Source organism: Zea mays, chromosome 1 (assembly GCF_902167145.1).
Source record: "Zea mays cultivar B73 chromosome 1, Zm-B73-REFERENCE-NAM-5.0, whole genome shotgun sequence".
Classification (NCBI taxonomy): domain Eukaryota; kingdom Viridiplantae; phylum Streptophyta; class Magnoliopsida; order Poales; family Poaceae; genus Zea; species Zea mays.
This window is the reverse complement of record NC_050096.1, coordinates 234,806,701-234,878,475: the sequence shown is the minus strand read 5'-3', so window position 1 is coordinate 234,878,475 and position 71,775 is coordinate 234,806,701. Positions and strand designations below refer to the sequence as shown.

Below are 71,775 nucleotides of genomic sequence, written 5' to 3'. Positions count from 1 at the left end.
GCTGGCCCTCGAAGGGTTCACAGTCGCCTCAGACACAGAGCGAGGGATGACCATGGGTACGTTCGATACATAACCAAGGCTCGGGCTGCGCTCCCGAGGTACCTTAGGACATTTCCGAGACCAGCGGGAACGATCTTGTAACGGAATCCCATCAGAGGGAGGCATCGAGCCCTCGGACCCCGTCGACAGGGGACCGGGTCCGGCAGATCACCCGCAGGTACTTTTGGGCGCGCCTCTGGGCCTCTAGCCGACCCCTAGCAAATGGAGCACGGACGTCCGCTCGGATTACCCGCCAGCAGCTCACCGGAGACACCATGTTCGGCGCCCACCGAGGGCAACATGGCGCTTTCCCCCCCCCTCCTCCTTGTGGAAAGGCGACGCAGGGGTGTATGTAAAAAAGTCGAGTCTGTCCCTGATCGTCCTCTCGCCCTGTGCAGAGGCTCGGGGGCTGCTCTCGCAAACCCGGCTCCGGCCAAACCGTTGACAGCGTCAACATACCAGCCCGAGAACTTGGAACCCGACCATGCACCCGGGCTACGGCCAGCTCGCATGAGGGAACGACCAGACCAGCCGAAGCATTACGCGAGGCATTAAGACCTCGGAGGAGTCAAACCACTCCTCCGAGGCCTCGGGGGCTACACCCGGCGGGTGCGCTCGCGCGCACCCACCGGAACAAAACGCAACCGAGAAAGGCTGGTCCCCTTGCAAAAAAGTGCGACAAAAGCCTCCAAGCGAGTGTTAACACTCCCTTCGAGGCTCGGGGGCTACTGTCGGGGACCATAATTAGGGGTACCCTCAAGGCTCCTAATTCTCAGCTGGTAACCCCATCAGCACAAAGCTGCAAAGGCCTGATGGGTGCGATTAAGTCAGGGATCGGTCCGTTCGAGGGACTCGATCACGCCTCGCCTGAGCCTAGCCTCGGGCAAGGGCAGCCGACCCCGGAGGACCTCCGTCTCGCCCGAGGCCCCCCTCCAGCGACGAACATATTTCTGGCTCGCCCGAGGCCCTGTCTTCGCCAAGAAGCAACCCTGACCAAATCGCCGCACCAACCGACCAAATCGCAGGAGCATTTAATGCAAAGGTGGCCTGACATCTTTATCCTGACGCGCGCCCTTCAGTCGACAGAGCCGAAGTGACCGTAGTCACTTCGCAGCTCCACTGACCGACCTGACAGAAGGACAGCGCCGCCTGCGCCGCACCGATTGCAGTGCCACTTGACAGAGTAAGGGTGACAGGCAGTCAGGCCCGACCTCAGGCACCATAGGAAGCTCCGCTCCGCCCGACCAAGGGCTCGGACTCGGGCTAAGCCCCGGAAGACGGCGAACACCGCTCCGCCCGACCCAGGGCTCGGACTCGGGCTAAGCCCCGGAAGACGACGAACTCCGCTCCGCCCGACCCAGGGCTCGGACTCGGGCCAAGCCCCTGAAGACGGCGAACTCCGCTCCGCCCGACCCAGGGCTCGGACTCGGGCTAAGCCCCTGAAGACGACGAACTCCGCTCTGCCCGACCCAGGGCTCGAACTTGGGCTCAGCCCCGGAAGACGACGAACTCCGCTTCGCCCGACCCCAGGGCTCGGACTCAACCCTGGCCTCAGCCGACAGTCTCCGCCTCGCCCGACCCAGGGGCTCGGACTCGACCACGGCCACAGAAGACAGACTCGACCTCAACCTCGGAGGAGCCTCCACATTGCCCAACCTAGGGCGCAGACCAGCCACGTCAACGGGAGGCGCCATCATTACCCTACCCCAAGCTGATTTAGGCTACGGGAAACGAGACCGGCGTCCCATCTGGCTCGCTCTGCCAGATAGGCAATGATGGCTCCCCGCACGCTCCTTGACGACGGCGGCTCTCAGCCCCCTTACGGAAGCAAGAGGACGTCAGCAAGGACTCGACAGCTCCGACAGCTGTCCCTCCGCCAGGCTCCAGCGCTCCTCCGACGGCCACGACATCACACGAACCGGGCGCCAAAACCTCTCCGGCCGCCACGATGGCGTGTACTTATGGCGCTAGCTCTCCTCCGCTAGACACGTAGCACTCTGCTACACCCCCCATTGTACACCTGGATCCTCTCGTTACACCTATAAAAGGAAAGACCAGGGCCCTCTTAGAGAGGGTTGGCCGCGCGGGGACGAGGACGAGACAGGCGCTCGTGTGAGGCCGCTCGCTTCCTCACCCACGTGGACGCTTGTAACCCCCTACTGCAAGCGCACCCGACCTGGGCGCGGGACGAACACGAAGGCCGCGGGATTTTCACCTCTCTCACGCCGGTCTCCGACCACCTCACATCTCCCCCCTTTTGTGCTCAGCCTCGCGCCGACCCATCTAGGCTAGGGCATGCGGCGACATTCACTCGTCGGCACAGGGACCCCCCCCCCCCCGATCTCGAAACACCGACACAAGTATTAAAGAAAATCATCTTGTCAACATGAGGGGTAGATATTTCCGGGACTTGTCCGTTGTAAGGGCTGATGAAGGAGAGAAGACTTGTCCAACTCCTGAGGAAAATGAAGTCGTGGTATTCCGAAGCTTCTTGAAAGCTGGACTACGATTTCCCTTAAGCAGCTTTGTTGTAGAGGTGCTGAAGATATTTGAAATCTACTTTCACCAACTTACCCCCGAAGCAATCATAAGGATGAATATCTTCGTGTGGGCCGTGAGAAGCCAAGGCTTGGAACCTGATGCGAAAAGCTTCTGCAACATACATGAGTTGCTGTACGAAACAAAACCCTGGGGTAAGGAACAATATCACAACAATTTTGGCTGCTACAGCTTCAGCTCCCGGTCTGGGTCAAGCTGCCCCGTGCCGACCTTTCGAAAGAGGTGGCCTGGCGACTGGATGACGGAATGGTTTTATGTGAAGAATGACTTGAAATCACGAGAAGATATAAAGAAGATCATTATGCGTCCCATCTGGCAACGCTTCGGCCTGCGGAGGCCGAAGGTGGAAATGAATGAAGCATCCGAAGAATGCCAGAGAGCCTTCAGTGTTGTTTGCTCTTTTATTGGGACAAGGGATTTGGTCCAAGAACACATTGCCTTCAGAGTATGGCCACTTGTGGAAAATGGGAAATGCCGCAGGAGACCATTAAAGAGACTGACGAAGGTGGACTAGTCAAGCTGAAATACACATTCAAGTATGGAGATAAATTCATTGAGCCAGATGATGACTGGCTAAAAAGCATTGAAACTATAAGTGATGAATTGCTTGGAGTATATTCAAAGGCCGAAGATACTGCATTATCAGCAGCCTTCGGAGGCCGAAAGAAGAAGAGGCTGAACCGAGTATTTGACGCGATTGGGTTCGTCTACCCCGACTACCATTATCCAGTGCGGGGTCAAAAAAGAAAGAATACTTCCTCTGCGAAGGAGACTACTTTAGCCGCTCCTAGTGAGCCGGCGCCGAAGAGAAGGGTAAAGGTTATCACACACCGGCCACGTTATATTGAACTGGCCACAGTGCCTGAGTTCGCCGGTGAGACCTCTTCGGCCATCGAAGCTAAAGAATCAACTCTGATGCCAGAAATCGAAGAGTTGGCCAAAGTGCCAGCAACAGAAAAGATAGAAGAACCAAGGACTGAAGAAACAAAAACATCAGAAGTTTTAAGTCCTTCAGCAAAGATTGAGACAGAGAAAAGTCAGAAGGGTCCAACAGTGACCCCGAAAAGAAGAAGGATTGTTAATGTGTTAGATGTTTTGGAGACAATTAAATCTTCAAGCATAACTCCAAAGAAAACTGTTGAAACTTCTGAAGTATCTTCTGAAGCCCTTGTTGCCGAAGCTTCAAAGCAACAATTTGAAACTGAAGATGGGCCTTCAGAGCCCACCAAGGTAAAACCTTTGGAAACCGAAGAAACGGAAATTGCAAAGGCAGCCGAAAAAATAAAAATGTCAGAGCCAGTTTTGGTTGAAGAAATTGACACTGCCGCCCCCGAAGCACCTTCCAAAATATACGATTATATTGTGCGACACGCTTCGGGGAAGAAATTATCCGAAGAAGAGATTTTTGAAGCTAATCACTATGCTAGAGAATTGAAATATCCGAAGGGAGCACTAGTGTTCAATGGAACAAACGAAGATGACTTCCTATACTGCCTCCCAGACAATTAAGAATTATCCGTCTGCCGGGAGATGGCTAGAAGCATGGGGTTTCCGAAGCTTGAAGCAGGACTCTACGCTATGACAAAGGACGATCTTGCGGATAGCCTTGCATATAATAGTCTGAAGGTATGAGAATTGTATATTTGGAAATTTATAATTTTTAAATCATTCTTTTATTCATAGTAATTCTTTTTTCATATAGGGTTTAATACTAAGCAATGCTTTGAGAGCGCAAAAGAATGCTGAAGACGAAAGTTATAATATTGCCTTCAACAACCTACGAGCAGAGGTTATCAAGCTGAGGAACGAAGCTTTGGAAAAAGATAAAATTCTACTTACACTAGTGGATAAAATAAAGGAAGACGAAGCTACCTCTAAGGCTCAAGCTGAAGCCCAAAAACGCAAAATTCAGGATCTTCAGAAACAACTGGCGAGGGCTAAAGAAGAACGCATACTAGAAGAAACAAAACGAGAACTTAGTGAGCAATGGGCAAATCATTTGGAAATAAATGTTGAAGAGCTTCGGGCTTCCAAGAAAAGATACTATGATAAATCCATGGAGTGTGTTAAGAAGATAAAATCCAGCTTCGCTAGTGTTGGCGCATTCTCTAGCGAAGAGAATTTCACAAGGGGGAATCCAGAAGGCCCGATTGAATGGATTAGTCACGAAGCTGAGGCCTTCGAAGAAATCTTGAATAGCCGCGGGGACATATGCGCTTTTTCAGGCGCCAGGGGGATTGCTACGGTGTTGGAAAGAAAAGGCTGTAATCATGTGAAGTCTTTAGCGCAAACCGAAATCGCCTTGTCCTCCGAAGACATAAAGGACCCCTCGGCCGAATCAAGCCTGGTTGGTGGAAAATTTTTCACCGACATTTGGGACAATGGCGGCCGAGAAATGGCTCAAGAGATCATTCAAAGAAGCGAAAAAGGCATCCATGATGATAGGAAGATAGCAGAGGCTGCTGAGAAAGGCGAAGAGCCCGAAGGGCAAATAGGTATTAACTAGTGGTTTTTATTCTGTTGTAATTTTTGATTCCAGACTTTGTTCGCAGTTTGTAATAGTAATATAGTCGTATCTTCTCCTCCCTCAGAACCTACTGAGGCGACTCTGGGCCCCCACCCGAAAGGAGACGATGAAATTAGAAAAATGGCCGAAGACATCATGGACAAGGTTGTCGATCAGCTACTGAACGAAGCTGCAGAAATAGTTCTTAAGGAGGATTAGATGCTTTTGTAAAAATGTTTGGAATGTAACATGTGTAATACATTGTAATTTTGAATGTAATATATAATCTATTTATAGTTCAATTCTTTACGATGCATGAAATTTTGCATACATACCATTTTTTGAGCCTTCGGCGAAAAAACACCTTCCCTTCTTTTCATGCTTCGTGAAGAAAATCTTTTGTATATCACAAGAATTTCCATACTTCTCTGATGAAGAATATCCAAGCTTCGTGAAATATTCTCCGAAGCTATAAAAAAGTTTTATGTTGCCTCTCTAATGAAGCTACACTTCTTCTCAATTTATCTTGTGCCTTAGCACGATTTTCTCTTTTTCAAAACATTCTCCGAAGAGTAATACTGTATCCCCTTCTTGCTCCAAATGCAATATGTTGTATGATGCTTATGTTATGCAAAATGATGTGATGATGTTATGTTATGCAAAATGATATTTGTGCCGAAAATACACACATCCCTGCAATAAAGCACACAATCTTTTTATATCAGCGTTGACTTTTCGCTGTAAGCCTCCCTTAGGAGCTTCTTCGCCTTTTACTTTCAGCGGAATCAGCGTTTATTTTTCGCTGTAAGCCTCCCTTAGGAGCTTCTTCGCCTTTTACTTTCAGCGGAATCAGCATTGACTTTTCGTTGCAAGCCTCCCTTAGGAGCTTCTTCGCCTTTTACTTTCGGCGGAATCAGCGCTGACTTTTCGCTGTAAGCTCAGAAAACTTACACTGCGCTCCCTTAGGAACGACTTTTTACTGCTTCGAATAAATTGCACTGTGTCCCTTAAAACAAAATTTTGATAATACAAAGGTCCTTCATGCCACCATAAATTCGTATGCTTCGGCAACTCAAGCCTATGGAGAAGACATATTTTTATTATGGTAAAAGACGAAACTGTTACAAGAAATTGAGAAACGATAAAAGACACTTAGACTTCCCATAATTGTTCCTTATTAACAGAAAAGTAATACTGAATGTAAAAATACGAAAAAACTGCTGTCGAGATAGGATATTTGTCAGTAAATGTGCTTTGACTCTGGCACAGTGCTATTGACTGTGCGAGCTTCGGACTCCTCTCTGAAATCCCTCTGAAGGTGAGTGTGCTGACTCCCTTCTGGCTGTTGTCCTCGCTGCGTTGGTGGTGGCGGTGGAGGCTGTTGCCAAGATGCTTGGGGTTGACTTGCCGAAGCAATAGAAGCTGCAGAGTGATTGCCTACATATTCTGGGATGTAAGGCGAATGGTACGAAGCAGTGTGCATAACCTGCTTCGGCTGACTCTGTTGTGCTGCAGCTTCTGCTATTTCCTTTTGCTTCTGGATGGTGACGTGGCACATCCTGGTGGTATGGCCCTTGTCTTCACCACAGAATAGACAGTAAATTCTTCTTGGCTGATCCCCAAATCTTCCCCCGAAGCCCCTGGCGCCTCTGCCCCTTGGCGCTGGCAGCCGAACAGAGCTTTGCTATTGCCCCGAAGCTTGCGAAGAGTATTATGGCCTTTGCTGTTGGCTCCCTCTATCATCACTTTGAGTGGAGTTATGAATTGACCTGACATGCCTCATATGAAATCTTCCTCCGAATCCCCTGGTCATTTCAGAGAACCTAAATGCCTCCTCCCTTCTTTGGCGGAAGCCATTATCGGCCCGGATGTACTCGTCCATCTTCTGGAGCAGCTTCTCCAAAGTTTGTGGTGGCTTCCTGGCAAAGTATTGCGCTGAAGGTCCCGGCCGAAGCCCCTTAATCATGGCCTCAATGACAATTTCATTGGGCACTGTTGGCGCTTGTGCCCTCAGACGCAGAAACCTTCGGACATACGCTTGGAGGTATTCTTCGTGATCCTGGGTACACTGGAATAAAGCTTGAGCAGTAACTGGCTTCGTCTGAAACCCTTGAAAGCTGGTTATCAACATATCCTTCAGCTTCTGCCAAGAGGTGATTGTCCCTGGCCGGAGAGAGGAGTACCAGGTCTGAGCGACACTCTTGACGGCCATGACAAAAGACTTTGCCATGACTGCAGTATTGCCACCATACGAAGATATGGTTGCTTCATAGCTCATCAAGAATTGCTTCGGGTCTGTATGACCGTCGTACATGGGGAGTTGGGGTGGCTTGTAAGACTGAGGCCATGGTGTAGCCTGCAATTCTGTTGATAGAGGAGAAGCATCATCGAAAGCAAAATTTCCATGATGGAAATCTCCATACCAGTCGTCCTCATTGTAGAAGCCTTCCTGATGGAGCTCTCTGCGCGGAGGCCTTCGGTTCTGGTCATCTTGAACAAGATGACGAACCTCTTCGGAAGCTTCATCTATCTGTCTCTGAAGGTCAGCTAAACGAGCCATCTTCTCCTTCTTTCGTTGCACCTGTTGCTGAAGGATCTCTAGGTTTTGGATCTCCTGATCCAAGTCGTCTTCCGGAGGCGTTGGACTAGCAGCCTTCCTCTTCTGGCTTCGGGCCTCCCTAAGAGAAAGGACGTCCTGATTGGGATCCAACGACTGCAGAGTAGCAGCCCCTGTCGCTGAAGCTTTTTTCGGGGCATGACGAAGGTGATGCTTGCCGAAGGTGTTCAGAGCTCAAGAAATGGAAGTGAGTTCACCGGAGGTGGGCGCCAATGTTGGGGACTTGTTCTCAAATACTATGAATCAAGAACAAGGCAACGCACAATGTTAAATATTATAGCCCTTCGTCCTTCGAAACATTATGAAGGTTATGAAGGTTATACCTTCATAATCATAACAAAAGATTAAGAAAAAGATTTATGTATAAAATATGGAAAATAACATGATTACTTTAAACATTACTTATTAATTTATTTCTATTCGTTTTTCTTATATAAATGATGACAAATCACAAATGTACCTTCGGCTTGAAGGAAAGTAAGGGTACAAGCGTGATGCCAATGCTAAGTCAGCGTGAACAGTACAGGAATACTGTTCATCTATTTATAGGCACGGGACGCAGCCCGTATAAAATTACATTAATGCCCTTTACTTTTATCAATAACTCTATAGTAATTCTTCGAGGGCTGATTTGACTTTTCATCTTTAAGTCGGTTTCCCCTTTCTGCTGTCATGCTGAAGCTCCTCTGCACACAGCTTCGTGATCATTTCATCCTTTGTCATGATCGTCTTCTATCTCAGTCAAGCTTCGTCTTGACCATGCTTATGTATACCCGCAACCTGATTCCGAAGATACCTGCTTGCATACTTAGAAAACATTGTCAAATCACGTTTTTGAGGACCTTCGGAAGCCGAAGGCCCCCAACACTTCACAAGTTAGAGTCTCTCGCACTTTACACAAGATGATCACAATCAAACAAGAGTAAGGGGGAGTAAGAACACGCAACAAGAGCACAACGCAGCAACAACACGCACAAAAGCAAAGAAGAGAGCGCAAGAACACTAAGATAGAGTAACAGCTCAGAAACGCGCTTAAATCTCTCTCAAACACTAGAAGGTGTGGTCGCGGAGTCTATGAGTTGTAGAGTGCTCTTAGGATGCTTGGTGTGCTGCTCCATGGCACCTAGGTGTCTCTTTTATAGCCCCAAGGAACCTAGAAGCCATTGGAGCTTCATTTGGAAGCTCCCAGCCTTCCTCTGTCTATGGGTGCATCGGACAGCTCATGTGCAACGGTCACAAAATAATTGATTAACTGTTTTTCTTCTCGGAGGGGCACCAGACTGTCTGGTGGGGGCACTGGACTGCCGGTGACCCATCCGACCGTTGACTCCGCCGATGTGGCACCACAAGTTGTTGGTCGCCTATCACACCGGACTGTTCGACGCTCTGTCTGGATTGTCTGATGAATTTTAGCCGACGAGGACCAGCCAAGGTCGAGGCTGGCCAGTTGAGCCGAACCGTCACCGGACTGTCCGACGTGGCCACCGGATTGTCTGGCGTGGTCATCGGGCTGTCCGACGTGCCACTGGTTTGTCCAGTGATGGGCACCAGACTGTCAGGTGCAGCCCAAACCAACCCATGCTTGGCTCATTTAAGACAAACTTCTTTACTTCTTCTTGACTCTTTTTAAGATGATCTCTAGCACTTAGACAAACATATTTAGCAGCTAAAACAATTGACTAAGGGATAGAATCATATATTTTTCTCATCCTTTCACATGAATTTGCAATATGTGCAAACTCAAGACCAAAAAGTGCTTTTCTCTACAAAATGTGTTAGAGCCCAAACACAAGTACTAAAAGCATTGTAAAGGACCTATGCAACATATTTAAAAGTACAAACCTCACACTTATACTATTTCGCATAAAGTTGCATATTTGGATCCATGTTTGAGCTCTTTTGGACTTGATATCTTCAATTTGGTTTTTTGTACACATGTGCTTATGCTTATACAAAAAGGGTTAATTCAAAGTGTTAATTAATCACCAAAACACCTTGAAATGGCTGAAGGGCACATTTCTCTTTCACACTCTCTAAATTATCATTTTGGAGGGTTGTTTACATAAAAATCACTTTCTATATCTTTTCAATTTTCAACAGCTAGCCTTTATATATATATATATATATATATATATATATATATATATATATATATATATATATATATATATATATATATATATTGAAAGGTATTTTTATAAAAACTTATATTTAAATAGATTAGTAAGGATATAGAGAGTCTGCATGCATGATGACTGAGGGCCACGTACTGTTGAGACTTGATGCACTCCGAGCATCTCTGTCCGAAGAGCCAGTTGACATACATGCATGCATGCATGATGAGGAGGTGCCCATTTCTCCTTTTAACTAGCTGAGCGTCCTCCGCTGCGTCTATACGGAACATGATCTGAAATTTGTGTTTTGCTCTGAATTAATTTCGCTTCATGTTTTGGATTTTGGAAGTACGTGGAAGGCATTCGATCCGGATGCGAGCTCGAACTCCACTCCAAGCATGGCAATAGAAATTGTCAGGTTGGAATATGCCATGGAACCAATTCATCGGCAGCAGCACACGATCCATCTCAGACATAATTTAGCAGTTGTCATGGTTGCGCCCCTCCAATCCATGACGAGTCCAAACACGCACACAATTTACTCCTGGCATACAGGAGCGCAGCTGTCAGTTGCATTTCAAAATAATGCCGATACTGTTGGATACAGTTGCAATTCATCGGCTGGTGCACGAACGTGTGCACGCTGCACGGTGCACCCGTAGCCTGCCGGACGTTGATGGGAATTTGGGACTAGAGCGGCTCTAGCAACGATCTCTAAACCATCATGTCCGCTATATTTGGAGGACGGAAGCTTCTGCACGCGTCCAGCAAAGCTCTGTAAAATGTTGGCTAAAATTTAGCATGGCCCGTGCGTTCGCCAAATCTAGCGTGTACATGTTCATCCGTCATCCCCTCGGAGCTCGCGTGGGTTGAGACATGATGACGTACGACGGCCAGTAAAAAAGCAAGCATCACGACCGAATGCATGTGCTCATGTACGGCGGCCAGTAAAAAAGAATAAAAAAACTTGAAAGCGAAGGTATCTTCTGTGGAGAGCTTGCGCGGGTGAGACCTGACGATGGCCAGTAAATTTAGAAGATGTTGTTGTAGACGATGAAGATATAAAGAATGAAATCTTTTAGAGAAAACTGTAAAAGACTGAGAATATTTCTTTAGAGGGTAAAATTTAGAGGACGTTGCTGGAGACAGCCTAGGGAGGAACGGAGAGGCGATATGTGCGTCTGTGGCTCTGTGCCTGTTCACGCATCTTTTTTTCATTGGAGGTTATTAGGGGTGACCTATTTACATTGACGGAGAAAAAATTACGAGTCACTTAACTAAACAGCTATAATATATGAGTTTATATTAAATTTTTATACATTTTAAATTTTATTGGAGATTTCCATAGACTCGGGAGCGGTAGGGGCTGGCTCGAGCCCCGCCCCCTCTACCTCTAACTGTATCACTGTCTATTTTTTACTAAATAATAAATTACATAACAAATCTGAAAGAAATCTATTGTAAACTTTGTCGTGTGAGACAAGTTCCAAACTGATTCTATCAAATTGTGAAGATCATAAATGAGTCAATTTCGTTTCTTTCATTTTTTACGTGTAGTTATTCTTACATCTCCGTATGTAAAGGAGAGGACGTTCTCTTCGAAAGACATGAAAAACAACGAACCTACCGTGGGTTAGAGTTTTAGTCAAAGGATTCCTCTTTGCGAGTGTTGGAAAATGTGTATGCTACATCAACAAAAATTACTGAACCCCACATAATAACTTCTATCGATTGAGTAGCGGACGGAGCACAAGCCAGTAGAAATTAGCTAATTTTCATCGACTTATCTAAATGTCGACGAAAAAATACTGCAATTTTTTTAGTTTCCTATTGTGATATGTGTTGTGAACTCATATTTCGCTCTTTGTAATTGATGAAGGTCAAAGGTTCCGCCATTACTGATTAGGGAAAAATAAAAATCGAGAAAATAGTCGCTGTGTGCGGGAAAAAAATCTGGAGATGCGGGGTATCGATCCCCGTGCCTCTCGCATGCTAAGCGAGCGCTCTACCATTTGAGCTACACCCCCATTTTGAATTTTTTATCCGGTACGTCATTTTACTGTAGTAAAACGATCAGTCTTATAATGGTTCCCGCTCCATCTCGACTGCACTAGCACTACTGACCACCCTTAAGCCTTCGCCTTTGCATGCATGCTGCGACTGGGCAGGTCACAGATCGATGGATCACTAGCGACCGCGGGACAGTTTGATGGAAGCCTCACGTCCGCATCAGCGTCTCTTCCGAACCAAGGCATGGGGCACAACACACCCAGGACGGATCGGATCGAAATCGACGCACGACGACACGAAATTGATCTCTTTCTACTTTCTAGTCCCCTGCAGGTCCAAACCAGACGAGATCGACGCCGACAGATCAACGGAAGCGCCGAAACGTACCCATCGAATCCCATCTGCAATAATAATACTCCATAGTGGAGCTGGAAGAAGGACCGCCCGCGCGATCGAGACCCTGCAGGGCTGATGAATCGTCATGTGTCCATCGATCCCCACATCTATCTATTGAGCGAGCCCTTTGCATGATGCATGCATGTAGGTAGGTAGCAAGGTAGGGCGTCTAGCATGGAGCTCGCTGGTCCGGCTGGCCCCTCATAACTTCTTGAATACGGTTCACGTCCACCCCAATCCATCACTAGCTTCATGCATGTGACTGTGCGAGAGCTTGTACTGCTATGTCTTCCCTTTTTCCGGCGGCCGGGTATGGCGGCCGCGCTTGGCTAGCTCCACCGCCGTGCGCGCCTCGCCGCCCGGCCAACAGAGCCCCCCGCGCGCACGTACGTCGTGCCCGCCATGGCTGCTTGGCTGGCCCGACGACACCTCGTCGTCAACTCCATCGTCTACGCGTGCTGGGGGAGTCGATCACCATCGCAGGCTCCGATCGACCATGCCGCCCCTGCTGTCAACGCGCCTTCGTCGTCTTGCGCGTATGGTCAACTCCTCCCCAGACGCCGAACCGAAGCCCGGGTCCGCGGCGCGGATCACTGGCCCCCCGTGGAGCACCTTGCGCAGGAGTCAGGACCAGCACGCTGCAAGGGAGGCGCTTCTCGGGCCCCGGTTTCGGTTGATCTGTGCCGCCTGCCTCTGGAGTCGGGACACGCATCGTGCATCCACGCCGCGGGAGTCCATACGCAGGCGGATGTGCCCCCCCCACCCCCCCCCCCCCCCCCCCCCTCGTCATAAAAGCGCCGGCCACACACCCCCATCATGCTAACTAAACAATCATTGATTCCTCTAGCCGTTTGCATCGAGACATCGATCATCTTTTCACCACACAACCGCTCCCTATGCTTTTAAGAACAGTGCTTCGCCAAAATTTGACCAGCAGTTAAGGTAACTACACACTACCGGAGACGGCTTGTGCTCCGAGCTTCCCCGATAGCCAAATCTAGGGCACTTGGTAAAGATTTGATTTTGCTAAGTGCCGCTCTCGATAAACAAGAACACTCGACAAACATACTCTTTACCGAGAGCTAAACACTCATCAACAAAATATACTCGTTAAATACATTTTTACCGAGTGTCCGACTCTTGGCACAACAGCGCACTCAGCAAAACACCATCAGCCGTCGACAATAGCTGACAGTCGTTAACTATATCGAGTACCCAAGAAAGACACTCAGCAAAGTTATGTCTTTGCCAAGTGTCAGAAACTCAACAAAGAATACTTTTGCCGAGTGTCTTTTCTTGACACTCGGCAGAGTTTATTTTTTTCCTTTTACCCCAACTTTTTTTGTGGTGAGTTCCTACATACTCTGGATCTACATATTCATTTTTGGCACATTTATCAAAGTGTTTGTTATACCTACTAGATTTAGTTCATTTAATTGAATTTCTACGAATAATTTAAATTTGAAGTCCAAGTCCCTCGGAATATGGAAAACAATGAATGCAAAAATGGTATTCATGTATTTGAGCATAAGTTACGACTAAATTTAGGAATAACTAGAAATCTTGAACACCATGTTCACGAAACATGACCATGAACTTGCGATCAATTTGTTTTAAAATTGTATAAAACACAAACAAAGTCAGAAAAATCATGAAACTTGTCGTGATGTCATGATATCATAGGTCGACGTTGTTGTGATATAAATTTTATAGTGTTTCGAGAAAACTGTCCTATGTAGAGGTTCTGATAAAAATTTGAATGTCCTATCTAACTCGTGCTTAGTTTGTAATTCGACGTGTCAATAATATAACAATCTATCGTGTTTGAGCTTACGGGGCCAAAGAGATGCGTCTACGAGTGTCGAGTTGAGACAAGTTGTCGATGGCTTTGCCTATAGGGTCAAGACATTTTCTAGATATGACATTAATGGATATTGTTTTCACACAAAAAGCTACGACCAAAGTTGCCCGATCAAAAAACCACGTGTTCTGGAGTTTTTACGGCCGACCTTGACTAGGTCGAGTATTATGGAAGAATTGAACAAATATATGAACTCAACTTTTATGGTTCCAAACCTCTTAATCATGTCATATTCAAATGACATTTGTTTGACCCAGAAGTAAAGCGACACATTCTAATCTTGGGCTAGTCAAAATTCAACAAGATTCCATCTTACCAGGAGACATTGTTTATATCGTGGCCCAACTGGCCACACAAGTTTATTATCTCCCATAAGCTTGCTAAACAAAATAGTATCTTAAGGGGTGGGATGTTGTGTATAAGGTATCAACGCATGATAAATTATTTGTTCCAAACGATGAAGATTATAACTTAGATCCAAACACATATGACAGAGAGTTCTTTCAAGAAGATGGTTTAGAAGGGTGATTTGAGATAGACTTAACTATAACAATCTAAATGGAAGTAAATATTGAAATGGTTGTTGACGAGGAGGAGGAGGTGCAAAATGAGAAGGACTTAGAAATGCTTGAACAATTACATTCAGACAATGACAACATTGTGTCTTCATATGGTGTTGACTATGACATGGTTGATAGTGATGATGATCCAAGTAATCTCGATCATGAAGATTATTTTTAATCGACGTAATACTATATTATTTTGTAATTATATTTTATTTATTTCACATTTATTTCTAGGTATGTATTGTTTATCTGTGCTTATTTGTTTACTCTTAATTGCAGGTGACTGAACAAACATGGTGGGTGGTGAGATGAGAAGCGTCATATCCCTTTACGAAAGGGGAAGGCCAAGGAGGGGGGAGGAGGAGCACCCATAGGATGGAGGAGGAGGCGCAGGTACCCTAGGAGCATAAGTACATGCCCCAGCATGTGGATGATGCGGCATAGCAGACCGTCGATGCGGCGTAGAAGGATGACAACGACGATGCACAGGTGGACGATGAGGAGGAGGCGCAGCAGGATGCCTCTGGTTCGGGCGCCTCTGGTTCATCGCGAGTCTACTTGCGAGGTCTCACGAGTCTCCTTCAGCGACCGATACCTCGTGAGAGACACACGCTGACTCCACCCGAAGAGAAATGGTATATAACTTTACATGTTGTCGTTGCTTCTTCATGTTATGTGTTCAAATTCAAAATAGAAACAAATATTTTTTTCTTAATCGTTTGGTGAAAGGGAATTAGGCTTACACCTAGTTCCTAAATAATTTTGGTGGTTGAATTGCCCAACACAAATAATTGGACTAACTAGTTTGCTCTAGTGTATAAGTTATACAGGTGTAAAAGGCTCACACTTAGCCAATAAAAAGATCAAATATTGGATTCAACAAAGGAGCAAAGGGACAACCGAAGGCACCTCTGGTCTGGGGCACCGGACTGTCCGGTGCACCACCGGACAGTGTCCGGTGCACCAGAGGACTCCAACTCCAACTTGCCACCTTCGGGAAATTCCAGAGGCAACTCCGCTATAATTCATCGGACTGTCCGGTGTACACCGGACATGTCCGGTGCTCCAAGGAAGAGCGGCCTCAGGAACTCGCCAGCCTCGGGAATTCATTTCAACTGCTTCGCTGTAATTCACCGGACTGTCCGGTGTACACCGGACTGTCCGGTGTAACAGCGGGGCAACGGCTATTTCGGCGCCAACGGCTACCTGCGACGCATTAAATGCGCGCGCTGCGCGCGCAGAAGTCAGGCACGCCCATACTGGCGCACCGGACATTGCACAGTACATGTCCGGTGTGCACCGGACATCAAGGCGGGCCCAGAAGTCAGAAGCTCCAACGGTCAGAATCCAACGACATTGGTGACGTGGCTGACGCACCGGACATGTCCGGTGTGCACCGGACTGTCCGGTGCGCCATCGAACAGACAGCCTCCACCAACGGTCAAGTTTGGTGGTTGGGGCTATAAATACCCCAACCACCCCCACATTCAAGGCATCCAAGTTTTCCAGCTTCCAACCACTATACAAGAGCTAGCATTCATTACAAAGCACACCAAAAGAGATCAAATCCTCTCCCAACTCCACACAAAGCCTTAGTGACTAGAGAGAGTGATTTGTAGTGTTCATTTGAGCTCTTGCGCTTGGATCGCTTCTTTTCTTTCGCATTCTTTCTTGTGATCAAACACTCACTTGTAATTGAGGCAAGAGACACCAATTGTGTGGTGGTCCTTGCGGGAAGTTTGATTCCCAAGTGATTTGAGAAGAGAAGCTCACTCGGTCCGAGGGACCGCTTGAGAGAGGGAAGGGTTGAAAGAGACCCGGCCTTTGTGGCCTCCTCAACGGGGAGTAGGTTTGCGAGAACCGAACCTCGGTAAAACAAATCCGCGTGTCACACTCTTCATTTGCTTGCAATTTGTTTTTCACCCTCTCTCGCGGACTCGTTTATATTTCTAACGCTAACCCGGCTTGTAGTTGTGTTTATATTTGTAAATTTTAGTTTCGCCCTATTCACCCCCCCCCCTCTAGGCGACTATCATTTGGGCAGGTCGTGGACGGTTGTAGAGAGTGCTAGTGGTCATAAATGCAACCCCAATGGCATCCTCGGCCTTCTGTGCAGGGAACACTTTCCTGGCATTGTTGAGTACGACAGAGTGACAAGCTCAGTCTATTCCTTCGACCACTACGTCGTCACCCTCGATGCAATAGATCGAGATGGTAGGACATTCAACAATAAGGCAGAGCGGGTTCATCAAGAGCTGTGGGTAAGTCTTTCTCGCACTATACTGTTTAATACACCGTATTCGTTGCATATTCTTGAAATAGTGAGTGGATTCATTATTTTGTATGTGGGGTTTCTTTAGGTTCCGGGATGGATATGAATCTAGGTCGACTGTGGTGGCTACCACGTGTTGTAAGAAACTCGTAGTGTACATACACTACCAGGCGCGCATCCAGGCCATCATAACTTTCCACGCCTCTGTCCTTGGAGATAAGATGAATAAGAACGACACTAGAAGCATGTCATTGACTCGGGAGTAGTACTTGCATGTAAACACATATCATCAATATAAATATTAAATATACTTAATTTTATCTTCTGATATGCTGTGTACTTGATTTCCTATAGATGGTTCCTTATTGATGTGTCGTGCATCCTGAGTGCTGGACTGCTAGCAATAGATGTTGGAAAGGTGGTGCTGCAATGAGTGGGACGAGATGCACAACGCCTCCTGGGAACGACGTTTGATGATGTCAGGTGCCTCCCACCATCAAGGCAGCTACAACCACACCAGATACACAGAAGCATGGGTACATATATTCATTTATTTATTCTAACATTCAATTGTACATGATTACTAATCATCTTGTTGGTTTTCTCATAGTCGACGTCACATGGTAGCCAGCCTTGCTCCATCTTCTCGGCATATGTTATGGCCCATAAGGGCAAGGCGACGTCCGACGTAAGCTACAACCTGGACGATGGACCCGAGGCGTACAACAATCCCATCGTCTACACTCGCTTTAGTGAGTACACCACGATGGCAAGGAAGGTCCATGGGCCAGAATTTGATTTGAGGATCGAGGACATTGATGGAGAAGTCCTCATGAGGGTCAGAAGAGGCAAGAGGTATGGCCGATATTGGATTGCCGACGGTGGACTCGTCCTCTGCTCCAACTCTATCTTAGGTTTGAAGAAGGAGCACGAGCGTGAGCCCAGCCATACGACCTTAGTAGGACACCTCATATTATAAGATACAAGAACTCCATGTTAGTTCTTTTGAATTTGTCATTCATTGAATATTATATACCTTTTCTTTGCATTATCGTAACATTGGGGTGAAATATTACAGGCCCGACTAGAGCAAGAGAGGAGGGAACATGTGGGGTTGGAGGCGAGGATGAGGGCGGAACAGGCAACTCGCTTGGCTGATCAGTAGAGGATGGCAGAGATGTTTCAGTACATGCATACTCTTGACGCCACAGCGGGTCTAGCTCCGCCAGCTGCACTATTCACTCTACCTCATCAGTTTTCTACTCCTGTGAGTATGAACTTTTAGTCATGTATGGTATATATCTATCTTGTCTCACATAGACAATCTATTCTTCGTGCAGAACCAATCGTCGACATCAAATGACCCTCAAGCTTCGCCCAACCTTTCGTCGAACCAAAGTAACTGCCCACCTAGTTGATGCTCTTTAGAGACTTGTTTGTGACATACATTTGATGTTTCTAAACTTATATGTGTGCCTACTTATGAGTTTTGTGAACTATTTTCGCAGACATGTGACTTTTGAGATGTTTGTGAAGAAACTTGTAATGTTTGTGAGATATGTGGGATCTATGATGTATGTGATGGTTCTAAGATGTATGTGATGTGATGTATGTGATATCTATGAAGTATATGTGATGTTGATCATATATATATCTTTTGTTTGTTTGGATGGATGGAATATGAAAAACAAATTAAAAAGGGGTATCTAGTCACTTTGTCGAGTGTTGCACTTGGCAAAAGGCACCTTTGCCTAGTGCTATGGTCGTAGCACTTAGCAAAGAAAGCACACCTGGTAACCAGGAAAGCTGATTTGTTGAGTGCTATGGCCGAGGCACTTGGCAAAGTATACATATTTACCGAGTGCCTAGCGAGACACTCGGCACAGAAACTGCGCATGGGGGCCCATGGGTGCTTTGCCGAGTGTCTCAGAGGCAGCACTCGGCAAAGCGATCATGTTTGCTGAGTGTCTACCCACACACTCGACACAAAAACTATGCATGGAGCCCACTGGTGCTATCTTTGTCGGGTGCCTCTAAGTCAGGCAAAGAGGCCTTTTCCGATATAAAGTACTCGGCAAAGAGGCCTTTTCCGACATCAGGTTCACCGATGGATCTTTGTTGAATGTGACACTCGATAAATAATTCGTCTATTTGGTTATTTGAGCACTCCATAAACAAGTCGTGTATGGTAGTGACATGTACCTCTCCTTATTTGGAAATCATGCATGAGAAGCATGTTTGTACCATATCTGTCATATAGCCTGCCATATTGATCAATTTATTCTTCATTGTTGAATGTTAGACCAATTTGTTTTTTTGTATGATCCTATGCATAGATTGATCTCTTTCGTTCCCGATCGGGTCACTGATGTTGGCTGATGCCTCCCATTGGAGCTTCATCTGCCCTAAGCGAATTGACGCATGCGTGATGGCATAGAGCCCCAAGTTGGTTCCATCAATTGAGGGCGTTAACTCTGGCAAAGCAAGATCGATGATGGACACGGATTGCCATCCTCCTAAGTCCCATATTCCCATGCGATGTAGCAACTATATTTAGGGCGGGATATCGAGCCAACTATTCGGCCAGAGAGTGAAGTGGGGCCTCTACTAGGTCATCGGACTGTTTGGCCAGAGAGGACCCCTCTGTGCCCGGTCTAGCATTGGGCACCGGACCGGTCGGGTAGCCGGTCGAACCTGTTTTCCAAAGAGCACAGCAAATGGCGCCTGCTAGACTGGCGCATCAGACCGGTCCGATGGTCCTCCGCTGGCACACGCGCACCGAGTCTGTGTAACAACTAGTTTTGACAACTAGTCGTTGGGGCACAATTAGGGCTGGACGAAATACTCGTGGCTCAATAACTCGCTCGACTCGGCTCGTTAGTAGCTCGGCTCGACTCGACTCGTTTTAATTTTGTAGCGAGTCAAGCTAGCATTCTAGCTCGGTTCTCTAATGAGCTAGCTCGGGTTAGCTCATGAGCTAGCTCTCGAGCCAAACGAGCCAAGCCACAACACAAGTTTGTCTAGTCGTTGGTGTCGTCTCATCTCTCATAGTCTTGTTTTCTCGTAGTTATGATCTGTGATATGGACATGTGTGGATGTGCCATGTGCTTAAATATTTGCATTATTGCAAGGCTACATACCTACATTGCATATTTAATATTTGATTATTGGTTATGGTTTTGTGAACTTTGTTTCTAGCAGCATATGATGTTAGTGTTGTGCAATGAAATATTACATGTTTGTGGAATGGATGATGAATTGCTTTATAATGATGCTTGTTGTTATCTTATTATAATAAGGTTTTGTAAATCTGTAAGTTAATACATATTTGGTTATTTAATTTAATATTAAAAGTTAGAAGCTAGGACGATGATATGATAATAATATTATAAAGGTTTTAGGTTTGTAGTGTTAAACACTTAAAATATGATTTTTCAGTTATATATATATTTATGTACATAGACCTTTGTATTTAGTTGTGTGGGTCGCGAGCCTAACGAGCTGGCTCGAGCTTCCTAACGAGCCGAGTCAGATGTTTAGCTCGTTAGTATAATGAGCCGAGTCGAGCTGGCTCGTTACAGTAACGAGCCATAACGAGTCGAGCCATAACGAGCCGAGCTAGCTCGATATCCACCCCTAGGCACAATGGTGGTGCATCGGGCCGCTTTGGTGCGCCAATCGAGGCTGTAGTGCAATAACAACTAGTTTTGGTAGCTGTGGTATTAATACCCCCTCCACCAGCCATATTTATTGTCTTACTACCCAACCATTTGGCATTCGTTGCATTGAGTTTGCAAGACCCTTTTGCATAGTGTGGAGATTAGCAAATCATAATCCTGTGATTCGTGCCTCATTATTGCAAGAGAGAGCCACCTAGAGCACACACCACTAACATGAGGCTTGTCATGGTCAAGCGAAAGTCTAGAGTTTGCTACTCTTAGTGATCGACATCACCTAGACAGCTTGGTGGTGATTGGAGCTTGGTGATAACCCCAAAGGTTTTGTTGGTGACCCGGGTCGGCGATTGTACATGGTCGTGAGGGATTTACCGCGTCGGAGAGGCAAAGGATTATCTCATAGTGAGCACTTGGTCCTTGTGAGGACTAAGGGGGAGCTATACCCTTGTGTGGGTGCTCCAACGAGGACTAGTAGAGAGTGCCAACTCTCCGATACCTCGGAAAAAATTTGGAGGAGTCTTCTTGCCCTTGCTTTACATTCCGCAATTACTTTGAGCAATTTACTTTGAGTATTTATATTCCTAGTATTTTTTATCATGGTGACGAACGGCGACTCCGGCAAGGCGAGCTTGGACACCGGCGATGACGAGGGCGCGGGCAGCGCGATCGTGCGGGCTGGGAGGGGGAGGTTCGGCGAGGGAGATCGTGGGCGCGCGCTACGGGGCGGACAGGGCGGAGGGGCAGTTGGAAGTGGGGGGAGGGGCCGACATGTGGGCTCGGCTGCCAGGCAGCGGTGCAAGCGCAGCGTGCGGGGGACTGGGGAAGGCCACGGCGGCTGCTGGGCCGCACGCCAGCAGGTGGGGTGGGTCGCACAGGAGAGGAGGGCGGCTGGGCCACGCGCGCTGCCGCTGGGGTGGGTCGCAGGCCGAACAGGTCGAGAAGGGGAGGGAAGAAGGGGGGTGTTTGGTTTTCCCTTTTATTTATAGCTAGTTGTATATTTATATACATATGAATGTAATTGTTCATTTTAGGCCATGTCAAGATAATTTAAATGTGATAGCAAACAAAACTATGCTTCGGCATGAAATGCATCACACAAAGTTTCTCCTAGGGTTTTGTTCTGCCAGACGAGACACTTATACTTAAAACAAAATAACCCTCCGCTATTTTGAGGAAATAGGAGAAAGCTAAAGGAAAGAGGTGGTAACACCTGGATTTGGTGGATATTAGAAAATAAATTTAATACCCCCAAATTTAGGTTGTTACACCTATACAGCTTGGTGGTTATTGGAGCTTGGTGATCACCGCGAAGGCTTTGTTGGTGACTCGGGTCAACGATTGTAGGCAGTCGTGAGGGATCTACCGTGCCGAAGAGGCAAAGGATTATCTCGTAATGAGCACTTGGTCCTTGTGAGGACTAAGGGGGAGTTATACCCTTGTGCGAGTGCTCCGACGAGGACAAGTAGAGAGTGCATACTCTCTGAAACCTGAGGAAAAAACCGGAGGAGTCTTCTTCCCCTTGCTTTACATTCCGCGATCACTTTGAGTAATTTACTTTGAGTATTTACATTCTTATTATTTGCCATGATGATATAGGGTTTTTTAGCATTCATAGCTTTTTGTGATCTAGCTAAGTAGTTGGGTGAAGTTAGGCTTAAGATTAGGGTTTAATCTTTTGCAAGAAATTTAGAAAAGCTCAATCCACCCCTTCTTGGTCATAGTGATCCTTTTCAGCTATTGTGTTATTTGTGGTTGACTTTGAGAACTATTAGTGTGTTTGTGTAATTGTGTGTGCCTAACTAACTATATATTGATATTGACTTGTTACATGTTTTTATGGACCTGTTATCAATCTATTGTTATGTAATTATGTTAATCATATTAATATATTATTATTATAATCATATAGTTGTTGTTTATTGATGATATTATGTATGATATGGATGGTGTTTTCATTTTATCTTTCTGATTTTCGGCTCCGTTCGAATTAGTTCGTGTCCACTATCCTTTATACTACATCCATTCACGAATATTTCTCGTCCGCTAGCTTATTTTTAACTAAAACACGACAAATAAAAAAGAACATGTGTAGTATCACTGTTTCCGATTTCAAATCCGTTTTTAAATTAAAATATAAAAATGAAAACGAGAAATGATTTGTCCCGACCGATTCAACCAACATTGCAGAGAGCTGGGCAGAAACAACTTGAGCATTCATGTTCCGTGGTGATCTAGATCCAACACGCCACAGCCAGGACAGTGTCTTCGCATGTGGAAAAAGAGACACTTCATCAACACCTTGAAGCCAGCAGACAGAACAGTGTGGACGTACGGGTTGCATCCTAATCCTTGTGAATGATTGATTGATCAGCATGAAACGTTTCCACCCACCAGATAGTCATTGGTCCTTTTCTTTTCTTGAGAAACAAGGCAGCTTCCTTCGCCCATTATTCCCTGAATTGGATTGGAACGGGCGCAAGAACATAAACTTAGCTTGCCGTGAAGAGAAACTGGGATAGAAGATTCTTATGATTTTCTGCTGCATGCATGCATGACTGCGTAAACACTGGCAATGAGACATTTAGAGGGTGTTTGGTTTGAGAAATGAAGTGATTCATCTTCTTCTCACTCCTCACTTTTTTATTTGGTCTATGAAATAGAATGAGTTGATCCATCACCACATCATTCCTCTATAAGCTAATAATTAATATATACATAAGGAGTGAGTTGATTCCACCAAAATTGATGAAATAAACTTATGATGCATCACTTCATTAAGCATAGAGTGATTCCACAAACTAAACACAACTATTAGGTGCCATACATATTCCTATGCACTGTACCATCTAACTCATCGTTTCCACTTTCCATGAAGATCAGCAATCAGTCCCATTCCTTTTCCTTCTACCAACTGTTGGCATGAGCTTGCTGGGCTGCTGGCCGGTCTGCTTGGTCAATCATTTATTTCACTTTGGTACAAATTGTATTTTTCTATGTGTTGGGTTAGGAATATATATGTGGTATTGTCAAAAAAATTACTTTCATACTCTATCCATTTTAAGTTTTAAGTCAAGGCATTACTGGTTGTCCATGTTGAAAGAAAGAAACAGATACCTGGAAGAGACGAGCACTATCCAACTAGTTTCGTTCCTGCACTATTCGTTCGTTGCCGTAGCAAAGGGAGAATGTAGAAAGAACTAGGATCAATTTCTGCCGTAGCAGAGGGAGAATGTAGAAAGAACTAGGATCAATTTTCTTTGCCTTTTATTGATCAGATGCTTAGGGCTCGTTTTTTTTTTTTTTTTTTTGCTTTCAATCCATATTGATTTGATAGAATTGAGTGGATTTAAATCCTAAATAAATCAAAATATTTTATAATTTTTTTAATCTTATCCAATGATTCAATCCATATAGGATGGGACGAACGAGGCCTAAAAGGTTAGCATGCCATTCTTATTTCAGCTACCTCGATGGGTACTCAGCTTTTTGCAGATTCCCATACATCCGTCGGACCAGATTTACTAAAAACTACACATCTAAATAGAGTATATCTAATCAATGCAAGGTAAAAAAGGGATAAAAAGAAAGATTTATAGTTTGAAACTAAGGACAAAATGACGTTATGTTGGAATTATTCATGTATGTACCCATATTTATCGTAGGTCATCCATACCAATTAATAAATAAGTCATTAATTAAGGAATGAACGAAGAAATGTAGACCGCAATCTCAAGCTGATCTAATCTAAAGCATGAATATAAAATGTAAGTCATATCACGTGAAATATTGCTTGTTTCTTTTAGCCTTGCTGGTATGAAATTAAGGATTATATTTATATCTTCGGCAATTATGAAGCTTAAAAAACGCAGGAGGAATTACAGCTTCAGAGATAAGGTTGTCTCTTCCTCTCTGACTCAGAAAAAAACATCTCATTGTATGGCAATGACATTGCTCCTCTATTTATAGGCACGGGTACAACCTAAGTGAGATTACAATTGCGCTCTCGAGCCTATACATTTGAATTATTAAACATGGGGAGGGCAACAGTGTCTTTTCCTTTCATCATCTTGGCGAACAAGCTCTTGAAGACCTCCTTCGGCTTCTTCTAGCTTTGCCATTCACTCCTTTATGACGCTATCCCGAAGTTTATACCTTCGTTCTTAATTGATTCATTCGAAGGTGCTTTTGGTGAGAGTACCTAAAACACTTAAAAATAGACTAGAAAACAATTGTAGTTTCGGTGTTTTGAGGACCTTTGGGGGAAAAAAGACCCCCAACAGTAGCCTCTCGCAGTATTAGTTCGTTTCTTCTCAACGAGCTCAAACCACGAAACAAACGAAGGCCTTGTGCAGTTGTGCCGAAGGTCCAAAAACATCTTTCCTAAGATTGTTAGCGAAAAAAGGAAAACACTTTGTAAGAATCTGTGAAGTGGGACCTGCTTGTCGTGATGAGTTAAATTTTGAATTTATCGTTTCTCGTGCTCGTCGTGTGCCTCGTGTATAAAGATGGGTTGAGATAGGCACGCATTAATCACAACATTCACTTGTTTTTGCCACCTCATTCCGCTTTCTTAATAAAAACCCGAAGGTTGCTCTCATAGCCTTAGCTGCATAGTTTTGGCTTTTTTGACTTTTATTCGAAATGGCCAATGAGAAGAAGAGCGAAGAGCATGCCCTTATTGAGTTTCAAGATGCTATGGAGAGAGTTAACACTAAAAAATACTGATGAAATGTTGGTTGGTGTTGGAGCGAAGGCAGAAACGCCACCCTTCGCTCGAAGTCTCCGCTGCTTAGCCGCTGCTCTGAGAGACAAAGCAGGCAGGGGCACCCTTCGCTTGATCGGCACCAGACGAAGACCGGCGACGAAGGCATCCCACAGTGCGGCCTCGTCCAGCTCAGAGGCCCACGTGCGATCCGGCCCATTGTAACGGGCCCTGCGTAGCCGCCGCGTGTTACGAACCTAATTTGTAAAGGCATCCCTGTAATTACAGTCTGTAACCCTGCTTTATGGGAATATTCTGGGGATAAACTAGGTAGCTGAGGGCACATGCGTCCTTAACACAAGGTGTTGGGCGTTCAGGTACCTATAAATACCCCCGCACAGTGCCCGTGAGAGGCCTGGTTAACGGAGCTATTTGCCATCCCACGCGTAACCCCTCTGTCACCACTGTTCACCCTTGTTGGCCTCCTTGCGATTGATAGCAAGTTCCAACATTTGGCGCCCACCGTTCGTGCTACGACAAAACCACCCGCGATGGCACCCAAGAGAGCTAACCCGAAGGCTGACGAGGCTGCGAAGGCAGCACTGCTTGCCGCAAGAAAGGGCAAGGCCCTCGCCCTCACCCAATCCACCCACCAAGAGCCCACTGAAGACAATGTCCCCCGCACCTGCGAAGACGACACCTTCCGCACCTGCGGGCCCGAAGGACAATCGCAGCCGCCCCCAGGCTTCGCCCCACTGGAAGGCGCGGACCTCACCGAGGACGGTGAGGTCCTCGGCGTCTCAACGGAAGAACAGCTACAGCTGCGCGCTCTGCGCCTCAAGAACCGCAATCTCCAGAGGCAGAAAGAGATACTGGAGGCCAAGCGCCAGCGTGTGTCCGCACTAGCCAAGGTGCGGCAAATGATACGCGACGAGGAGCAGAAGGCCCAAGACCTCGAGCGCGAGATCGCGATGATGCAGCGCGAAGGCCACCTTGGCCTACAGCAAGAGCCACCCCTCCAGCAGCGCGCACAACTGGAAGACACGCGCGAAGGCCACCTCGGCCTGCAGCATGGCCCACCCCTGCAACACCGAGCGCAGCTGGAGAACCCGCGGTTCCCCCAGCATGACCACACCTTCCAGCACGGCGCGCCATTCCAAGGGGTCAACTACCTCGACGAGCGAAGTCCCCTGGCGCCACACCTGCAAGTGACGCCTTGGCCAGCTAACTTCCGAGCAGGGACCTATCCCAAGTACAACGGCAGCACCGACCCGGTGCAATACATAATGAGTTATCAGGTCGCCGTTGCATCCGCCGGAGGGGACGACGCCACAATGGCGAAGTCTTTCATCATCGCCCTAGAGGGCCCAGCACTCACCTGGTTCACCAGATTGCCTCCGCTGTCCATTGATTCATGGAGAAGTCTCAAGGACAAGTTCCTGCTCAACTTCCAAGGGTACCGCCCAGACACCGACGCCTTGGCCGAGCTCTCGCTTTGCAAGCAGCTGGAAAAGGAGACTCTGCGGGAGTATTACCGTAAATTCTTAACACTCAAGTCACAGCTACCCTCCGTCGATGATCAGATCGCTATCCACTACGCCATCAGCGGCCTTCGGGCCGGCGTCCTCTACAGCCACTGTATCAGAGATCCACCCAAGAACCTCCAGGAGCTATATCAGCTCTTTGAAAAATATGCCAAATCCGAAGAGCTCCACCAGCGCAAGGTTGAGTCACAGCGAAAACCCAAAGATGCCCCGCAGTCCAGCCGCACGTGGACGAGGACTCCGCAGCCAGACTCCGGTCGAGATGGCCGCAGTCAGCAGCAAGTGCACAACATCGCCAACCAGCAGCCTGCTGCTGACCCCCCTCGTCGCCAGGAATATCCCCCCCAGGGCCGCGGAAATGGAGCTCGTGGCAGGGGCCGAGGGCGCGCCCAGCCGCCACGCCGATTCTACTGCCTTTTCCACGGCGAAGACTGCGCCCACCAAACCAAAGACTGCCCCGAAACGAAGGCCACCAGAGACAGAATGGCGAGGGCGCAGCCAGCCGACAATCCCAGAATTGTCGCGCATAATTACCAGCCACCCCCTCCACCATATATCCACGCTCCCGCCCCGCATCCACCGCACCACGCTTACCAACACCATCAGGAAGTACAAATCGTACCTCCTCCACCCCCACCACCACACCAGCAACATCAAAACATCCCCCATGCCCCAAAGCAGGAAGACTTCGCCGATCAACCATATCGCGGAGTCATTCACATGATAACAGGGGGGTCCAGCACTGACTTCGACACCAAGCGGCAGAAGCGGGACCACTACCGCAGCATCAACCATGTCGCCGTCACTGGCCCAGTCGTGCAGACAAAATGGTCCCACATACCGCTAACCTTCGACGCACGAGACGTCGACCTGCGCAGCGCCCCCCACATCGACGCTATGGTCATCAATTGCAGCGTGGCAGGCTGGGACTTACACAAAGTCCTAGTCGACAACGGTAGTCAGGCGGAAATCATCTTCCTCCACGCCTTCGACCGCATGGGAATAAGCCACAGCCTGCTCAAGCCTTCGGACAACCCGTTGTATGGCTTCGGTGGCAAGGGCACCTTTCCCGTTGGCAAAATAGAGTTGCCCCTCTCCTTCGGTGTAGCACCCAATGCCCGAAGTGAGCAAGTAACCTTCGATATTGTCGACATGGTATATCCATACAACGCCATCATGGGCTGGGGCTCCATCAATAAGTTCGAAGCTGCCATCCACGGGCTGTACCTATGTATGAAGATACCAGGTCCGCTAGGCGCCATTACGATCTACGGCAACCAGCAGACGGCGCACAACATAGAGCGGGACTTCGTGCCTGGTCAGAGGAACGTGCACTGTCTCACGACCCAGCGCGAGGTCCCTGCGCCCGCCAGCCCAACCGATAAGCAGCACGACAAGGCACAATTGCAGAGCCAAGACGGGACCAAGACTGTCCCACTCGATCAGGCCACGCCCAAGCAGACAGTCACTATCAGCGAAGGCCTTACCTCACATGAAGAAGAGAAGCTTCTCTGCTGCCTGGCCAAGAATAAAGATGTCTTCGCCTGGTCCGCCCTCGACCTGGTCGGAGTCAGCCGATCCATAATTGAGCACAGCTTGGGAATTGACCCTTCGGTGCGACCAAAAAAGCAAAGACTTCGCAAAATGTCCGACGAAAAGACAGAGGCCGCCAAGGCGGAGGTGCACCGCCTCCTAGAAGCTAAATTCATCGAGCCAGTGGCTTACCCCATGTGGCTCTCCAATGTTGTAATGGTGCAGAAAAAAGCGGGAAATGGCGAATGTGCATAGACTTCACCAGCCTCAATAAGGCCTGCCCAAAGGACAATTTCCCGCTGCCACGGATCGACAAAATAGTCGATAGCGCGGCCGGATGCGAGGTCATGTCACTCCTCGACTGCTTCTCCGGCTATCACCAGATATACATGAAGGAAGAAGACAAGGCTAGCACCAGCTTTATAACACCCTTCGGCACTTATTGCTTCATCAGAATGCCGGAGGGACTCAAGAATGTCGGGTCCACCTTCTCCAGACTCACCAAAACAGTACTCGAAGGGCAGGTTGGCAGAAATATATTTACATATGTGGACGACATCGTCGTCGCCAGCAAGAATAAGGAGGACCATCTCGCCGACCTCGCCGAGACATTCGCAAACATGCGAGACGCACGACTCCGCCTAAACCCGGAAAAGTGCGTCTTCGGTGTCCGCCAGGGCAAGATATTGGGCTACCTGGTGTCACACCGCGGCATCGAGGCCAACCCAACCAAGATCCAGGCCATCGTAGACATGTTGCCTCCGCAGTCCGCCAGGGACGTCCAACGTCTGACAGGCAGATTGGCCGCTCTCAACAGATTCATCTCCAGGTCCGCCGAGCGAAGTCTCCCCTTCCTCAAAACACTCCGCGGTGCAAAAGACTTCGCCTGGGGACCGGAGCAAGCAGCGGCCTTCGCCTCACTAAAACAGTACCTGTCGGAGCTGGCCATCCTCACAAGCCCCGACTCCTCGCTCCCCCTACTGCTCTATGTCGCGGCTTCGCCGCACGCGGTCAGCGCGGCACTAGTGCAGGAGCAGACAGTTGAGGGTGCGGTCAGACAGTGCCCTGTTTACTATGTCTCCGAGGTACTGACACTGTCCAAGTGCAACATGACAGAGCTGGAGAAGATCGCCTACGCAGTCGTTATGTCCTCGCGCAAACTGCGCCATTACTTTGAAGCATTCAAGGTCCGAGTCACCTCAGATAGGGGACTTGGCGAACTCTTCAGAAACCCGGAGGCATCGGTAAGGATTGCCAAGTGGGCAGCCGAACTATCCGGCTACCACATTAGCTTCGAGCCCAGGACAGCCATCAAGTCACAAGTCCTGGCAGACTTCGTCATCGACTGGACTGGGCCAATAACACAGCCAGACCCGTCCACAGAGAAGGTTTGGACTATCCATTACGACGGCGCATGGTGTCATGCGGGGGCAGGCGTCGCTGCAGTCGTCACCTCACCAGCCGGAGTCAAACACAGATATGCAGCACGCCTCAGCTTCGCTCTGGAATCCGACAGATGCACAAACAATATAGCAGAGTATGAAGCGGTTATCCTCGGCCTCCGCAAGCTAAGGGCCCTCGGAGTCACCACATGTATCATCAAAACAGACTCCAAGGTAGTTGCCGGCCAGGTCGAGAAAGACTACGCAGCAAAAGACCCCGCGCTCATGCAATACCTAGCGGCCATCCGAAGTCTCGAGAGACAGTTCAAGGGATTCACCTTGCAGCATGTGGATAGGGCCAAGAATGAGGAGGCCGACGCATTGTCCAAGGCCGCCGCCAGGGGCAAGTCCTTGCCCTCCGACGTATTCTTTCACATCATTGGCACGCCAGCCGTCCGGAGCCCCGAAGGGCTCCAAATAACCAATGATAACGAAGGCCACCGCATAGTCAACCTAATCATGACCGAGGACTGGCGGGCACCAATAACCCTGTTCCTACAGGGATACTATCATCCAAACGACGTCAGCGAGGCCAAGCGCCTCAGACATCGAAGCCGGGACTTCGCACTGATTGAGGGCCAACTTTACAAGAAAGGGGTCAGTCAGCCAATGCTTAAGTGCGTCACCGAAACCGAAGGCATGCAGATCCTACGTGAAGTCCACAGTGGCACGTGCGGCTCGCACGCAGGGCCAAGGGCCCTAGCAGCCAAGGTGATCCGCCAAGGGTTTTACTGGCCCGCAATGATCTGCGCCGCAAATCGGGTCACAAGGTCCTGCGAAGCCTGCCAGAAGTTTTCTCCTCGGTCAGGCAACCCCTCGCAGTATACAAAGCTGATTGCCCATACATGGCCTCTCCAGCGCTGGGGCCTGGACATTGTCGGGCCCCTGCCCACCGCTCAGGGGAACCTTAAGTTCGCCTTCGTAGCCGTCGAATACTTCACCAAATGGATCGAAGCGAGGGCTGTTTCTACAATCACATCAAAGACTGCCCAAAAATTCTTCTGGCAGAACATTGTTTGCCGCTTCGGAGTACCCTCCGAACTAACAGTTGACAACGGCAAGCAGTTTGACAACCAGGACTTCAAGGATTTTTGTTTCTCCATTGGCACCAAGCTAGCCTTCGCTTCAGTTTATCATCCGCAGTCCAACGGGGTCGTGGAACGCGCCAATGGGAAAATCTTCACAGCTGTCAAGAAGATGCTCCTCGATGAAAAGAAGGGCAGATGGACCGACTTGTTACCTGAGGCAGTCTGGGCACTAAACACGACTGAATGCAGAGCTACTGGGTTTACTCCCTTCCGCCTTCTATACGGATCGGAGGCCATGACCCCACAAGAAATAAAGCATGGGTCCCCGCGAACGGTTCCGTCAGCCGTCCCCGACGTGGACGAGCCAACTTCAAAAGATCTCATTGACGGAGACCGGGTCTTCGCCCTGCAGGCCCTAAACAAATACCAAGCCCAGACTAAAGCATGGCGCGACCATGCAGTCATCCCGAGGGAGTTCAGCGAAGGGGACCTCGTACTCGTCCGAACAGCTCGGACGGAGTCCAGGGGCAAGCTGGAGCCCAAGTGGGAGGGCCCCTTTATAGTCAAAACAAAAGCTTCCCCCAGCGCCTACAGGCTCACAACGCCAAACGGCGAGGACCTGGAGCACTTCTGGAACATCGACAACCTCCGCAAATTTTTTGTCTGACTCATCGGGGCTGATTTTGCCCTTGTAATTCGCCAAAAACAATCCTGTACCGGCCCACACTCTTTTCCTCCCGGGGGGTGAGGTTTTTAACGAGGCGGAGCCATGTAATATATGTGTGAAAAATCCCCCGCAAAAACATGCGTCGAAAACAGACCGCGACGACGGCCTTCGACATTCGACCAATTCGAGGTCACCGCGAGGCTAAGCGCTAGCCACCCTCGCGTGCGACAAATCCGCGCAGAAGTCGCCTAAGGGTGCAGCCGGACTAGCACAACAAGTGCGAAAAAACCCGAAGTCTATCGCAAAAGACTCCGCGCAGAAGTCGCCTAAGGGTGCAGCCGGACTAGCACAACAAGTGCGAAAAAATCCAATGTCTATCGTGAAGACTATCCGCGCAGAAGTCGCCTAAGAGCATCTCCAAAAGCTCCCCAGAAGTCTCCCCTAAATCTATTTTTTGGGGAAAAACACAAAAACATGTCTCCAACAGTTCCCCTAAAGCGCCACCAACTTTTTCATAGCCCTTAAAACTCCCTCATTTGTAGCTACAAATGAGGGGGTTTTTGGGCTCCCCAGAAACAAACTGCTGCTTTAAGGGATCTGTTGGAGAAAGGATTAAAATTTACCCTCACTTATTATTTAGATGTCCCTTAAAACTGATTTTGAGGAGTCATTTTATGAAGAGCTCTTGGAGATGCTCTAAGGGTGCAGCCGGACTAGCACAACAAGTGCGAAAAAAACCCGAAGTCTATCGCAAAAGACTCCGCGCAGAAGTCGCCTAAGGGTGCAGCCGGACTAGCACAACAAGTGCGAAAAAATCCAATGTCTATCGCGAAGACTATCCGCGCAGAAGTCGCCTAAGGGTGCAGTCGGACTAGCACAACAAGTGCGAAAAAAAACCCGAAGTCTATCGCAAAGACTCCGCGCAGAAGTCGCCTAAGGGTGCAGCCGGACTAGCACAACAAGTGCGAAAAAAGTGCGAAAAAACCAAAGTTTACAGCGAAGACTATCCACGCAGAAGCCGCCTAAGGGCGCAGCCGAACTAGTACAACAAAAGCAGAAACGACAGCATCAAACCATCCGCGCTAAGACCGACTATAATCACACCAGCACAGCATAACCAACCATACCAAACAAAGTACACAACGCCCTCGCAGGCACAGGCACGCGAGGGCACACAACTTTATCGTACAAGCCTTTACACATATACAAGCGAGGGCGCCACACTCTACATCGGCTCAACCTTAGGAATAATTCCCATCTCCCTATAATTAAACAACATTATCCTAAGCTCCTCACCCGCAAAAAGACTTCGCAGTTCCCCTTCCCCTGTACTCGCGGCGGCCGGCAAAGACAACAGTTCCTGCCGACCAGCCCTACTCACACGAAGCCGAGCCCCTTCCTCCGCGCTAACCCTACGCTTTGCAACCGCCCTTCGCCGTCGGCGCCCGGTGCTAGGACCTGGCACACCTCGCGCGTCCGCGGCACGTGGCGAGGCCTCCGCTGCAGCCACGTCCAAGGCCGCAAAATAATCCAAGTCCTCCTCCAACGACTCCTCAGTCCACTCAACCGAGCTCCCAGAGTCAGTAAAATCAAAAAACTCAGATGCAGATTCACCATATCCATTACCACCTTCCGCGGTCGAAGCCGCCAAAAATTCAGTAGTAGCGGTTGCGTGCGCAGGCCCAAAATCTTGAACCTGCGCAGCAACCAAAATTCAGCAAAACATCCAAAATTCCCCAACCCTATACACCCACTACGGCACCTGCGAAGGCCCTGACGCTGCGGGAGCCTCCGCCGCTGGCTCCGCCGCCGCTTCTGCCGTTGTTTCTGCCGCCTCTGCCGCGGGATCTTCAGCACTCGGCACAGCAGCTGCGGGGGCATCAGGGGCTCCTTCGGCCACCTTCGGGGGCAGGTCTTCGCCGGCCGCAGTCTCTGGGGTTGGCTCCAGGGCGACCCCAGACACGGCCTCCGCAGGGGTCAGCTCCGGGTCAGGCAGCGCGCTGTTCAACACCCCGAGGTCGTCCACCCGCTCGCCACGCAACGCCTAAGACAAAACACGCAAGATTCAGCAAACACACGCACACCCCACATCCAACAAACGCCAAACAAACGAAAATGTTACCTGAGCCATCGCCGTCTCCGCCCGCTCCCTGACCACCTCGCGACCGTGCGGACCCCACATCCGGTCGTAGAGGGCCCCGGCAGAATCCTTCACCACGAGGTCTTCAACCTTATAGACATCTCGATCAAAATCTTCATCCGCCTGGTCGAAGACCTCGAAGTGCCGGCACCCTTCGCGGGAGAGCGCGTTCATCGCCCCCTCGCAGGTAACCAGGGAGGCGTACGACATAAACCCCCCCCCACGACAGCGGGGAGTTCCTGCAGCTCCTCCTGCACCCATTGCAGACAACGAAGCCCGGGCTCTCGGTCCGGCACCTCGAAGTCACCGGTCCACGCACCCAGCTCACGATACGTATCCATAAGCTGCGTGCGCGTCCGTTCGGCCTCTGCACGCATCGCGGCCTCAGCCCCCTTCGCGCGGCTCTCCAGGGCGGTGAGCCGCTCCTGCAGATGTTCGGCGAGCTCCTTGGCAAGATTGCCCTCCGCCCGCGCCAGTTTGGCCTCCGCCTGCGCAGCCTGCTCCTTGGCGATGGCCTCGTTGGCCTTCCTCCTCTCCGCCGCCAGTTGGCGCCGGAGGTCAGCCTTCTCCTTCTCCAGTACGGCCACCTTGTTCGTCAGTTTACGGCACTTGCTGTCGGAGGCTGATTTCTCACGGACAACGTCAGCATGTTGTGTCTGAAGTCTCTCGACTTCGGCAGACACAGCTGCCGTGAGGGCCCCCGACGCAGTGCGGCTGGCGAAGTCAGCCACCTGCAGAGCACATGTAAGGCCGTTGCCTAAAAAAAGAAGGGGGGAGACTATAGCTCAGCGGACCTGACTCAGCGCCTCCGTCACCTCCTTCAGCCGGCGGGTCGCTGCGCCCGCCTCGTCCCTGACAACCGCGAGGGCCGACACCTCGCCTCCGGAGCCAAGAGCCTCGCCCCTCGCCTTCGGCACTATGGCAGCCGTCGCGATCGCCGCGGCAGGCGCAACTGTAGCAAGCTGGCCCTCGTCCGACCCTGCAACGCATCAACGAATTAAAAAAAAGCCAGCGACTTACCACCAAGATAGTCCTCCACACAAATGTCGGTGGCGAAGTCGGCGACACGCTTGCCTGCCGACGGCAACGCTCGGGCCGCCTTCGCGGCCTCCGCCACCCTGCTGAGCGGCGGCACAGCCTTTGCCGGTTTGGAGCCTCCGGCGCCCGCCGCTGCCTCTGGCGCCTGGCTAGATGCAGGGACACCTGACTTCGCCGCCAGCGGCGGCTTGCCTCCGCCGGGGGCCGCAGCCTTTGCCGACCCCCGCTTTTGCCTCTTTGGCCTGGCTTCAACAATCCTGATAGCCGCCTGCCGCTTTTGTGCAGCCCCCTGGCGATCCTTGTCCATCACTGCCGACACAACAGCAGCAATATTCCGCCCGTAAGGAAAAACTCTCCATTTGCGAACCATGCGAGATGTAAAAACGTCCCCGCTGGCCGCGCGGGGGATAGGAACATTGCTAGGCCAGCAACCCCCGATAACCTTCAGCATCCGAGCCGAAGACTCTCGGAGCTCGGGCGAAGACATCCTTTCCCCCGGGGCCGCGCACGTCCTCATCAACTCCCTAGCAAAGCCATCGGAAACCCCAAGTCCTCCCATGGCAGTACCTAGTTTCCTCTTCTTAGAGGATGAGGCGGCCGCCGGCGCAGGGTCGTCTTTAGTCTCCACCACCGGTTTCTTCTCTCGGCGGTCCGCATTGTCTTGACCAGGGTAGCCGTCATATGGCAGTTGGTTCAATTCGAAGACCCTATTCAGACGGTCATTCGACCCGCGGATCTCCCAGCTGCGCTGGCCCTCCGTCCTCGGCACATAACGCCCAACAAGCCGCACCGCCCCATCCTCTGCATCGCGCACACAGGCGGCCGGGTCGCGGTTTCGCAGATTCAGTGCGAAGGCAGGGCTTCGCACCACCCTTCCTCCGTGAAAAGGCATCTGGCGAGGGCACACTTCGCCCAGCGCCCAACCATGCGCCAGGGGCCACACCCCGTACGCCACGAACTCTTCAACTAAATCACGCCCACTGCTCTGACCGCGGCGCACCGAAGGGCCCCTTCGTCCGCATCCTCCTCTAACACTTCAAAGGGCTGATACGCTGAGTAGAAATGAGAGCACATCTCGGACACGGGGAGTCCCTCATGGCCTTCGATGGTACCCTCAGCAACGTAAAACCAAAATTCATTTCAGTTGCCCCACTAGTTGCGGGCGCATGGAACCAACTCCACCACTTGCATAGTAGTCTTGCCGGTCTTCGGCGTGAATGTGCATGACCCAAACTGAGCAACTTCGTCCCCGATCATCCTCTTCTGCCAGTGTAAACAATAATGCTTCGCAAAAACTTCGACCGATGGCTGTCCGCCGTACGAAGTCGTCACCCAGACATACTTTGACAGGGCCACCACGACATTCGGCGTCAGCTGATGTATTTGAACGTTGAATCTACGCAGGACTTCGCCAACAAACCGGTGCGCAGGCAAGCGGAGACCGGCGGCGAAGAACGCCTCGAAAACGACCAACTCCCCCTCCGGCTCGGGGACTTCCTCCGTCCCCGGAGCACGAGCAACTCCGCCGCCAAAGTAGCCCAACTGCTGCATATCTTGAACGCGGGCTGACGTCATTCGCGACACGCCGAAATCAACAGAATCGCCGGCGCGCAACTCCTCCGCCATCAAACTACCCAGCGTCTCCTCCGACGAGGCGGCGGCCGGCGGCGAGGAATCGGCCGGCGGCGTAGCGGCAGCGGAAGAAAAGGAGGACGACATCGCTACGTACCGTCGGCGGCGGCGGGCAGTCTGCTTCACTCGCGCCAGATCTCCGGCGAACAAGAGCACGGCGGGCAGACGAGCAGCAAGGCGGCGAGCGGCTAGGGTTTTCGCGGAGCGCGGAAAGTAAAGCTCAAAAAGCGCCGGCCCCCGCCCCCTTTTATAGGCAGGGCGCGGCTCTTCGGGAAACCCGCAATCCAACAGAGCGCGGCGCTTCGGGAAACCCGCAATCCAACAGTACGCCGTCACTCAACGGTCACATCAAAAACCCCCGCGGAACCACTTCGAGCGAGGGCAGCGTCTCCGCCATCTAGCGACGTCTTCGGCACCAGGTGACTTTGTCAAACTGGTCCCTCGGAGGGCAAATGTTGGAGCGAAGGCAGAAACGCCACCCTTCGCTCGAAGTCTCCGCTGCTTAGCCGCTGCTCTGAGAGACAAAGCAGGCAGGGGCACCCTTCGCTTGATCGGCACCAGACGAAGACCGGCGACGAAGGCATCCCACAGTGCGGCCTCGTCCAGCTCAGAGGCCCACGTGCGATCCGGCCCATTGTAACGGGCCCTGCGTAGCCGCCGCGTGTTACGGGCCTAATTTGTAAAGGCATCCCTGTAATTACAGTCTGTAACCCTGCTTTATGGGAATATTCTGGGGATAAACTAGGTAGCTGAGGGCACATGCGTCCTTAACACAAGGCGCTGGGCGTTCAGGTACCTATAAATACCCCCGCACAGTGCCCGTGAGAGGCCTGGTTAACGGAGCTATTTGCCATCCCACGCGTAACCCCTCTGTCACCACTGTTCACCCTTGTTGGCCTCCTTGCGATTGATAGCAAGTTCCAACAGTTGGGTTGTCGGATGATTTTGAGGACAACGATGACTTTGATTTTGAAGAGGATGTCGATGATGCCGAAGAGCTACCCTAAAAGCTTAGCCATGTTATCTTCGATAAATCACCTATAAAGAAGGGACACATCGAAGCAATGAAGGGTAAATACTTTTATGATACTTCTATTGTGAGGCCTGATGGAGAGGCTACTGTCCCACTTCTTGAGAAAGATGAGGTAGTGGTGCCGAAGAGGTTTGATATCTATCTTCATCAGCTGACCCCTAATGCTTTGATGAGGGTAGGAGTTTTTATCTAGGCAGTAAGGAGTCAAAGCGTGAAACCAAATGTTGATTGCTTATGCAATATTCATGTCCTTCATTACCAAACGAAAACAACCAGAAAAGAACAACTCCACAATAACTTTGGTTGATATACCTTCGTTCAAACGCTCGGTGCGTTGTTCTGGCATGTCGAGAAAAGTGGCTAGCTTCTTGGACGAAACAGTGTTTTTATGTGAAGAATAACTTAGAAAAAGAGAAGACATCAGGGGGTCATTTAGAGGCCTATAATGTCTCGGTTCAGTATAAAGAGGCCAACGATTGTAGAGATGGAAGAAGCTCAAGCTTGCTTGGTGGTTTTTAATGTTGTGTGTAGCTACATTTGTACTAGAGATATGGTTCAAGAACACATAGCCTTCAAGGTATGGTCCCTTGTGAATGAATGGGAAATGTCGAAGGCTGAAAAGGGCAGCACATCTGAACAAGGGGCGGGAAAAGGTGGTTTGGTGTACCTGAGTATACATATCGGTATCAGAGTCAGTTTGGTGAGCCAGATGACGAATGACTAGAGGCCATTGAATCAACATGTAGTAAAATCCTGGGAAATTACACGAAGAAGGAGGAAAAAGCTTTCACTACGGCCTTAGGTGCTCGAGGGGAAAGAAGATTGAACCGAGTTTTTGATGCCATCCATTTTGTGTATCCTTATTATTTCTTCCCTGCTCAAAGCAAAGGGAAGAAAAGAAAAAGCGCTTTGAAGTCACCTTCTGCTACAACGAAGCAGAAGAGAGTAAATATTTTGGCGAAGCGGCCTAGGTCTTACTATGATGAGAGGCGGCAGTGCTTCCCGTGCTTGTGACTTCTAGTAAGGAAGTTGCTACCCAGGGCGCACCGAGTGATGAGCTGAAGGTTCACTTTCCTGCATCTACGAAGGTAGTGATTACTTGGTTTTCTGATTGCTTGGATTAAATGTGTCGGAATGTTTATAATGATGGTTTTAATTCTCAATGTAGGAGAAAAAGAAAGATGAGGAGGAAGTTACTGAGGTGGCATTGGCTAGCTTGTCTCCGAAGATAGAGGCTCAACCGAAGCTTAAGACAACCAGACAACCCTTCAGGGAACACCCTAAAAAGGGAAGAGGATGACTAACGTTATGAAAGTTGTTCTGAAGCCTACAAAGGAGGTGTCGCCTGCTGGTCCGAGATCATTGAAACCTCCCTCAGCATGCCTTAGAGATGGCAATGGGTACCCGGAACCCGACTACCCGATGGGTTTTACCCAATATGAAGACGAGTATGAGATGATTTATATCTACCCACGGGTATGTTAATGGGCAAGAACCTCTACCCGTTGGGTAGATGGGTACGAGTACGGGTTGGTACTATCCATACCCATCTAACCATGGGTAAAATATACCCTCATCAATACCAGTATAACCATCTAATAGAGTCCATCTTAGCTAAAATAAAACCCTTCTCTAGCTATCATTTGTCTAGCTATAAAGTTATGTAATCATATGATTTGTTATATGTGAAGTTGAATTTTTTTTATGTTTATTTAATATTTTGATTGATTGATACATTGGAATTTAAGACTTTTCTAGCGGGTACGGGTTATCCGACGGGTAAACTTACCCACGCGGATACGGATATGCGTAAGATTTTATATCCGCGAGCATATATGAGTAATCCGATAGGTAATTTTTTTTTATGGGTACTGGTATTGAATGACACTACCCGACGGGTATGTACCCCGTTGCCATCCCTAGCACGCCGGTTGGTGAGAGTGTAAAAACTAATTTGGAGGTGGCTCACATCCCAAAGATTGCATAATCCACAGTAAAGGCATCCCCATAATTTTAGGAAAAGCGTATCATGTGGCGCGACATTCTTTTTTTCTTTCTCGATTCTCCGTGTCTAAAATAAATGGCATCTGAATGTTTTAGGATAAACATTCTCCCCCCTTGATTCCCTCCATCTAAAATATAAAGAAATTTGAAGATTGTAGGACAAACTAAGCAGCAACGAAAATGTCCACTGTCCAATCTTAAACAACGTCCTGATTTGTAAAACAGGAGGCCAGCGAGATATCCTAAACCTGCTGTCTTTTTTTCAAAAAAAAAGAACAAAAAGAAATATCTGCGACTTTCTTCTTGTCCCCATGACGAACTGGACTCCCGGACGCCTCCTATTGTGGATTTGTGTTCGCACGTTATCAACAGGGCTCAAAACTCGTGACTGTGAAACGACCAGCCAAAAAGAAAAAAAAAACATTCTCTAATAAGCAAAGGCCCTTCATCATAAGGAGCTCGTGAGGGAAGTTCATGACCTCACATGCTGAACAAGGTACCACCGAACAGTACAGATCGAACCGTCGGGCGCGTCGCATCCGCAAGGTACTTCTGCTGTGCCCATTGGGAAAAAAAAGTGCACACGCTAGAAGAAAAAAAAACTGCACCGGTTGTAGGAGTATTAAACTCTGCACGCACGGTGCTGGTCGAGAAAGGCTGGGGGTCAGCGTGACAAAAATATTCGCCATTATCAGGTGCCGGCAAGATTGATTAAAGTGTGCTTTCGAGCGAACATTTCTTTTTTCAGATCGTTAACGATATGACCAAACCACACCGTGTCATGCATGATCCTGCTAAGGATAATATACTAAGCATAATATACCATGTATGTAATATTATCCTTAGTTTCCTTGTTTTGTGTGCGTACAGTACAGAACAATATTAATTAATGCTAGAAATGTGAACGACGTACCGTTTTCTTGTTACTGGTAACTAGCAAGGGCATCTCCAGCAACAAACCTTAAAATAGAGCTGTAAAATTTGAAATAGGATCATATTTAAAATTTTTAGGGTCTCAAAAGAAATGTTTACTCCAACCGTCAGGCCTTGAATAATGCTATTTAGCAAATAAATCATATTATTAGAAAATAAAAGTGGTAGATTAAGTGAAAATGAAAATAGGGTTCCGTTATATGGGGTACTATATTTAGAACCCGAGAGAACGAGCCCTATAATCGTTTGATGAAATTTTATAAAATAGAGACGTAGTTGAAAGAATGTTTTATTGTTTTAAACCTTATATTTAAAATAGGACCATATTTAGAGTCTCTTAGAGATGCTCTAACGTTGGTTAGTACTCCCCATATACCAAAATATAATTCATTTTATACTAATTATATATTAATTAACTAACACATGAATGTAGTTTGTATGTACATCTATATAAATTATCATTTGAATGAAAACCGTTTTTTATATATATTTTGTATTGTGCAACAATTTTTTCTATATCTTATACGTGACTTTATAGAGCTATTATCGTTTTGACGACAAATACAGAATAAATGATATCTACATTTGAGATCCAATTTAAAAACCATTAAAGATTACCTTTTTTTATCAAAACCTTTCCCTGGTGTAAACTAGATAAAAGGCCTGTTGAAGTTGCTCTTATTTATCTACTCATCCGCCGCTCTTCACGTCAATGCCGACCATTTTGGACGGCGCTACCGTTTACGTCATCACAAACTAAAAATACAATTGGCCATTTAGTTAGAGCATGTTTGGTGTTTCGAAGCAACCAGGTTTTTATAAATGATTTATAAAAACTATGGTGGTTTCAAATGTAAAATGTATCAGTTTCTAAAAAAACATGAGAGATCTCTACTACTATTAAGGCTGCAAGATTAGTCGGCCATTCCCGTGTTCTGCCACCATTCCTGTTCTGCCATTCCCGTTCTGCCACCATTCTCATTCCCATGTCTGTCATTCCCATTCTTTATTCTGTCTTTCTCATTCCCTCTTCTCGCAATTCTCATTCTCATTCCCCCGTACAGCCCACGTCTAGCTAAAATTATAAAAAAAACACATGTCCTAAAAGGGATTTGAACCCGTGACCTATCAAGCAAAGGGCAAGATTAGTTACCGCTACACCACATATGTGTTTATGTCTACATCTATGACAGGAAACACATCTACTATATCTTTCACCAAGCTCACTTGCTACCCTTGCACAATGCGTAGTAGTAGATAATTATCACCGAGATTCTTGAATTAGATTTTTTAATGGAGGTAATATTATTTAAAGAAGAGCTTTGCATGCAATTTCTTTTGTTTGAATAATGTATTATACTTAAATTCCCTTTTTTGCATGCGTGACATTTTTCTTCGTAATATTTTTTCCATAGATCAGACTTGTGAGTCATTTTCATAAACCAACGCCAAGCATGAATCCATGTTTCTTACTTGAAACCCCGAACAAACACCATGAGCAGGAGGCACTCACGTTGGCGTCGCTCATTGATGACGAGAAGAAGCTTGACGACTGTCAGTTCGACCTCTAGAAGCAGTCCTACGTGGTCGCATACGCCGCTGTGTACGAGAGCTCCCGCGAAGCCACCACTTGGACGCGGTCCAGAGCAGCTGCACCGCACTGTCCATCGTTAAGCAGGGGGACCTCATGGTTGTCGCCAACATCGACGACTCTCGGGTTGTTCTGGACACTGCATTCGACGACGATGCCATCACGTCGTCTAGCTTATCGTCCACCTGAAGCCCAACCTACCACGTAAGTCGCTACTGACCGGACATGAATTCTTGTGCGCTGGGACGATGGACGTTACTGACATTGTGTGAGTGTCCTCGAACATGATGTATGTAGTGGAGTAGCGCATCAGGTGGTGCAACGGCCAGGGGTACTACCTCGCTGATGAGTCCGAGGTACACTTCGTTTGGCAGCCCAACCAAGAGTCATCGGTACTCGTCATGTCGCGCGTGTTCGACGACTACTATATCGAGGATTGTGGCGTCATCTTAGCGTCGGAGGTGACGCAGAGGAGGATCGACAACAGTGACCAGTTCGTCATCCTCACCACCATCAGGGTAGCTTTTGTGTCGACCTGCCTTTAATTCTCTTCGCAAACACACACACTTACCTTTTTGTTTAAGCAAGAGCGTATGGTGGTGCGTGTCTGATGACTAACGATGTACGAGAAAATTTCTTCTAGCATGTGTGGAACGTGCTCTCCAATGATGAGACCATACAAATCGTGGTATATATCGAAGTCTGCATGATACTGATGGTTGCAATGTAGTGGTGAAACAACTAGATTAAAATAACAAAAATTATGTATGGCTAGGATCATAAATTGATTATGAAACATTTTCTCATAATAATATAACACACATTTTGTATATAAGTTATTGTAGTATACTGATATTATATATTACCGTTGCAATGCACGGACACTCAGCTAGTAAACTGGTTAAGTTGTTTTCGGCCCTTACTTGTTCATTAGTGTTTGTAAAGAAATCGCCTAAATTTGAATCCCCCTTAGCCGCAAGTAGGATGGCAACAGGTTTAAAACCCACATGCAGAGGGTTTCAAACCCTCATCCGCATATTTAATATTAAACTCACACTCGTACATGTTATCCATGACGAGAGTACAATATGTTATCTATTCCCGCGTCACATAATTATATATATATATCATCTATATATACATATACATATACAAATATGTATATATAGAATATATACACACACATATAATTACATATACAAATAAATATATATCACATTTGTAGGTAGGCTAATTTACGGGCACAAGTATAATATTTTTATACTCGCGAAAAAAACTCGTTGGATTGATAATCAAACCAACATTCATATCCACGGCTCGCACTTACCCTTAGATATAATAAAATGTGCCCGTAACCCACCGGCCACGTGGCCACTGCCGTGTCCGTGCACCGTGCTGCTGTCAAGTGGCAGCACACGGCGCGGGCCGGACTCCTCCCGAGTCCCGAGCCGCATATTGCTACCAGCCGGCCCCGCTCTCCCCTAGTCCCTCGTGACAGCGAGGCGCGGGTGCGGCAGCCCCAGACCCGTAGGGAAGGAAAAAGAAGAAAACTTGGGCGAGGAAAGCAAGGGAGCGACGACCTGTGTCTCCCCGTCGCTCCTCCGATGAGCAATGGCCGTCCCGTCCAGCGGCTGCGATTCGGAATCGGAACAGGCGCGATACGCTGGACCCCTGCCCCGGTCGCAGAGGGAGGTCGGCAGTTATTCTGCCACGTGCTATTGGCGTGGGTTTCGGAGCATGGGAGTTTTTACACTGTTGCCCTCCATGTCAGTGGCTGCTGCTCAAAAAAGCACGGTCTGGCGCGTCATTCCGCCGGAGTCGTTAACCGTCTCACGTGCTAGTACAGTGCTACCGCTCCGATTCGTGTTGGCGGAGCGGGGGCCCAAACAACTTCAACAGCACGGGCGTGGAGTTGCGTCGCGGACTGCGAGAATCCGCTCCCCTTCCTCTGACGAATAACGCCTCTAGCTGCTCTGCTCAAGTACGAGGAAGGATGAAAAGGGAGAGTGGGCATCATTTTAAATTGATCCATGTTTGGTTTGGAGGTCCAGAGTCAGAGTCAAGAAATATTATTCAAAAATAATAGATGGGGTCATCCCTCAAAAAATAAGGGATGAGGTCAACCCAGGATTGATCATGTTCCATCCCTCGTTGATACCGAATCAAACACATCATAAGATTATAGCAACGAGCGTCGGCCTTGCTAGCGCTCTTCCTAATCAGGATCCAGGACCATAGCCTACGACGAGGCTACGACCCAAGGCATGTGAGAGCTAAAATATAAGTCCTATAAGTAACATTTAGGGGGTGTTTGGTTTCTAGGGACTAATGTTTAGTCCCTTCATTTTATTCCTTTTTAGTATATAAATTGCTAAATATAGAAAATAAAATAAAGTTTTAGTTTCTATATTTAGTAATTTTGGAACTAAAATGGAATAAAATGTAGGGACTAAACATTAGTCCCTACAAACCAAACACCCCTTTATTCATTTACTTATTGCGTCGAGGAGCTGAGCTTGCTGCGCTTTATTCTCTCTTAATGTTGCCAGCAGCACTCATCCTAAGCTGCAATAAGTTGTTGTTAATCGAGCAATCTTGATTTCAAATAATCGGTGTCTTGCCACTGTTCCTGACTCGTGCTGTGTCTTGGCAGTTGGCACTCAGCACAGTTAGCGCCGTTAACGCCGAGCCCGGCAGCCGTTAGCCACCGGTTCCTGACTCGTGCTGTTCCGTCCCAGTCTCCCACTCGCTTTTCTTTTTCTGGATCTGACGAAGCGGCCGGGTTACGTGCGCCATGTGGCCGATTCAAAACCTTCCCGATGCGATAGCGAAGCAGCCTCCACAGCAGCTCGACTCCCACCCGGCAGGCACAGCCGCACAGGAACCCACCCGGCCTCTCCACCGCTGCACCTGCAGTCCTGCACCCATTTAAATTTAAACATTTAAAAAAAAAACCCACCCCACGAAATTCGCAGACCACCTTAATTCCCATTACATCAATTATTTTCTCTTCCCGACCCAGTCCGCCGCTGCCTGCTTCCTTCCTTCCTTCTCTCTCCTCCCTCTCCTCCAGCGACAGAGACAGGGAAGGAGGCGGAGGAGGAGGCCGCGTGGCTGCGGAGGCGGGCAGCCGCGGCCCGTGCGATTCGCGGCGCCTCTCTCGCCGTATCTGCGGTGGCGCGGGCGGGTTGGCGGCCGGCCAGCGAGATCGGCTGTTGTTTTTGGTGGTATTTTTTTTTCTTTCCCCACGGCGGTTTTTGGGAGTTGGAGCGTGGATTGAAGACGGCTGACGGCCGGAGGGGTTTGGGGGGTCCAGTTGAGGCCGTCGGGGCGGAGATCCCGCGGGGAGCTGCGGTTCCGCCGCGGCCCGTGAGTTGGATTCCGGGCGCAGCGCCGCGCCGACGATGGCGTCGGTGGAGGTGCGCAAGTCCAGGGCCCTGCGGGCGCGCAGCGGGCCCAGCAAGCTGCAGCCGGCGCGGTCGATGCCGCTCGACTACAGGTACTCGGCCGGGGCGTCGCCGGCGAACGGCGCCGGCGGCGGGCCGGACGCGAACGGCGTCGGGCGGCGGGCGGCTGCGGCGGAGGCGGAGAACGGAGGGGAGGTGGTGGTGCGGTTGGAGGGGGGCGATGCGGACTCCCCGTACAGCTCCACGGCGGTCACAGCGGCGGAGGAGGAGGAAGTGGGGGAGAGAGGTGGAGGAGGAGACGAGGTGGATTCAGCGGCCACGGCGACGCCGAGGCGGTTGTCGCCGAGGGCAGCAGCGAGCCCCACGGAAGGCGACGCCCGGTGGGGTGACACCAGCTCGTACGGCGCTAAGAAGGTGGGTTTGTCTCCCTTTCATATCTGATGCTTTTGAAATGTCACGAATGTTGGGGTTGGGAATTCAGGGTATTGGGAAATTGTTTTTGGTGACATATTGGCAGATGCGATGCTGATCTGGTACTTCGATAGAGGAGAGCGTGAGTTCTCCAGTAATATGTGAAACTGAGCGCTACTATAAACTAGGCTAATCACCATTTGTTGTTTTGGCACGTTCAAAGGTGTGAAACTGTGAATGTTTGAGACCTTTAGGTTGTTTTTAAATGGCACATAAGATAATACAGTTAACGTTAGTGCTTATGTTTTTTTTTGTCCGAGACCAGATCACCAGAATCGACTTCTGTAGTTCTATCCTTCTGGGTTGTTATTGCAATGCCATCTGTATACACCTGTCTCCTACCAACCTCAATCCTCATTGGGAAGTGATCTTCTATGATGTGAGCAGGGATATTTACCATTTCACTGCAGGACACTTTTTTCCCCTTCCATCTCGAAAGATTTAGAGAAAGCTCAGTGTTTCCTATGAGATTTTACTATTTTAGTGAGAAACATTTCAATAACTGTAGCATGTCAAAATCTACAGGCATCTGTTTGTTTGTTCAGATTCTATTTTCTGGAACACAGTTATCCAGATTTCCCAGCTCAGGGCCTGTTTGGTTTCCATCTTTTCCTAGCTTGGCTCGTATCTGGCATGCAGGCTCCAGCCAGCCAGGCTTAGTACATGCAGGACCTCCTTGTTTAGTTGACTGTTTCACTGAATCCTGGCCATGATCAGCTCATGTTTGGTTGCCTAGATTGCATGAGATTGAAACAGGTACTTGCTAGTTGAGTTTGTTTGGATGGTCGCATACAACATGGTTTGATTACCTCTTGCATGAAGTGGTGAGTATACCATCACCATTTACCAGGTTTATCATGGTAGGACCAAATTTACATCAAATTGCATCACGTCATCCAAATTAAAATGGCAACAACATGCTTCTGCACTTTACCAGGCATTCAGGCAAGTGAGTAAGGAAACAGATCTAAATGTGGAATCTGAATTAGTACCAGATTATCACCACCACCAGGCCCAGCATTTGTAGGTCCAAAATACTAATATGTGGTCTTTTATCCATCAATTTTTCATCAAATTGCAACATAAGTTTACAGCATGGATATGTGCTTAGTTTCCAAATATTCAGTTGTCAGCAACATCAGTTAATACAAGGCCAAAGTATTTCAAATCTGCTCAAGCAAATAGAAGATAAAGAGGTAAAAATCCAGAAATGTTCCGTGTGTCTCGTTACCATGAGATCTTCAGTAACAAGAACAGGGGGTATGGGCAAGGTACTGTTCCATGAGAGAGGGAGATCTACACAAGACAAGCCAACATTGAGCCCAAATCCTACACACAATCAAACTTGGCTGCTATATGTGCCTCCAATGACTCAAGGTTGAACCCACATCCTCCACACAACAAAAGGACGAGAGATGTGTTAGCACACAGGAATGGAGAGGAGAGTAGAGAGGAAAAGAAAAGATGGAGAGGAAGAGGAACCGTGGCTCACCTGCAAGCTCTTGGAGTAGGAGAGGAGAGCATGGAGGACCCAGGGCTGCCAGAACAGTTTCCATTTTCGTTTCTTGGGAGCCAGGCTTGGCGATGTCATTTGCATGCCATGGGCTAGGCCCAGACCTCTGAGCAGGCATCCAAACATTCATGGGTTGCATCCCATGGGCCAGTCTGGCCAATATGCAGGAAACAAAAGTACAAAACACATACTATACTTTCATGCCAACTGACTTTTTTTGGAAGTTGTGCAATTTGAAACATAGTACCTAATTGCCAGACCTCCGTCTTTTCAAGCAACTTGCATTTGGACACCTCTTCTCACCTGGATTACAATGTGACTTCATATTCTACCCTATACGTATTGCAGAAGCATAGAGTTTTTTGTCAGCTTCCGAATGGCGATTGGGCATTATGCACAGTAATTACAACCTCTGGTGATGAGTCGGTTGTAAAGGTTTCTGAAGGGAAGGTAAGTTGCAGATTTCTTTCTAAGATAGTCTGTTCTATAATCACTGGAAGCATGATCATTTGACCCCCACCCTTCCCTTTTTAAGGTACTGAGATTGAAAACCGAGTGTCTACAACCTGCAAATCCTGAAATTCTTGATGGAGTGGATGATCTTATGCAGCTAAGTTATCTAAGTGAACCATCAGTACTGTACAATCTGCAGTACAGATACTCCAAGGATATGATTTATGTAAGAAGTGATGTAAACTTTTTTTTTGAGTTCAATTAATGGCTTTATTATTGATATTTATCGTACTGTAGACTAAAGCAGGTCCAGTTTTGGTGGCTGTCAATCCTTTCAAGAAAGTTTCACTGTATGGTAACGAGTACATCGATGCATATAGAAATAAATCAATGGATAGTCCACATGTTTATGCAATAGCAGATGCAGCACTTTGTGAAATGAAAAGAGGTCAGTCCACAAATCTTGATGCAAAAATCTTGGTTGTCCAGCTAAATTTGCGCCTAACTAAGTGTTCTATTTTTTCCAGATGAAGTCAACCAATCTATAATTATAAGGTGGGTAGTTTTTTTAATGAGATATCCTAGTGTAATACTTTGATGATAAATGATGGTAAATAGATTCAAGCCTCAGAATGTTTCCTTTTTCAAGAATGGCACTGTTTCATGTATACTAGTTTTCCCATCAGCTGAACTGAAGAAATAGCAACTTGCCCATCCAAGTGTATTTTACCTGTGTTGATCATTAAGTTGAGAAGAAGGGCAGGCCTGGTGCATAACCTGTGCATCCAAGTGTATTTTACCTTTGTTGTTAATTACATTGAGAAGAAGGGCAGTCCTGGTGCATTGGTGAGAGCTGTATCACTGACCAGGTCGCGGGTTCGAAATAGCCTCTCTGCATTTGCGGCCTTTCCATTATGTGGTTCACTTGACGTAAGAATAGAATCATAATGTGAGTAGTCTTCAAACAGATGGAATAGGCATGGGCTCATGTACCCTTTCCGTTATGTGGTTCACTTGACATAAGAAAAAAACTGTACATCACGTGTCTTAAATGTTAGACAGCTATCACTATGTGTGTGTGGCTATTGCTGTATGGGCCTAAAGCCCAGCCCATGTGGCGTATTAGGGTTAGGGTACTACCCTAGGTAGGTCCCTATATATTTGTAACCCTCACACTCAATCAATGTAATTTTAGTTTTCTACCTCCTCCAATATTCAACACCGAATATATACCTTTCATGCAGTAGAAATATTTTACTTCGGGGAAGACGTTAAAGTTCGTTTTCTATGTTAGTTTGCTGAGGTCATTTGGGAAATTGATGGCATTAATATTCTAGTAGCACCCTTACTGATTATGTGAAGACGTGATGCCGTTTTGATTCTTTTGATTTTGATACAGTGGTGAGAGTGGAGCAGGAAAAACAGAAACCGCAAAAATTGCTATGCAGTACCTGGCTTCCCTTGGAGGTGGAAGTGGCATTGAATACGAAATTCTTCAGACAAATCCAATACTCGAGGCTTTTGGCAATGCAAAGACATTGAGAAATGATAACTCAAGTCGTTTTGTAAGTTTTATTTATTCTTGTGTGATGACTGTGTTCACTATACTACAGCTTTGAATGAAGACCGATCCTTATTCACAATTGCAGGGAAAGCTTATAGAAATTCATTTCAGTACCACTGGAAGAATATGTGGTGCCATGATTCAAACATGTATGCGGATCTATCAAGTTCCCTTACGTTTCTTTAATGTTTGCTGGTTTCATATCAAATTTCTAATTTGGTTGCTTAATTTTCTGATTATCTTGTTGCATGAACAGTTTTGCTTGAGAAGGTAACTTCTAATCTTATGTTTGTCCTTAGAAAAATGGACTACTATATTGTTTCACAGCTATTAGTCTAATATGCCTTTTTTACCACGGCAGTCCAGAGTTGTGCAATGTGCAGTTGGTGAGCGATCATACCATATATTTTATCAGCTGTGCGCTGGTGCACCTGCCTCTCTAAAAGGTAAATAATCTGTTGATTATGGCGGCATCTGATTATATACTTTTAGCAATTCTGAAATTTTCTATATTAGAAATTGCTATTATCTGTTTTGCTCACTTTCCAGCAAAGATTATTTCTTCATAATTCTCAATGAAAAATCCATGTTCCTTGCTTTTCCTCTGCATAAACCATGATTTAATCATATAAATTTATTTATTATGTTTTTATACAGAGAAGTTGAATTTGAAAAAGGTGGATGGATACAAATATCTTAAGCAGAGCTGTTGCTATTCAATTGCGGGTGTGGATGATGCCCAAATGTTTCGAACTGTGACGGTACACTGTTTTTATAATTTATACATCATTCTACAGAACAAGCTCTTTCGTAGTTTCATGTGTTTTTCTGTTCTTTGCTTATGTCATGTTTTCTGATTTCTTCTATTTCAGCAAGCTATGAACATTGTTCATATCAGCAAAGAGGACCAAGAGAGTGTTTTTGCAATGGTCTCTGCTGTTCTTTGGCTGGGGGATGTCTCGTTCACAGTAATTGACAATGAAAATCATGTTGAAATCATAGTAGATGAAGGTAAAATTCCATTTGATCTTTACTCAATGATTTAGTGTTCTGTAACAGTCTGAATGTGCCTTCAGCCCCTCATTGTACTAATTTTGATGTCTGTCATCCAAATATTGATTTCAGCAAATTTACTTTAGTTTCTGTCTTTTGCGCATCATTTTGAATAATACCTTTGATTAAGTTATGTTCTACCTAGTTTTCTTTGCGGTTTCGAAACCCTGAAGTTTGAAGTTGCTCCTTTACAAAAAATTCTAATAAGATGTTTTACCATTTGAAACGATGTTTTTTTTTACTTGTGCAGAATTTTTTATGATTTCTGATGCCCTGTTTTCCCTTGGATTTTAGAGGCTATCCTGGTTTTTTGTTACGGAGACTGAGCAATAGCTCAGTTTGTGGATACTCCATTTCAAAGTCTGCCCACCCAAGATTGAACCTTGGTGTTCGGCCTTACTAAGGAGTTTTTACCCACCACATCAAACTAGTCTCTCATAATAAACCTTCTGAGATTATTTACTACTAGGGAGAAAAATTACAATAACCACAAATTTGACGTTGCGACTGTAGTCCATATGTTTGGACAGGTGGAACCTCAGCACGGAAATGTTGATATATGATTAGAGTTTATGTTTACCAGGATGAGATTTCCTTTTACAGTGCATGTGCATAAAACTTGTTTCAAGGAGTTTGCCTGATGATGTTTTGCAAAACTGAACACAAACTAGCAATTGGTATCACTACAAGGCACTGCTATGTTCCTTTTAACTAAGTTTTTCCTGCTATTGCAGCTTCGAAAACGGTTTCAGAACTTCTTGGCTGCAGTATTGAAGATCTCAATTTAGCTTTATCAAAGCGCCACATGAAAGTTAATAATGAAAACATTGTCCAGAAACTTACCCTTGCTCAGGTTTGTTGTTTGTCAACTTATGGTAAACTATTATACTATATTTTGTTAGAATACCCGATTAGGGTTTGGGGTTCTCCCCGTGTAATTACTGTCTCGCCCCTCTGTAATGGGCCTGGCCCAGCCACTCAAGTCTATTTAATAGATTGCTCAACCCCTGTTAGGGTTAGGGTTTCCAATATGGTATAGAGCCAGATTTTTTTTCCCAGCCGCCGGTGCCTCCCTCCCCTGTGCCGACGGCGCACATCTCCCCTCTCCCTGCGCCGCCGCCCAGCCGCCGGCGCCCTTCTCCTCTCTCCTTCCCCACCGCCGGGCGCCGCCAGGGCTGCCGGATCCGCGCCCAGGAGCCCCTGCAACCGCGCCAAGCCGCCAGGAGCAGCGCTCCTGCCCCGCCCGCGCCTTGCGCGCCGCCAGGCCGGACACGCTCAGGCCGCCGAGCATCAGCGCGCGACACGACCCCGAGCCGCGACAGAGCCGCTGGCCACCCGCGTAGCCGAGCGCGCTCTGCCCATCCCCGACGTGTCGGCCGCCCGACCCCGCCTTGCGTGCAGCCGAGCGCCCACGCCAGAAGCCCGACACCGACTGTGCTCGTGGAGCGACTACGCATCTGCCCCGACCGCCACCCAAGCCGGCCGGCCAACCAACCCGAGCCGAGCAGCCGCCAGGCAACCGCGCCGCGACGCCGCCTCGACAACGCGCGCCAGGAGCCCCTGCACCGCGCGCCTGGAGCCGCCCTGCCCGCGCCCAGAGCGCGCTCGGCTACGCGGGTGGCCCAACGCCTCGTGCCGCCGTCGCGTCGCGCCAGCCCGCGACCCCGACTGGTTGCCGACCGCCTCCTGGGCCGCCGCTCCCACCGCCGCGCGCCGTCCAGGAGCACCCGCCCGGAGGACCCGCGCCCCTGCTGTTCCGCGCTGAGCAGCGCCCCTACTGTCCCGTGCCGAGGACGCCCGTCGCCAAGCACCCAGCCGCCCCGGCTGTTCTGTGCCCGGCTGTCCAGTCCGCGCCTCCCTGCGTTGGCTGACCGCGCTCCGGCCCCAGCAGTGCTACGACCCTACTGCACCACTCGTCATGAGCTTTCCCTCGCCCGCCGCCCTCGTGACTGTGCGTGCCCTCCTCCACGACGGCCAGCTCATCCGGGGTATGTTCGTGTCCTTCGATCCAGTCTGGAACCCTATTCTTCAGGACTGCGTCGAGGTCCACCCTCAGGCGGGCCGTCACGTGCCTGGACCTCTTGTCTTCCCACGTGCTGTGATCGCCTCCCTAGCGGTTGAACCCGTGTCATCTCCCTCCCTTCCTAGCGCCTCTGTCGGGGTACCTTCTTTGGCCCTCTCCGCTCACACCGTACCTTCGCCACCTCCACCTCCCCGTACCACCACCGATTGGGTGGTTGACTCCAGGGCCTCCTTCCACACTACCCCCACCACTAATTCGTTACTCCACTCCCATCCACCCCACCCCTCACATCCTTCCTCCATCGTCGTTGGCAACGGTTCCACCCTCCCGGTCACCTCAGTAGGTACATCGGTTCTTCCAGGACCATTCTGCCTTAACGACGTCCTTGTTGCTCCCGGACTGACTCATCCCCTCCTCTCGGTTCGTCGCTTCACTAGTGACAACCAGTGCTCTATGGAGTTCGACCCCTGGGGCCTCACCATACGCCACCTTCCCACACATGTTGTGCTCGCTCGCTGTGACAGCTCCGGCCCCCTCTATTCCCTTCACTTGCCCACCACTCCCCACACCCGAGTAGCCTCATCTCCTGCCCTTACTACTACCACCACCTCCTCCGCCATTTGGCACCGTCGCCTCGGGCACCCTGGACCTGACGTCATGTCCCAGCTCGCCGACCACTCCGACATATCATATACTCGGGGCTCTTCTGAGCGTCTCTGTCATGCTTGTCAGCTTGGCCGTCACTCACGTCTTCCTTTTTCCACCTCCACGTCCAGGGCTGTTCAGGCCTTTGATCTTGTCCACTGTGATCTCTGGACGTCTCCTGTCCTTAGCCTCTCTGGCTACAAATACTACCTGGTCATTCTGGACGACTACTCCCATTTCCTTTGGACTTTCCCCCTTCGGCTGAAGTCCGACACGTTCACCACCCTCACTCACTTCTTCGCCTGGGTATCCACCCAGTTCCGGCGCCCGGTTCGTGCCCTGCAGTGCGACAATGGCCGCGAGTTCGACAACAACGCCTCCCGTTCATTCTTCCTCACTCACGGCGTCCAGTTGCGTCTCTTGTGCCCCTACACCTCTGCTCAGAACGGCCGGGCCGAGCGCATGATTCGCACCACCACCAACATGATCCGCTGCCTTCTCTTTCAGGCGTCTCTCCCTGCCACCTACTGGGCAGAGGCCCTTCATACAGCCACGCATCTCCTCAACCGTCTTCCCTCGAAGGCGGTGAGCCACCCTACACCCCACTTCGCCCTGTACGGCACAACCCCTTCCTACAACCACCTGCGCGTGTTCGGCTGTGCCTGCTACCCTAACACTTCCGCTACCGCCCCTAACAAGCTCTCTCTTCGCTCCACTCGCTGCCTCTTCCTCGGCTACTCCCCTGACCACAAGGGGTATCGGTGTCTGGACCTCACCTCCCACCGCATCATCATCTCTCGTCACGTCGTCTTCGACGAAGATGTGTTTCCCCTTGCAGGCTCCACCCCACCCACCGATCTCGACTCACTCCTCGAGTCCGCTCCGGTTCCCCCCCCACCCCCAGCGCCCCGCCTTGCGCCGTTACCCGTACCTCGTGTGGCCACGACGCCACCGCTCGCGCCCATTCCCGCGCCACGCGCGGCCCCGTCGATCACGCCTGCGCCACGCGCGGCCCCATCGATCGCGCCTGCGCCACGCGCGGCCCCATCGATCGCGCCTGCGCCACGCGCGGCCCCGACGACCCCGCCTGCGCCACGCGCGGCCCCATCGATCACGCCTGCGCCACGCGCGACCCCGACGACCCCGCCTGCGCCACGCGCGGCCTCGTCGATCACGCTTGCGCCACGCGCGACCCCGTCGACCCCGACTCGCTTCGCCGACCCCGCGCTCGTCTACCACCGTCGTAGCCACGCCGCCACCTCGGCGCCTGCCGACTCAGGCCCGTCGACGAGCACGGCCCGCTTTGCCGACCTCGCCGTCGTTTATCACCGCCGTGAGCCGGCCATACCCGCCGCTCCCGACGTTCCGGCGACCCGCTCCGAGACGTCAGTGTACCACTTGGTCGCCATCCACCGCGACCCCGGGCACGTCCACCCGATGGTGACTCGGCGTGCCGCTGGCGTTCTTCGCCCCGTCGACCGGCTGATCCTAGCAGCGGATACGACCTGCACTCCTCTGGACGCATCCCCTGTGCCCTCCTCCGTTCGCGCTGCCCTCGCTGACCCACATTGGCGTCGTGCTATGGAGGAGGAGTACGCGGCCCTCTTGGCCAACCACACCTGGGACCTGGTGCCGCGTCCACCAGGCACCAACGTGGTCACCGGCAAGTGGCTATTTCGCCACAAGCTGACCTCGGACGGCTCCCTCGACCGCTACAAGGCCCGTTGGGTCCTTCGGGGCTTCACCCAGCGCCCCGGAGTGGACTACGACGAGACCTTCAGCCCCGTCGTCAAGTTCGCCACTGTTCGCGCCGTCCTCTCCCTCGCCCTCTCCCGCGACTGGGCGATCCACCAGCTCGACGTCAAGAATGCCTTCCTCCATGGCACTCTGACGGAGACTGTCTACTACAGCCAACCCACCGGCTTCGTCGACGCTGACCGTCCGGATCTGGTCTGCCGGCTGAACCGGTCCCTGTACGGCCTCAAGCAGGCGCCACGGGCATGGTACAGTCGCTTCGCCTCCTACCTGGCCTCCATCGGCTTCGTCGAGGCCAAGTCGGACACGTCCCTGTTCATCTACCGGCGTGGCGATGACACCGTCTACCTCCTGCTCTACGTCGACGACATTGTGCTCACGGCATCCACCGCCGACCTTCTTCACCGCACGATCGTCGCCCTTCAGCGGGAATTCGCCATGAAGGACCTGGGGCCCCTACACCACTTCCTCGGCATCACCGCCGAGCGCCGGCCTCAGGGTCTCTTCCTCCACCAGCGCCAGTATGCCATCGACATCCTGGAGCGGGCTGGCATGTCTGACTGCAAGCCCTGCTCCACGCCTGTCGACACCCAGGCCAAGCTCTCTGAGGACGACGGGCCTCCGGTCGCCGATGCGACGTCCTACCGGAGCCTTACCGGCGCGCTCCAGTACCTCACCTTCTCCAGGCCCGACATCGCCTACGCCGTCCAGCAGGTGTGCCTGCATATGCACACTCCGCGGGAGCCCCACCTCACCGCGCTCAAGCGGATTCTGCGCTACCTCCGTGGCTCCCTCGACTACGGCCTCCTACTTCGACCATCCCCGACGTCGGAGCTCGTGGTCTACACCGACGCTGACTGGGCTGGCTGTCCCGACACGCGCCGGTCCACCTCCGGTTACGCCGTGTTCCTGGGCGCCAACCTCGTCTCTTGGGCCGCCAAACGGCAGCCTGTCGTCTCTCGCTCCAGCGCTGAGGCCGAATACCGCGCCGTGGCCAACGGCGTGGCAGAGGCCTCCTGGCTGCGACAACTCCTCCATGAGCTCCACAGTCCCCTTCAGCGCGCCACCCTCGTCTACTGCGACAACGTCAGCGCGGTCTACCTCTCCACCAATCCCGTGCAGCATCAGCGCACGAAGCACGTGGAGATCGACCTGCACTTCGTCCGCGAGCGTGTCGCTGCCGGTGACGTTCGGGTTCTCAGCGTCCCCACCACGCTGCAATTCGCTGACATCTTCACCAAGGGGTTACCGTCGAGTGTATTTTTGGACTTCCGATCCAGTCTCAACATCTGTACAGGATAGAGTTGTGACTGCGGGGGGGTGTTAGAATACCCGATTAGGGTTTGGGGTTCTCCCCGTGTAATTACTGTCTCGCCCCTCTGTAATGGGCCTGGCCCAGCCACTCAAGTCTATTTAATAGATTGCCCAACCCCTGTTAGGGTTAGGGTTTCCAATATATTTGTATATCTGATGCATCTACCCTTTTTAATATTTCAGGCAACTGACACAAGAGATGCTCTGGCCAAATCAGTGTATGCCAGTTTGTTTGAGTGGCTTGTAGAACAAATTAATAAGTCTCTCTCAGTTGGCAAGCGTCGAACTGGGAGATCTATCAGTATTCTTGATATCTATGGCTTTGAATCATTTGATGTAATGCACTTTTCTTTACCTAAAGTTGTCATATATATTAAATTCCATATAGTTACTTCTGACATTATCATATTTGCAGAAGAACAGTTTTGAACAGTTCTGCATTAATTATGCTAATGAAAGGTTGCAGCAACATTTCAATCGTCATTTGTTTAAGCTTGAGCAAGAGGTAATTTATTTTTATGTTTCAACGTGCAGAGTCTTCTCTCAAGTTGCAATTATTTTAATCAATTGGTTAACATTAAAAAGTGTGATTTTTAGAATAACGGTTCATTTATTATGCTATGAACTGTTTTATTATTAAATCATCTTTGTGTTTTTTGTTATGTCAGTCCATCCCATGCTTAGTTAAGTAATTTTGAACAGTAGTATTATCACAAGCTTATTATTGTGCTTTTTTGGGGTGTTCTAGGCAGAAATATGGAATGCGATTCTAGAATGTGTGCTAGTGTGTTGTCTAAGTGGAAATTTGTGTTTACATGAAATATTAGTTATTCATGATATTTTTTAATACTGTCAACAAAGGATCAATTTGTTTCTTTGAACAGGAATATGTGGAGGATGGCATCGACTGGGCAAAGGTTGACTTCGAGGATAATCAGGACTGTTTGAGCCTCTTTGAGAAAGTATGAGTCACTACATTCTGTTCACTGATGTCACTTGCTAACAAAAATATGGGTCCACAAGTCCTGGGGATTCATTAGTTAGCATTTAGCAACCCCCCCAAACACACGCACGACCATGGTGGGAGGTGGAAGGTGTTCCTGGGTTTTGAATTTCTAGGCAGAAGAGTAATGATTAATGAATTGCAGCTGGCCAGAGGTTCAAACTTGGGTGGGCAACAGGGTGTTGTTCCCTCAAGCTCTAAGCCTTTAACAACTGACCTATGCTTGTTCTCATGTAACAATTCTTGTTCTTGGAGGAAAACAAATCTGCAATACTTATTTAAGATTAAAAAAACTTTTCCTATTCCACAATAAGCAAAGTACTGCTGCCTGCTAGGATGCCTGATCTATTATCGGCCCGGAAAAAGGGACAAATTTTGTTGACCATATGCTTTCTTTTGGCTGAAAAGTATGGTATATTAGAAGAGACACATAAATATTTGTTTGTTCAAATAATACTTGTCAAAGTGAAATTTTCTGGGAAGACTATCCAAATGGCTGGGTGGGTTTGGGCGAGGTCTCTTGACCTCATCTTGTACTATTTCCTTCTAGATGAAATGACATGCGGTCTGCTACTTTTTTTTGGGAGAATAAACAATGTGTCAAATGGCTGAAAGTTAAAATCTATGAATTTCAGAATACTCCACTCTCCAGATATTATTGTTAAATATAAGTTGGTTCTATGGAGTTTTGCCAAAACTTTGGTGGATTGACATTTATGGATCTGGACAATATTACAAAATAATTAAAAGGACATACTGGTTTATCAAACCATGATGATAAAGTGAAGTTATGGTTTAGAGCAAACATACATAGACCTCATAAGTATTACAAGTACAATAACTGATTTCTCAAACCAAGATGATAATGCAAGAATATTGCTTAGAGCCACTAGATCACGGATTTCTTATACAGTAAGGAGGTTGCGTTAACACTCTGTTTTGTTCTTATTAAATCAATAACACTTAGACATATATACTTTTTTCTTATTATGTTTCATAATTTCATTTACAGGATCTGAAAACTTGATGAACTATCCTAATTTCTCTTGCTTTGTATATCTTGCAAACTTGACCTGCAGCCATGTAGTAACATATATATTCTTGCTGTCTAACATTCTTAATGCAGAAACCACTGGGACTATTGTCTCTGCTGGATGAGGAATCTACTTTCCCGAATGCCACAGATCTTACTTTTGCAAACAAGCTTAAGCAACATCTTGACTCGAATTCTTGCTTCAGAGGAGAAAGAGGCAAGGCATTTGCTGTCCGTCACTATGCAGGAGAGGTCGGGTGTTGCTATACATTCATTGTTCCTTTTCGCAGTGAACAGTCGTTTGGTTTCTTTCATCTTTGTTTTACCATTTATATCATCGTTGGTTCTTATTCTTGATAATCAGGTGGCTTATGATACTTCGGGTTTTCTGGAGAAGAATAGAGATTTATTGCACATGGACTCGATTCAGCTCCTTGCCAAATGCAAAACTTCTCTGCCAAAAATGTTTGCATCGAAGATGCTAGTTCAATCAGATAATTCTATGTCTGTTCCATATAGATCTAGTGCTGCTGATTCTCAAAAACTAAGTGTTGCCATGAAGTTCAAGGTGCAGATTTTGCACTCCCAGAAAGAGCTGTTCTGCTAGATCTTGATGTAATCAGAACAGTTCAATTGACAACATGTGCAATTTTTTCAGGGTCAACTGTTCCAACTTATGCAAAGACTGGAAAGTACAACGCCACACTTTATTCGTTGCATTAAACCAAACAATTTACAACTTCCTGCAATTTATGAACAAGGACTTGTGCTTCAACAACTTAAATGTTGTGGGGTTCTTGAGGTTGTCCGGATTTCAAGATCTGGGTATCCAACAAGAATGACTCACCAGAAGTTTGCTCGGCGGTAAGTTGACTCTGAACAACGGCAAAAAAATTCTGCAACCTTTTTTTAAAAGTTAATACTTAATTTAATCAGGTATGGTTTTCTTCTTGAGGATGTTGCATCTCAAGATCCACTCAGTGTTTCAGTTGCAATTCTTCATCAGTTCAACATTTTACCTGAGATGTATCAAGTTGGCTACACAAAGTTGTTCTTCCGAACTGGTCAGGTTAGTTCTGTTTATTCAGTTTCCTGGCAATGGTCACATTAGAAACTGAAGCTATTTGTTTCATTACATGTTTATAGACCATTCATTGTTCTGGATTTTTTACCATTATATGTATGCACGACCTTTTTTATTTGTTAAGCATTTGGTGAAAGTGATCTTGTGTTACTGTGTCCTTTGATATTGGGCTGAAGATTGGCAACCTTGAAGATACTCGGAATCGTACTCTGCATGGTATTTTAAGGGTTCAAAGCTGTTTCAGGGGGCATCAAGCCCGTCATCATGCAAGAGAACGAACAAGAGGAGTTTTGACTCTTCAATCATGTAAATTCTCCCAGACTACTATCTTGACATATTTTACTTTTAACCCTTGTTGAATTTTCCTCTTTAAGTTTACTTATAAGGATTGGACCCACCCTTAACTTGCAGTCATTCGTGGTGAGAATGCACGGCAAATTTACTCCTCTTTGTTGAGGAAACATAGAGCCGCAGTTGTTTTGCAGAGAAATGTGAGATGTTGGCTTGCAAGAAGGTATTTCATAAATGTCCGGAAGGCCTCAGTGATAATACAGTCTGGTACGAAGATTCTTGATCCTCTCCTTTTATAGAAGTTCATTGGAGGGAAACAATTATCTGACACTGATTCCATGTCTTCCTATGTTGGAAAATATGTAGGTATTCGTGGCAGTCTTGTTCGAAGATGTAATGGCAATATTGATCTAATAAATGTGCTAAGAGAGTTTGAATCAAAACAGGTACAATAACTGTGTGTGCGCGCGCGCCCCTTATACGGTGCTGCTGGCAGCTATATTCATGCCATCCTCCTTGGATTGTGTTGCTCTTGTTCACTCTTAAATAATTCAAACTGGCTTGATTTTTTCATTATTAATATACTTTCAGGAGGCACATGGTGACCAAATTTTGATCAAGGCCTCAGTCCTGGCTGAGTTACAGAGGCGGATACTAAAAGCCGAGGCCACAGTACGTGAAAAGGATGAAGAGAACGAGATGCTTCATCAGCGGCTTCAGCAATATGAAAACCGCTGGTTAGAGTACGAACAGAAAATGAAAGCTATGGAGGAAATGTGGCAGAAGCAAATGCGTTCGCTGCAATCGAGCCTTTCCGTAGCAAAGAAGAGCCTTGTTTTGGATGAAACGCCTAGGATGTCGGACTCATCAGTGGATCAGAGCTGGGAAAGCAATGGGAACCACCATGTCAGCAGCGGTTCTCAGCTGGTGCCACACACTGGTGGACGTGAAATGAACGCTGGCCTCAGCGTCATCAGCCGCCTGGCAGAAGAATTCGAGCAGCGGAGCCAGGTTTTCGCTGATGACGCCAAGTTCCTGGTCGAGGTCAAGTCTGGGCAGGCGGACGCCAGCCTAAACCCAGACATGGAGCTCCGGAGGTTGAAGCAGAACTTCGACTCGTGGAAGAAAGATTTCAGTGGACGGATGAGGGAGACGAAGGTGATCCTGAACAAGCTCGGCAATGGCAACGAGTCATCGCCCAACTCTGTGAAGCGGAAGTGGTGGGGCAGGCTGAACACCTCCAAGTTTTCGTGAGTTTATTATGTATTGATTGGTAATTTGTAGATGTAACCGGTATTTTACACGCCGGTGTGGTTCTAGCTTCCTAGAGTTTCTACTCTACGGGTGCTGTGAAAGTCCAGTGTGTTGGACTGGATTTGTATTCCACGGAGGGCGAGTTGTATAGTTCTCCCACAATGGCTTCCTTTTGAGGGGTCAAGGACCACTGAATTGTGATGTAATTACTTGCTGAAGTAGCTGTCGAAGGGGGGAGATTGTGAGTGCTTAATATTCCACTATCCTTGTGCTTTACTTTCTGCCTGTTGTAGATTCATAGATTTAAATGTTGGTATGGTGTGACATAATCTATCATCCGATGACTCGTAGCATGTTTGGTTTGAGAAATAAGATAGTTTATTATTTCTCACTTATTTTTTGTTTAGTGTGACGAATGAGATAGTTCATTATTTCTCACTTTTTTGTTTGGTTTGTGGAATGGAATGAGTTTCCATCACTATTTCATAGGTTAATAATTAGTAATAATATAAGAAATGAGTTTATCTCACTAAATTTGTGGAATGGATTTATTGATATATCATCTTATTTAGAATTGATTGACTCTTCAAACCAAACGTTCCCTAAATTAGTATATCCATTCCATCTAGAAATCTAAGTTACAATTTGACTTGGTACCATTGTTTTCATATTGTTCATAGCAATATCATAATAGTCATAAAATCGACATGTTCTTAGGTGTTGGACTGCACAACGGTGTTACCGTTTATTTTTCTTGACACATTGTATAGCCCGGAGTAGATATTTTTAAGCTATAAATCACCCTAAGTGTAACACTCCAAAATCCTATCCTGGATAAATTAGGAAAACTTATTTCATGATTTAAATAAATATGTTTTCAAATAATAGATTATCTAAAAGATTCTTATGTGAACTATCTTTTATGTTAAAGATTTATTCTAAAAAATATTAAATTAAACTATATTTTAATATAGATTTTGCATAAGAAAGTATATCCTTTTAAATAAATATGTGAAGATTATAAATTTATTTTATTTTACTTCTAAAATATGGATATGTGTTTAAATTATTTTCTTTAATAATTATTATTGTAAAACATCTTACCTGAATTATTCCTACTAATTTTCATTTGCTTAAATAGATAAATTAATTAATAAAATGATTTGTATTTATGTTGAGTTCTTGTTTGTTGCAATTTATGTTTGAAATAGAAAATTTAACTCATCTCCAAATTCGACTTGAATTTTAAATAGAAAGCAAAAATTAAAAATATAAACTAATATAATGGATCGATGTATGTTTGGTTGATTTGTTTGTACACGACGTTCTTTAGGTAAAGTTGACACAAAATAGGATATCACAATAAGATATTTAAGAAAATACTCCTTTCAGCTCACGTGTAACACCCAAAAAAATAATTTAAAATTTTAAATAAAAATATATTCTAAGATTTATTTAAATTGAAGGACTAATATGATTAGTATAAATTAATAACAATATTATTGGAATAAAAGAGATAAGTTAAAGTTTCTAATAGATAGGATATAATTGTAACAGATAAGTACCTATTAGATCTGTCATGTAACGGATTTGGTTGAGTTTGTTAGAATTTCTAATAGATAGGATATGATTGTAATAGATAAGTACCAGATTAGTTCTATCATGTAACAGATTTGGTTTCGAGTTTGTTAGAGTTACTAATATATAGGATATGGTTGTAACAGATAAGTACCAGATTAGATTTATCATGTAATCACCCACCTCCCAACCTATATAAATACATGTCATCATAACACATCAAGCCATTAATCAAATACTCATCTCATCCATAGTCTCGTAGCAGCCATCGCTCGTCGGTGGGCCTACCACCGTGGGCAAGATGCTGCAGCCCCGTTCCGGCGTGAACAGGATCGTGCGAGGGAGAAATGGTCCTGGCCGTCGATCCGGTGATGAGCGCTCACGATTGAATTTCAAATAACCATCGTGATTGAAAATCGTAGCCGTTGATCTCGGAACCGTCGTATCCTTAAATTAGAAAAGCTGTTTGCACGCTTTAATTAGGCTGAGAGTTTTAGTTCCGCGTATGGCCTGTCCAGTTATATTTTTCAAGTGAAAGCTCCTGTTGAGAGCATTTGAAAAAGCTCCCAGTCTAAGATAACTTGTTGGTTAGTAAAAAAACTACCGACAGTGCATTTGTAAAAGCTTTGCTTCACAATCAATGTGATTGATCAATTCTATCTCTTCAATGTACATATACCATATCGACATGGTACCTACGATGTTTCAGGTTACAAAACCGTGCGCATCATCTCAGCTCCACAATCGCATTCTGAAGATACCTGAATGACTTCTCGTAGCTGACAAAGCCCATGAACCAAAAATCGAAGCCGTCAACAGTAACTACATCAATGTACTTCTCGTCTGGATTGTATAGATTTCCCCGCACCGACGCACTCTTTATCCTCTTCGTGGGGATCAACACCTGCACAAGGAATGTCCGGTATCTTTAGACCATATTTTTCTATCTGATAAACTTCAGGTACACGTATGGAGAAATATTCTGCTTCAGTTACCTTGTAAGGCACCCTTGTCCTGCCTCCTTTGGGAGACAAGAGATTCAAAGGCCTATCGCTGTGGAAAGCGATCTTCTTAGTTGAGATGAAAAGCATTCCGGCTATCGGACCGGCTGTGGTCGAAAGATAGCACTGGAAGGCCTTCAGTAGCTTCTCATCTTCCTCGACTGCGAAGTATTCTCTGAAAACTTTATCGATGCCGCCGGCTTGGAGAACCTTCGCACCGAAGCTCAGTTTCCCTTTTATAGTTTCTGAAACTTTTGGTCCCAGAGACACTGCAAAGAAAAGAAAAAAAGATGAGTCGGTGGTGATTTTTTTTTTGTTATTTTATCAGCGTAACACAACTTTGTCCGTGAAAAAAAAGGACAATGGTTGGATCCTTACAGTGTTCTTTGAACCCTTGCATGTAGTTATCTGTTTTGTGGCTCAGTTTGTTCATCCAGCAAATGAAGGAACCCTTCTTATCTGTATCATCGAACGAAAGGGTATCAAGTCAGTATTGGCACAGAAAGTTTTCTTCTTCTTCTCTCTCTCTCTCTCTTTTTTTTTCTGGCAAAGGAAGAAGAACTGGCCGGGAAGCAGGTTGCCAGATTCTTACTTTTCTTATGAACCATGGCGGAACAGGAAGGTTTTCCTCGTCTTTCCTCATCGGCGTATGCAAATGAAGTCAATGGAACTCCAACGACATGCTTCTGGACGAAACTCTCCATTGCTTGGAATTGGAGAAGGTCTGTGTCTACAAATCTGCTTTGACGCCTGCTGCTACTGCTAGTGCTCGGAGTCTGAGCCCTATGGGGGGCATTTATAAGGTGAAGCCACCAAAAAGGCAGCTTTATTCCGGGGGACAAAATGTGGTGTGACCGAATCAGCACTTGATGCTGCATACTCATCGTGGCCTCATCAGGAACAAAAGCGAGGCCTGCTTTCTTGACGAAGGAATGGGCATGAGCAGCAGAACAGCTGGAGCTTTCAGCCCAGCCAATGAGGAGGTGCCAATGCTTTCCTTTCCTGCTACACTTTTCTATATGCTAATTCCTTAGCATCAAGGTGATGATGAGGCAGTTGATGACAAGTTTATAGTTGCTTTCGTAAACTGTAAGGTTCTGATGAGTGAAAAATATAGTGTGTTTGGTTTGAAAAATGAAGTGATCTATCTTTTTCTCACTCCTCACTTTTTTATTTGTTTTGTGGAATAGAATGGGTTGATCTATCACTACCTCATTTCTCATAAACTAATAATTAGTATATACATAAGGAGTGAGTTAATTCCACCAAAATTGATAGAATGAACTTATGATGCATCACCCCATGAAGCATAGAGTGACTCCACAAACCAAACACACCAATAGGTTTTTGCTAATAATATAATGAACTCTAAGTAGCCTATGACACGTACAGGACATGTCTCTGGCCTAGTTTGGATATTCTAGTATTGACCCCAATTCACATGTATTGAGATGCATCGAGGTGTAACTTAAAACTAATTTACACTCTACTCCACCTCAACACATGTGGATTAGAGTCAGTAGAGTATCCAAACAAAGTCTTCGGGGGAAAATAGGTTCATGGACACTTAGTTTGATAGTCTGCTACTTAGTGTGAAGCAGAAGAGTATCCTTTCTGATGTGTACTCATCGACACATATTTGTGTAATTGCATTCAGAAACACAAGGATACTCTGTGTTTCCAGTATACTGCTAATGTGGTTAATTAACCTTTTGAGTTCAGTATGGCCTTGTTGATCCATGATATGTGAATGTGAAGTTGACTATTTGGCATAAACAATGACATGCTTGCCTCAGCTCATCACCTCACGAGTATGTTTTCTTTAGATCTCAAAGCTGTTTGCAGTAATCTACTATTCCCCCATTAATACTACTAAACTGCTGACCAATGCCAAGCAAAAGAAATCTGTTCTGCTGAGCCTTTCGGCTCAAGATCCTCCTTTTTAGCTCTGGCGCGACATTAGTGCGTGCCTTTTCACTTGCACCTGTGGGACACTGAATTGTAAATCTTAAAGAAACATATACAATTATTTTCATGTAAAGGTTATAATACAAGGATTATATCTGACCTTTCCAAAGGTAAGTTGATTCAGGTCTCGATGTTGATGATCTAAGGCTCCGAACAAATGGTCCTTCGCAATTACTAACCACTGCTCCGTTGGTTATTACCCGTGCCACACAGATGAACTTTCTAAGAAGGTTTATTCCTGCAAGTGCCATCGAGAACACAAGAAAGAACAGGAAAGTCACAATCAACTGGATTGATTACGAAGGTGTTCAACAAACCGATGATCCATAATACTATTCTTGACAGATCAAATCTAATTTAAAACTTGAGCTCTAATACATTGGCAGCTATTCTATACTATATTAAAGTATCAATTTCAACGGTCGTCCCGCGTCAATATTTTTCAAAAAACCCTACATTTCTTTAGAATCAACCCACACTCCTATAATCTCTTCTCTAGTACTATAATAGAAGAGTTTATGTAAAAAATAAGGTAAAATTGTGTATAAGTGAGTATTTGAACCTTAGTTATTGGCTCCACATTCACATTCACCTAATCAACAGAAAACATATATTTTGTACTTTATTAAAATAAAATGTATCCTATATTATATATAAAAACCGTAGCAATACACAGACATATGACTAGTAAATATATAAGGATTAGAGGGGTGCAAGATCCCTGGACGTGTCCTCAATGGCCCATTCGACCAAAATATGGTGACACAACACCGAGCCAATTCTAGAGGCTAACTTGTTTCAACAATTCTGGTTAATTCAGAATATTTTTTAACATGAGACAAATTGTGTTGAAAAGCTTACCTTCTTATCTTTCTGTTTATATAAAGAACTTAAAAATGGAGTTTTATGTGTCCACGCATTTTCGTGCGGCCTGGTCCTATAATCTAAAGTATAGTTGAAGTCGAGTTGGGCTTGAAGTCCTCTTCAACGCTTCAGCATTTTTAATTCTTGGTTGGTCCACTCTAAGGTTCTTAATCAACAAAACATGTGCTTCATCAACCATAAGATAAGGAAAATAATTGGCTAAGAAAGAACACACCTAGAGATTCAATCGACGTGCTCATGCTCTTGTAACTGGATCTTGTAATGTATCCAAGAAAGTGATGTCCTCCTCATCCTCTTCCTTTTGAAGTGGAATCATTCTCGACTCAAACTCATATTCCTCATCTAAATATGGCTTCAAATCTAAAAAAAAGGTGAGACTAATCCCAAAATCTGGGGCAACTAAAGTTTATATGCATTATAATTGATCTTTTCAAGAATCTTTAAAGGTCTTGCAACATGTGGTATGAGTTTAGACTTTCTCAAACCAGCAAACCTATATTTTCTCTACTCCTTTAATGTATGAGTTTCATGTGTCATGTGTCATGCGTCACTCACGCGTAGATATGTTTTTGTCACTCACGTCTCGCCTAACAACCAGATAAGATAAGCATTACCTCCTGCATGCACAACCAACCATGCAACCAATATGAGTGCTTCCTTCTCCTCCTCGCTAATGCTGTCATATATTAACCCCAACTTTCCCTCTCTTTTAACGTCTCTGTCTCCCTCACTCAGATTCTTTCGCACCATCATAGAAGACATCGAGTAGGGCGTCCTGTTGGCCTCCGACTCGCTACCCGCCGCCATTGCACCCCACCCATGATGCCACCTTTGCCTTCTTTACCTTCTCCCATCAGTAAGCGCCTCAAATCGCTGCCACAACATTCTACTGCCATGTGTCTCTACAGACAGCGGGGCAAGAACAATCGAGGTAGAGAAGGAGAAGCGACTGAGGGAGAGGAGGAGGCGTCGCTGCCAGTGATGCATGGCTGAACATTTAAGGAAGAGGAGGAGGTGCTTTGGATCCTGAGTTTAGTTTTGTATTAGTTGTTGGCAAAGAATTTGTGAGATATTAAGATCGATGATAATATATGTATTTCTTGTTTTCATGCAATGATTTCAAGTCATGCGACCAGTCGCAATTAATCGACCTTGTCGTTCTATTATGCCCGATTAGGGGTAGTGACGTGACTAGGAGGTCTAGTCGTCTAGCCATCCGATTAATCGTCACATAATCACGACTAATCGGGCGACCAGGCACTATGGGCGACTAGGAGTGGGATCTCACAGCTAGGCTACAAGGTGCTAATGGGATGGCATCCAATGGCCCATTAGGGTTTCTACTGCTGCATATAGGTGTCGTCCGATCCTTTTTGCGCTCACCCACTTGTTTTGTCGTCGCCTCCCGCTGTCTCTGTGCTCACGACGTCGCCACCTCCTCCTTGGCCGTCAGCCATCCTTCCAGAGTCTAGAGCCTAACGTTCTCTGCACGACCTCGTTGGCCTCCGATGCTTATCTGCCTCAAGTTGTCCCTCCTATGCCCCTTCTCCTCTGTTGTCGGTTGCCCCTTCTCCTTTTCTATTGGCTACCCCTCCTCCTCTGTCACTGGCTAGCCATCTTCAGCAGGTTACAGTCAGCACAAGCCACAAAATGAGTTCCTCTGAGTCGTCCGACCATGGTGAGTGTGCCCACATCCCTAATCCTAGATCATCTTGTTCTCTTCTTCCGTTCTTTATGTATTCCTCCTTTATTGCCTATGTTGCTATGTTCTTCTGGTGGCTGTGGCTCTAGTGGTCTCAAATCTTGCCTCTGTTGCTCTATTCCTCCGGTTAGTCGCAACTCACAATAAAGCAATATGCTATTTAGTATATCCTGGTTGTTCTAATTTATATAATATATGTAGGTATATATATACACACACCTATAATAAGTATAACTACTAGTCTAAAAGATGTAAAACGGCTAGGGATCGACTAGGACCGACTAGTCGTCCTGGTCGGTTCTAGGGATCGGCCACGCGGCTTGAAATCATTGTTTTCGTGTAATCGTTGTGCGTTAATATTTTATTGAATGTTTATATGTCATCGCAATGCACCAGCATTGTATTAGTCTCAAATAAAACAACACTAAACTATCTGGTTCCAATTTTACTTCCTTCCTACCTTTACTACCAACAATTTTACTTCCATTCATCTTTTTTAATATTTAACTTAAATGATTCATGCACCTTTAAAATAAATTTAGATCATTTTGTAGTGTCTAAGTTCATAATTTCATGATACGATAAAAACAGAAAATCAATAGGAGCATGAGGATTAAAACCATACACAACTAATAAGAGGGACTCAACTTTGTTGTGGAGCCAATAGATCTATTATAAACAAATTCAATATGCGGTAAACACTCCATTTGTCCATCATTTCAGGGACGACAAGTAGTAGAAAACAACAATTTAGTCTCCAATATTATACCATAGAGTTCTCTAAAATTCACTCAAAAACTTAGCATCCCTATTAGAAATAATAGTTGTTCGGATTTGTTTTTGTCCGTCTTACGACCATCGTTTAGCCTTTGTACAATTCAGTTTTGGAGTTCACGGTTTTGATTTAGTGTCCCATATTGTTGTTGTTTCAGTTTTTGTCACTCCATCTACTGTCATCCATAAATTACACCTATTAATACGCTATCATCCATATATTCCAGCCATTGATCTTGTTTTTCAACATTTTGTACTTCAATGAGACTAATTCGGTGATCATTCTTAAAATAGCAATAACTTTCATATACGAACTCAAAATGAGGAACTTTTTTAAAAAAAAACACAAAAAAATTGCATGCATTTCTTCCCCACTTCGTCAGGTTCTTCATTTTCATATTTGCCAATTTCGTCCTGAAAGTTGGAGTAATCGAGGTCCCAAGTTTCTGTGCACAGATGTTGCCTCTCGATACCGACTAAACTGTCCAACCAAAAGATGTCATAAGTAATCGGTCGATCGATGTCGCTGGTCCAAACAGATCGGACCAAGGCCTAAGGTGGTCGGTATCAACCAGATCGATCAGTTGCCGGCCCCGCCAATCAACCAGCCAAACCAACCGGTGTTGAGACCGGTGTAGGGGCCGTTCGGATCACACGGAATGAAAGACCGGAATAGTTTCTATTTAGATTGTTTCTCTAATTTATATAAGTTTTGATCAACAGAAATAATTATGGGTGCATTCCTGCAGAAACGGGTCTGTAATCGGCAGTCCTGCCGATCAGCTGTGCCAAACCGATAAACGTTAGGACCAGCGCATTCAGTACCGAGCAGCCTTGGATTCAACCTTAGAACCTGTTTGGTTACATTTGGATTGGAGGGGATTGAGTAGGATTAAATCCTCTCATATTCAAATTTGACTATCAAGATGTTTAATCTCCTTCAGTCCACCTGTACCCGAACAAGCTCTTAGCTGTGACGCAACATTACGTATGCCTTTTCAGTTTTCACTTGCACATGTGAGACACAACATCTTGGATCTTAAACAAACATGTAAAAGGTATTTCCCTGTAAAGTTCATGGTTTAGGAACATGGTGGCCCAGGCAATGGGCTCGGACCTGTGCATGATGTGTAACGGGACGCGTCTGATGTGTCAACTAGTCGATTTCTGCAGATACATGGACTGAAGAATATATAATAATCATGCTTCGTTCCAGGTCTGCAAATACACGCGTCTGATGTGCTGACCTGACACACAACCCCGTCAGCGATCGAGGTGATATTGCTCGATAAAGCCACTGGTGGTTGTTGGTGATTAAAATGTGTATGGACTGGGAACAAGACGCTGTGTCTGCCTGCCCCTACGTCACTTTTGATCTGACGTGGTGACATGTGGCCACGTGGGCTGCGGCTAATAAGTCTTGACCATTGTAGATGAATGTTGGCTAACTAAGACCCTTTCGCATATTTGGCTAAGTCTTCACCTAGAAAGGTCTTTCAGTTGTTTACTTTACCTCATACCTTAGTTATACCACACTGCTGTGCTGATTAAAGTGATCAAAAGAGTAACACTGTTCTGAACCTAGCTTTCAGCTTAAGGCTTCTTCTCAGTTGTGGCTCCACGTTGTATGTGTGCCTTTTTTCACTTTTTTTACCTGTGGGCCACAGCCTGTGTTTTAGAATCGTTTAGGGTCTTAGAAAAACATTTTCTAATGTATTCAGTATGCAGTATGCAGTTTGTGGCAGTAACACTGTGATCAATTGTATCCGTATATAATGTATGTACATGTTCTCATACATATACCACATCAACATGGTATGCAGTATGTTACTACGTACAGAACTACGCTTATATCATCTGAACCTTGAAATTACACGCTGAAGGTATCTGAACGATTTGTCACAGCTCACGAAGTCCATAAACCAGAAATCAAACCCGTCAACAGTAACCACATCGATGTACTTCTCATCTGGTTTCACATCAATTGTATCGCCTGAACAATGCGGTGGAGCGGAATCAACACTTGTGTGCGCTGCACACTCACCATCGCCTCATCAGGCCGGATTGACCAAAGGAATGGTGGGCACGACCGCACAAGCACAACACACTTGTTTTGGACCTTTCAGCCTAGCTGCTAATGAGGAGGTCGATCGTAGAGCGACGCTTTGCTTTCCCATCGCGCTTTCTGTTGCTTATTACCATATAAACTCTCGACGACATGTGCTTAGATCCTGTCCTGTAGTGTAGGCTTTGCGTGCGTGGTCCTTTCAGTTTTCCTGTTGCAGGAAACGGGCTCATATGGAGAGCGGGGAAAGAAAGCAAGATGGAAGCGGGTGCATGCGTCTTGTGTCTCTCTCTCTCTCCCTTGCACTGCACGCATGATGGAGCCACGTGTTTTGTGCGGAGCGTTGCAAGGAATGCATGTCGATCGGCCTACAAAATGTGCATGCATGTTGGAGTCACGGGTCTGACGATTTTGGTTTGGTTTGGTGCTGCACTAATGGAACAGAAGGGTGGCGTAAACAGAAAAAGAAAAAAAAAAGAAAGATGCTTCCAACCGTGTGATAGCAATCACGTGTTCCTCTTGTAGTTTGTTCAGAGTCCAAGGAGCGGACCATATGCTATGCTATTGTGGCACTGGGAAGCAGATGCACAAAAGCTTTACTATCTTTATCTTATTTGTCTATATAAATAAGCTTCCTTTATTCCAATCTTAGAATCTTCGGTTGTCATGTTTGTGCTCATGTTAAAATTGGGAAGCTAGTGCCTAGAGCTAAAAAATGCACTTTTATTGGCTATGGTTCTGGTGTCAAAGGATATTGTTTATTGTGTGCTGACTCTAAGAAGGTGATTGTCAGTCGTGATGTTACTTTTGATGAAAGTACATTTTCTTCCTCTGGAGGTGTTTCTAATAGTGGTTCCTCATGCACATCTATGCCTAAAATTGATGAGAATTTTTAGGTAGATGTACCTGTCAATAGGGATGAAAACGGTTTCGGAATTTTTCGGTATTCCAGAAACCGATTTCGAAATTTTTCGATCGGATTCAACGGTAACGGTAGTTTTCGAAAACGAAATCAATTTTCGGAATTTTCTAGCG

General features: G+C 47.1%; 2 protein-coding genes and 1 non-coding gene across 3 annotated transcripts; 1 reads left to right on the top strand and 2 right to left on the bottom strand.

Moving 5' to 3' along the window:
• Window positions 1–11,789: 11,789 nt before the first annotated feature.
• On the bottom strand, window positions 11,790–11,862 carry TRNAA-AGC (transfer RNA alanine (anticodon AGC)). The gene has a single exon. It is a non-coding gene; the product is annotated as a tRNA-Ala (tRNA).
• A 33,049-nt stretch (window positions 11,863–44,911) lies between these two features.
• LOC606398 (myosin 1) lies at window positions 44,912–61,043 on the top strand. Its single transcript, XM_008666610.4, has 23 exons — window positions 44,912–45,725; window positions 47,644–47,745; window positions 47,831–47,974; window positions 48,046–48,196; window positions 48,276–48,303; window positions 49,148–49,313; window positions 49,398–49,461; window positions 49,569–49,582; window positions 49,674–49,758; window positions 49,970–50,073; window positions 50,185–50,323; window positions 51,100–51,218; window positions 56,286–56,438; window positions 56,518–56,607; window positions 56,987–57,064; window positions 58,232–58,390; window positions 58,503–58,706; window positions 58,797–59,002; window positions 59,075–59,207; window positions 59,399–59,528; window positions 59,634–59,780; window positions 59,880–59,959; window positions 60,105–61,043. Exons 1-23 carry the CDS (start codon window positions 45,309–45,311, stop codon window positions 60,765–60,767), a joined length of 3,576 nt encoding a protein of 1,191 aa, XP_008664832.1. The 5' UTR covers window positions 44,912–45,308; the 3' UTR covers window positions 60,768–61,043.
• Window positions 61,044–62,917: 1,874 nt separating this feature from the next.
• On the bottom strand, window positions 62,918–64,125 carry LOC103643434 (GEM-like protein 7). The gene is made up of 4 exons (XM_008666609.2): window positions 63,939–64,125; window positions 63,725–63,805; window positions 63,341–63,615; window positions 62,918–63,249 (listed from the first exon to the last, which is right to left on the bottom strand). Exons 1-4 carry the CDS (start codon window positions 64,048–64,050, stop codon window positions 63,073–63,075), a joined length of 645 nt encoding a protein of 214 aa, XP_008664831.2. The 5' UTR covers window positions 64,051–64,125; the 3' UTR covers window positions 62,918–63,072.
• Window positions 64,126–71,775: the final 7,650 nt, after the last annotated feature.

What these genes read in the sequence shown, in the direction of transcription:
- LOC103643434 (XM_008666609.2), bottom strand. Translation starts at nt 64,050, where the DNA reads ATGGAGAGTTTCGTCCAGAAGCATGTCGTTGGAGTTCCATTGACTTCA. An exon ending in GCAAGGGTTCAAAGAACACT is followed by an intron (nt 63,616 to 63,724) that starts GTAAGGATCCAA and finishes TTTTCTTTGCAG; the next exon opens with TGTCTCTGGGACCAAAAGTT. An exon ending in GGACAAGGGTGCCTTACAAG is followed by an intron (nt 63,250 to 63,340) that starts GTAACTGAAGCA and finishes TTCCTTGTGCAG; the next exon opens with GTGTTGATCCCCACGAAGAG.
- LOC606398 (XM_008666610.4), top strand. Translation starts at nt 45,309, where the DNA reads ATGGCGTCGGTGGAGGTGCGCAAGTCCAGGGCCCTGCGGGCGCGCAGC. An exon ending in ACTTTGTGAAATGAAAAGAG is followed by an intron (nt 48,197 to 48,275) that starts GTCAGTCCACAA and finishes TATTTTTTCCAG; the next exon opens with ATGAAGTCAACCAATCTATA. An exon ending in ATGATAACTCAAGTCGTTTT is followed by an intron (nt 49,314 to 49,397) that starts GTAAGTTTTATT and finishes TCACAATTGCAG; the next exon opens with GGAAAGCTTATAGAAATTCA.